The sequence below is a fragment of the Dipodomys spectabilis genome, unplaced genomic scaffold (assembly GCF_019054845.1).
Source record: "Dipodomys spectabilis isolate Male_0828 unplaced genomic scaffold, ASM1905484v1 ptg000200l, whole genome shotgun sequence".
Taxonomy (NCBI): Eukaryota; Metazoa; Chordata; class Mammalia; order Rodentia; family Heteromyidae; genus Dipodomys; species Dipodomys spectabilis.
The window spans coordinates 2,135,597-2,207,685 of record NW_024870877.1 but is presented as its reverse complement, the minus strand read 5'-3'; the positions used below and the strand labels follow the sequence as shown (position 1 = coordinate 2,207,685).

Genomic DNA, 72,089 nt, shown 5'->3' with positions numbered 1-72,089 from the left:
ATAGCCCCAGCTTTCCCAACCTCCTGAGTCCTTCCCAGCCAATTACTTAGTGGGGAGTTGATGATGGGCACTGCTTGGGGACAGGCACTGTTTGGTCCTCGGGGGGCATGTAGGGAGCGTAGACAGCTCATGGATGGCAAGCTAGGCAGACATGCCTGTGGGTCACGTCTCTATGAGCAGGAAGTGTGCTTCAACTGCTACTCTAGCTGACTCAACCAGATGTGACCGGTTCTACCCACAAATTTCCCCTTTTATTTTAAAAGGACCATCATTATGGTGATCCGTCGTTGGAGGCATTTTTGCCAGGAGTGCAAGCATTTAATAATTCCTAGGAGAGTAAGCCCTACAAGTGCAAAGCCTCCCCAGATGACCAGAGAGGATGGCAAAAACCATTGTTGTAACTTTTTAAGCACATCTTCTAAAAAGGAGGGACCTGGAATAAGCTGTATGGTGGTCTGGTTTAGGCAGGTAACATCATGCAACAGGTTTTGGGTGAAGTTTAAGTACTTAAGAGACCAAGGGCCTTTGATGTAGTTACTAAGTTCAGTGACATTGGGTGCGGGAGTGGAAAGCTGACAGAAGTAATCATAGCATTATATAGTCTTCCTTGTTGTAATCAAAGAAACGTAATCTGTTCTTGGAGCAAGTCTATTTGTTGTTGGAGCACAAGGAGGCCTCCCCTAACATGATTGGCAAATTGCAAATGTTGTAATTCAATGGATGACAGTTGAGGGATGAGCTGGTTTATCTGTTGCACGATGGGCACGCTTTGGGACAGCAATATAGCGACGGTGGTAGCTGAAGTCACTGTAGCGATGATTGCAGACCTGATTGCAATGATCAATCCTACTGCTCTTTTAGTGTGCAGACGAATCAATTGAACCTGGGAAAACTGAGGGTCATTAGTAGCCAGAGCAATAAATGGGGGAACACGTACCAAACCTGCAATAGGATATGAGTCATTGGGTTGCCAGTGATTGCTGAGAGTGCAAGTAGTGGAGGAGTTGTCTCCTAGACAAAAAAAGAACGGTGCTCTAACCACTACCATTCCTGACACCTGGTCATATCCAGATTGGTTACAGCAACAAGTATTGGCCAATAGGAAAGGGATCAAATCTAGACAGGAATGTGAGGAGCAAACAATTGGCATGGTGGGGCGGGGGCATCCTAGGTCTCCCAATCGTCCTCTTGAAGAGTCATAAAACTCATTTAGATTTTGAGGTTTGGCTTCTTTTTCAGACTGGTTGTATATATCTGGGTAGAGAGACAATGTGAGGTCCCCAAATACATTGCCTTGCCAGGAATTGGCACAAAGGCTAATCACTAATTCCTCAAGAGGAGTGGAAATAGTGCCAAAGCTATTAAACTCCCTGAGTGGGCACAACTGCATATGAAAAGGTATGTCAGTAGCCTGATTTCAATTTTTTCCAGTGGGACAAATGGGGTAGGGTCATGTGTAGTTCCACCATCCCATCCCATGCGTTACTGTTGCAAGGGGGATGATACAGCCATTAAATTGCTTTATCATCTCATTTGAAAAACAAAAAGAGATGGCTCCCTTCTATCTAAAAGTAAGGTTTGTTTTTTGATGCCATAAGGCATCTGCTGATAAAGGAAGGCCAACCGTGCCATTGGAAAACAGCATTGGAGGGAAGATGGTGGTAACTTCACCTACCATCATTAAGATTTGGGGGCTGGGCACTAAGGTTATCTTACACTGCCCTGCAGCTGATTGAGAATTGGCTGTAAAAATGGCACACAATAGGGAGAATAGAGTACCATGCCCCAGGTCAGTGTCTGGGGCCACAGTCTGGGCTTGTTCTACCAATCCCTTTAGGTCTCCCCAAGTGATGGCATGGGCTCGAGTTTTATGTCTCCTCCTCCTCGCGCTGTTCAAGCATAGCTGACACATCTTGTTTGTATGTGGAGACGGTTGGTCACACAACTCCAGGTGGGATCCAAACAGGTATATCACTCGTGTCTGGAAAGATACAAGCAAATCCTCTCCCTTGTGCCATTAAGGGAGCAGGGCCCTCCCATTTTCTTGTGATGGGGTCCCTCCATCTAACCAAAGGGAACAGAGTAGGTGTTTTCATGAGTCCCCAATGCAGGGACACTGGCGTCCCACATGTGGTGGGTGTGAACGTTAAAAAAGTTTTTTACTATAAGGCAATAATTTAATTGTGTTTGGGGATCTTTAAGCTGTAGTCCCTCCAGTTCCCCCTTTTCTTTTAAAAGAAGTGTCTTGATTTCTTTATGACTGCGTTCAACAATGTCTTGGCCTTGTGGGTTACATGGAATATCTGTCTGGTGGGTAATGTTCCAAAATGTACAAAATTCACGAAAATGTTTGGAGGTGTGAGCAGGGCCATTGTCTGTTTTAAAGGTCCAAGGAACGCCCATAATTGTAGTGGCATCTAGAAGTGACTTAATAGTGTGCCTTGTTGTTTCACCTGTTAAGGCTAAGACTTTTATAAAGCCTTAGAATATATCTATGCATACATGGATGTATTTTTGTTTACCGAATTGGGGGATATGAGTTATGTCCATTTGCCATGAGCTATTGGGCCTAAGGACTCGTGGAATTGTTCCCATGGGTTGAAGTGGTCCTAAGGGTAAAAGAGTTGCACAGGAGGAGCAGGATTGAATCATGTGCTTGCATTGCTGGTGTGTTAAATCAGGAAATAACTGCTTGATAGTAGCTGCCGATAAATGACAATGACCATGTAATGTTAGGGCCTGGTCCATGCACATATTGGTGAGTAGTATATTTGGTGTGACAGCGCAATCAATGGCTTCATTACCAGCAGCTAGGGGTTCAGGGAGGTTAGTCTGAGATCTAATGTGTTGAATGTACCAGGGTTGGACACGATTGTCTAATACATTTTGTAGTTTACACATTATTTGTGTTACATCATGGGCTTTTTAATAAAGCTTCAGGAAGAATGGCAACAGTTTGTACAGTATATAAACTATCAGAAAAAATATCAAGAGGTTCTTTGGGAAAAGATGTAAGGCCGAGCAAAATTGCCAGTATTTCAGCAGCTTGACCAGACAGGGAAGGTTGTTGAAGCATATATTTTTTAGTATTGGCATTGTAAAATCCATAAACAGTTTGTTAGCATCGGTAAAAAATACAATGGCTTGATGGATAGGTTGCCTATTGGAACAAGTACAACATTTCCATGAAAGTGGGAGTTCTTGGGTAACTTTTAAAAGGGGGGGGGTTGGGGCATATGATTATCAATGTTAAAATAGTAGTGGGTGACTTGTAAGGCTAATGCCTCTTCGGGTGTTAGGAAATCAAAGATTGTTTTTGTAATGGGCCATATAAGAAGGTCGGGGAATCCGCCATAAGTTTGAGGGCATCCTTCCGTGCCTTTGATGGCCAGGTTGCATAGCATGGTATTGGGTGTGCTAATTTTTGGAAATTGGGAAGTGGCAAGGTGTACCCATGGTAACACACCATGAGTTTGCGTCAGTGCTGCCATTAGACCATTATTATTTAATATAATTAGGATGATTCTTTGGGTGGTACCTAAAACACCAAGGGTATTGACCATAATTGATCAGCGACTTGTGAAACTTGTTGAGCATCAGGTGAAAGTATACGAAGGGAAGTTGGGTCCGAGGGTCCCTGAAGCATTTGAAATAACAGTTGGATTTGTTGGGTGAGGTGACGCATAAAATCACATGCCCAGTTGATATGTCCACATAATTGTTGTAATTCAGTTAAAGTATATTCGGATTTAATGACGATATGAGGCCCATTTGGGGTAATTGTTTGATTTAGATGGTATCCAAGATAGGCATAAGGAGCTTTGAGTTGAATTTTTCAGGGTCAATATGAAGGCTCTCCTTGAGTTGTGTTAAACAGGTTTGCATGGTTGTAGCATCTTTATGTGCAATTAAAATGTCATCCATGTATTGGACACAAAAGCATTTGGAAAGCAAAGACCTATTAGCATGGGCAACATACATCTGACATATAGTAGGGCTATTTTTCATACCTTTAGGGAGAACTTTCCATAGATATTTATGAGTGCGTAATTGACAATTAAGTTCCCATACTGAGAAGGGAAAATATTCTTTATCTTTGGGATGTAGGGTGGTGGAAAAAAGCAGTCCTTGATGTCAATAATGGCAATGTGCCAATAATTGGGTATTGCAGAATGGTGTGGAAGTCCGGGTTGAAGCATTCCTATCTTTTTCATATGACTATGGAACATAGATCATGGAGAAATCTCCACTTTCCTTGAGCACTTTTTTGGATAATAAAAATGGAGAATTGTGGGGACTGATGCTAGGTTCTATGTGTCCCTTTTTTAGTTGCTCCTCCACTAGAGCCTGGAGATGAGGGAGCTTTTCGGAGGAAATAGGCCACTACTCGACCCAAATGGGTTTGGTGGTGTCCCATTGGAGTGGAACTGGCTCTGGTCACGCAACAGTGGCCATTAGAATTGGGGGTACTGTGGGTGATTAATGGCTTGATCGGTTATGATGTCTTCATAAAAAGCCTTATCCTCTGTTGTTATCAGAGTACCCATATTAGTGAGGACATCTCTTCCCCAAAGATTGCATGGAAGGCCAGGGTCAACAAGATGTTTAAAAACCCCGGTGGCTCCATCAAAGTCTTCACATCTTACAGGCCATTGGACATGGAGGGAATCTGTTTTTCCACCGACACCTTGTATGCAGGGACCAGGAATTAGGTTCAATCCCAACCCTTCTACTTCATCTTTTCTAAGGACTGTACAGTCAGCTCCGTATCAATGATGACCTTAAATTCTGTTCCATTGATTTTAAGTTTCATTCTAGCTTTTCCATTTTGGATAGGAATAGTCCATAACACTTGAGGTGGTGGCTGTTGCCTTTGTCCTATTGGGGTCGGGGCTGAGGACTGCCCCTTATTTAGTTGAAAGGCTGAGTCATAGAGCAGCATTCAGAGGCTCCATGAAAACTGTTTTTGCATTTAGGACATACAGAAGGAGGTTGTTTTCTTTTGAATGAGCCCCAGAGTGATGGGCAATCCTTTTTAAAATGACCAGTTCCTGCCACGTCCCCAACAAAGTCGATTTCCCATTGTGCCATTAGGGGGCGCGCGAGCACGGGCAGTCATAGAGGCGAAAGGCAGCGCAAGGGTACTCATAGCATGAGTTTATGTCCCCAAATCTTTGGTGGCTAGGATGCAATCAGTGATCACCCCATTTCGTTCATGGGCAATGGCTTTTCTGCATTCCTGTGTTGCCCCTTCCCATATTAGGGTCTTGGTTAGCGCATCTTGGGCTCCAGCGTGGGATACTTTCCCGGCCACTGCTTCTTGAACACTGGCAACGAAGTCAGTGAAAGGATCATTGGGATATTGTATGAGTGATTTTAGTTGTTTGTCCCCTTCTTTACAAGGGACTGAGGAGAGAGCTCGAAATTCACAGAGGCTTACTTGGTCAAAGTACTGCGGAGGTGCCACTGCTTGTGCGGCAGGAGACACATAAGCTCCCTCCCCTTTTAAGCAATCAGGGTCGCCCATGGTGGCATCCTGCTCTCAGGCAGTGATATTTCATGCACTTTGTTGTTCACATTCTTCATAAAAAGCAGCCTTCCATCAAAGGAAGACCCTGAAGATAATGCTGTGCTCCTTAAGCTCTTCCAATCATGGGGGCAGTTAAGATCAATGCTAAGGGTTTCGAGCATCTGTTGAGCATTTGGGGAGTGTAACCCATATTCCCTGACAGCGGGCCCGGTATTTGTCAAGTACTTTTGGGTCATGGGGGTACCATTGGTTAGGTCATGCAGAGATTCAATGGACGATTACCGGGTACATGAACTGGGGTTCATTTATAGGCTTGGCTGTCGTTGCCACGGTAGTTGTGGGGCCCATGAACAACTTTTGTATTACATGGGGAACAAGGGATTTTTGTTCTTGGGCAAAGTTGGATATCTCTGCCCAAGGATACAAAGTTTTCTGAGGGGAGTTCCCAGGCTAGCCTAAACAGCCAAAAGAAGTGATTGGGCAGGCTTCCTGTGACTGATAGTGTGGGGAAGGCGGTTGTACAAGTGTAGCTGGCTGCCCCCCTGCGTCACCTGATAGTGGAAGTTGTTGGTTATCTGTGTTCTTGCTGGAATTGTTTGCTGTGTCATAAGAAGATGGGAGTGCTTGAGCAGCTTCGCAATTTTCCTTTTGTTCTGTTTCTTCTTGCAGCGAGGTGTTAAATGCCTGCAGAGTTTCCCCTTCTTCTTTCCCTGAAAGACAGGCTTCAATAGCTACTATGATGGGGTAAAAGTTTAGGGGCAGCTCAGTGCCTTCACAGACTTCCTTTTTATGAGCTGCCTGAAGGATGTAGGTCCACCTGTCTGTATTCCAATTCCAGAATCAATCCAGAGACAGAATTCACTCACTATTTCCCATATTAAACTAGTTTCCTTTTGTGATACTTTTATCTGCCTACTCCGGAGCAGGGAAACAAGTGCTCGTGATTGAGGCTCTCGTGGTGTGGGGGGAAGATTGCCCTTGGAGACACTAACCTTGCACTAGATCCTAAAACGCCCATTTGCCAAAAGCGATCGAGCCCCTCCTTGGGTGCCACTTGTAGGGTTAGATCTCCAGCAGGAGGTAAGCATGAATGACACACACAAGGAACACACATTGGGAGAACAGGCTTAATCAGTTCTTGTTTATTTGTGCACAAGGTGGGGATTTTATAGCCCCAGCTTTCCCAACCTCCTGAGTCCTTCCCAGCCAATTACTTAGTGGGGAGTTGATGATGGGCACTTGTGATGGGCGCTGCTTGGTGACAGGCACTGATTGGTCCTCTGGGAGCATGTAGGGAGCATGGACAGCTCATGGCTGGCAAATTAGGCAGTGATGCCTGTGGGTCACATCTCTATGAGCAGGAAATGTGCTTCAACTGCTACTCTAGGTGACTCAACCAGATCTGACCGGCTCTACCCACACTACATCTTCATGGTTTTCCTTTTAAAACTCTTTTATTTGGATGTGGAATTTATTTTCATGCCTTCATTAAATCGGTTCTGCATTGCAGTGAGCTAAATACGCTCTGTAAAATCACTTTAGGTAGCAAAAATATTAAGACAATATGTCAAAAAGTTTGGCCTCCCTCCAATGCTGAAGCCAATATGCTTAGCTAGGGCTTCTAAGAACGTGTTTTGTTGTCTTTTCATTTTGCTCAATTCTTTTCTGATCCCAAAACTTTTTGGCTTATGTAATAAGAGAATTCTTCACTATCTCATGATAATGAGGATATTATATTTTGTGAGATACTAAGAAATGTGAAATCATTTGTTTCAAGTATCAAATCAGATTTTTTTCTGTGGTTCAGTGTGTCATGTACAAAGACATTGTGGAAAGTATTACAAACAGAAAAATGTAAACCAAGTACCTTCTTTCATTGTTGAGGGCACTTTCTCCCTAAATATTTGGACCCAAATTATATTTTTCAGAGAATTACTGTTGGGTAATTAAAGTCAATTCACAAATTTTGATGTCTTTTTTCTAAGAACTTTGAATTTAAATTCCACTACAACCTTGTTTCACACAGTAAGAGTAGATTTCCTGGGTAAAGACAATTCTCAAGGGAACCTACAGGATATATAGCAAGGTTTCTGAGGTTTGTTTGTTTAGTGTGAAAATGAGCCATCTTCACCCACATTGCTCCCTCTCAGCTAAGTCTCCATGGATTACTTTGCATGAACACCTATTTTCCCAGACAATTTAAAATTTTCATAATAAGCTAAGTTGTGAAAAAGTTTGAACAAATTAAAATTTACCTGTTATAATTTTAAAACACTTTTGAATTTCCTTTATTAGAACCGCGAATTCACCTATCCTAACTCCACCTTTACCATCAAAAACAGTTAACATGTTGTTTTCATGATATAGTGCTTTGTTATGCGTATATATAACCATATAAGCTGATTCTGAGCAAAATGAACTCCAAGATATGAAACCGAGAGTATTACTTGCGGTTGTTGTTTTTAATGTACTATGTGATTTCTATTTTCTTTTGGGTTATTCCTCTATGCTTTATTCCCTGCTGTATTTGATTTTGGTAGCCTGTGTATTGTTCATATATTTAACTTAATTAGAGAAGGGAAGAGGAACAACAAAATGGTGAGACAAAGGACAAAGGCAAACCAATGCAATAGTAATACTCACAAGACAATATGTTGGAAATGTGCATTACAACTTGTGAAGGGTATTGGGGTGAAGGAAAACTGAAGAAAATGAGGGAGGCGGTAACAAGTTTGAAAAGTTATGTATTCACTACCTTAAAATTGCTGTAACACCACTGTACATCACTTTGACAATAAAATTAAATTTTAAAAATAAGCTGCATGAAATAACATTTCACTGTATTGGTAGAGTAAATATTATTCTTTATGTAGTAACTTTTTAAAAATCAATACTATTTGGCGTGTAATTTGAATTAATTACCCCATTTTAATCAGAGGACCATTAACTTGAATGCTATCTGACTGGACAATATTTTCACAATATACTTACCAATATTTTGAAAAAAAAGAATAAATATAGTACTAAAAGCGAAAACAGTTTAATTCTATGGATACCTATAACTTTTAAAATTAAATAAGTTGTTAAGAAAACAGAATATATGTGTTCTTCAACATTCCAATGACTAGTAACTACTCATTTTCAAATTCGGAAGATTCCATACCTGAGAGATTCAAAACAGTACCAGCTTGCATGTTCTGTAATTCTGCAATAGATGTATTTTCCAACATGGTGTTACAGATTGAGAGTCAACAGAAAAATAACCACAGTCTGGTAGAGGATATAACTATGTAGCATCGGTAATAATTCTTCAAGAGTAAGCAATTTTTTATCACAGTAAGCTATTATTTTTATAACCACCAATCCTAATATTTATTATATAGAGTCATCCTACCCAACAGTTTAGAACTTTTAGGGTACACCTCAAACTTCCCTTAATTCACATCATGGAAAGCTTATCTCTATTGTGAAAAAAATACAACTCTGCTAATGTGATGCCATACATGTTCTGGAAAGAACACCACAATAAACTGGGTTGCATCATTTTTACCCCACTGGTATTCTTGAGATCGGAACACTTGCAAATATTATTTATATTTATACTTTTTTAACGATCATATAAATTCTGGATGCTAAGATCAGAAGATTACAGTTCAAAGCCCACCCAGGCAGTAAGTTTCCCTAGATTCTTATCTCCAATAAACATAAACTTATCAGCAAAAGCCAGACACAGGTGGCATTGAGGTTGAAGTGGTAGAGCACGAGCCTTGAGCATAAACAGGCTCAGAGACAGTGTCCAGGCCCAGAGTTCAAGCCCTAGGACAAACCAATAAAACAAAAACAAAAATAAAAACAAACCCCACACCTAATATTTTTCTCATCGTGTACAGTGGCAAATAATTAAGGAAATTGCTTCCTGTGTTACATACAGGTAGAAGAAAGATGTCCCACTTTTATTTTCTTCATACCATATTATACCAAAGCCTCAAAAAATTGCTCTTATTCTAAATTTATAAGTTGATATCAATTTTCTGCAACTCTGTCTACAACACTCACATCATCATTTTATACATGAACTCTTGGAATTATCTATTAACTAATTTCTAAAAAAATTATAACTCTCTTGAAAGAATATTTTAGGCAAAAAGAACGCAAAATCATTTGTGAATTTGTCAATTAAAACCTCTACTTAAAAAGAGTTTTGTAGTATCCTATAGAATATGAAATTAAAAACAAAATGAAAATATTTATTTTAAATGTAAATTCTAATTTAGAAAGATCTTCAAAATCCTACATTAGATGAACTTTGCTATTTTTTCAGGCTTAAGTTTGTGTAATCCTTCATCATTTCTTTGGGATACTACAGAGTGATGATTACTTACTTTTTAAAATTTTAGATGGGAATCATGAGTCATTTTGCATCTAGGAATGTTCTGTAATGAAGAGAGAATTTAAAACACAATTGAGGATAAAATATGAGTTGCATTTCAACAGGAAATTTGACTTCTCAAAACTTAATGACGATTAGTTCAAACTTCCAACTATGTATTCCTTTCTTGTTTGTTTTGTTTTATTATGACAAAATTATGACAAAATTCCCTGGTCCAGGGAAAGTATCACCATGAAATTCCACTCTCTAATCTCCTGTCTTAATCTCAGTGCTAGAATTCTAGGCTTGTTTCACATTGCCCTGCCATAATTTCTTGGTTTATTTAATCTAGATACAGACTACCAATTCTGAACTTCTCCAGGGATATTATACACCATAGTGACTGTTCAGACTGCTTATCTACTATTTTCAAAGATGTTCTAACATTTGACACAGGATATAAATATTTTCAGATGCACCTGCGGGATCTCTGATTCATTCCTCCATGGATGCGATCCCATTAATAATGATTAATTGACTCTCTGACTATCTCTGGTCCCTACCTATTCAATATTCTCAAACGTTTTTGAAAGAAGTTCACTTGAGGACTTTCTAATATTAAAAATTATCCGTGATTGTAGTCTTATTCAGGACATATATTTATTGTTTTTTTACTTTTCTACACATTCTGAGAGTTGTTTCATTTGTGTATTTGTGTGTGCACATATAAGTGCCTCTGTGTGTATGTGTATGTTTGTATGTATGTATGCAAAAGCCTCAAACCCTTATTCAGCAATCTTGCTCATAACTGGTATTCCATCACCTGAGCCATTCTTCCAATCCAGCTTTTGACTGCTTTATTATATGTACTGCTGCAAAGACTGTTCTGCCAAGGCTGGATGCAAACTGAATTTCCCAGACTCCTTTACATTCTTAGGTTTTATTTCTCCAGGAGTATCAACTTTTAAACTACAAACATTTTTGTAAGGTTAATGTCTAAGCTGTAGCCCAGATTTTTAACTCAAGAATTCTCTGGGAAGTATACAATGGATTCTTGCCTATATTCTATCCTTTTCCCGTTCAATTTCCTACCACTCTCACATTGCCCCCCACTATCCTCTCTTGCACTACACATTTACTGGTATTTATTTTGTTGGGCTTCGACTTAGCCTTTTAAGAGAATTATAGTATTTTCACTCTCCATGGACTCTGACACTTCAGATAATGAATTTGTACCTCCTTGCATACCATCCAGTGTGTTTACTTTTACATTTATCGACACTCCTATCTACCACAAGTGAGGAAATTCATGCAAACTAAGTTTCTCTGGGTCTGCGTTATTTCATTTAATATTATTTCTAAGTGTTTCATTTTTCCTTTAGAATGGTGCAATATTATTCTTTCCGATGGATGAACAGAATTCCATTATGAATTTATTTATATGACTTGGAACAAACTTATATTAAGTGAAGAAAGACAGACTCAAATAAATATAGGTTGCCTAATTTCCCTCATTTGTTGTATTAGAATGTGCCTCTTATTCTACAAATAAACACAGTTGGATGATAAAAGAGAAAACATTACACTTGGACATAATAAATTTTGTGGGATTGTAAACATTTATACAGTGAGATCAAAGGAGGATGCCCATTGGAGAGGATCACAAAGGAGTAATAGCTGTACGAATATTATCATATAAAATAATGTTCATTAAAATAATCTCCAAGAAATGATTATGAGAGTTTGTTTATTGTTTTGCTTTTTCCTTCAGTGTTCTGATGCCATTTATTTAAATTTCTGCACATTTGGTCTTATATGTACGTTTGGATAGGGCAAGGGGGAATACACAAATGGTGGGACAAAGGCTTAAATACAGCAGTGCTACTCAATAGACACTACATTGTAAATGAAATATACAACTTATGCGAGAGGGAGGTTGAAAGGGAAAAACTGGGAGAATATGAGTGAAGAGGTGACACTGTTCAAATAGAAATGTGCTCATTATCTGACTTATGTAATTGTAACCCTTCTGTACATCATGTTTACAAATTAAAAATCGACCTCATAAATAGGCTAGAGTAGCTATACTAATATTAGATAAAATTGGCTTTAAAATATAGGTGGTATGAAAGTAAAAAGAGACAAAGAAGGACATTTAATATTGACAAAGAAAACTCTCCATCAGTGGGATATAACAATTCTAAATATCAATGTCCTGAATCCTAGAGCTCACAAATTCATCAAAGAAATGCTACTTACCCTAAAAACATGCATACATCCAAATAAATTTTTGGTTGCTTGAACAAATCATTCTTACGTCTGGACAGGCCACCCAGGTAAAAACTTAGCAAAAATCTTTAGAGCTAAATAACTGTATTGACAAGCTATACCTAACAGATATCTACAGAGTATTTCACCTACCAATGTCACAATATATATTCCACTCAACAGCACATGGAATGTTCTCCAAAGTAGAACATATCTTAGGTCACAAGGAAAATCTTTCAAAATTCAAAAATAAAAATTAAATTTCTCTTTGTATCCTGTCAGACCTTGATGAAACTAAATAAGATCTAGACATCAAAAGGCATCACATAACATTCTGAAACTCACAGAGACTGAATAACACATTGCTAAATCATCAGTGAGTCACTGAAGAGATATGCAGGGAAGTTCCAACGTTTATGGAAGTCAGTGGAAGTGAACACACAAAATAGTACCTCCTCTGGGACACAGAAGCAGCACAGACAATACTCAGAGGAATATTTATAGCTTTGAGTATGTACATCAACAAATTAGAACAATATTAAATCAGCACTAATGATGCACCACTAAGTCTTTGACAAATCAGGAAAAACAAAACCAAAAACCAGTAGACAGAAATAATACAAATTAGATTAAAGAAATAAATGAATCAGTCTCAAAAAGCATACAATCATAATTGACTTTTATGTACTAGTAGCTCAAAAATTCGCCCAATGAATGTCAATGTAGCTATTTTCAGAGATAGACTCAACCAGCTCAAACCAGTGAACAAAACAAATTTCTAGGATTCTAAGAAACAACATTTTGTTTGCCTTTTTTAACAGAAATTTACTCTGTTTTTCTTATTAAGGTCATTTACAGATGGATTACAGTTACAAGGGTCAGGTAATGAGAACATTTCCTTTTGTGAAATGTCTTCAGTTCCCTCACTTGTTCCCAGTCCCACCCTCCTGTCCCCACCCATGTGTTAAATAGTTCACTTTCATCAATGTTCAATGAACTCCAATGCTGCAATTTTTCACTCTTTTCCCTAAAGCTCTTTGCCCACCCCTCACCTTCCTGAAGACATACAATGAATATACCAGGCATAAGGTAAATAAGACAGAATTTTCACAAACTATAAACAACAACAAAAACAAAACAAAAAAGAAGCTTTCTGTTCCGTATCTCATAGTTCGTTTGAGTATATATATCTTGTTATATAAATGTAATTCTTTTTTATCATGAAGTCAATTCAGAGATTAAGGTGTGATAACATAATTTTGCTTTCTATTTAAAGGTGCTTTTTATTTTAATATTAAATTTGTAAGTAACACAATTCAAGTCCTAGTGAAATTTGAAAGTTCAGATTTAAATGTTCCAAATGTCTAATAATTCCATTTTGGCAGCCAAAATGAAAAGCAGGCACGTTTTATCCTCAAGAATGTCATTATTTCATGTGTAAAAAATTAAAATAAATGTAATGTTAATTCAGTTGAGATAAGGAATCAAATACTTATGCAATGCATCAGTACCATAGATTATGGCATCTATTAACAAAATTAATAAAAATTGTTTTAAATAGATTACTTAAGACATGAAGCAAGCGATAATTTTCTAAGTGAAGTCATATAGAAATCACAGTCGAAAGATTCCAGAATTCTGTGTGCTTTATCCATGTCAATTTACACATATGCTAGGCTCATCTCAACGTTATTTGAAGATAACTGAAAACAGAATTAGAATAAAAAAAATCACGCAAATGGTTAGCTGTATTTTGTGACTAAATAGGTCTCTTTTATATCTCTTTATTTTATTTGAAAAATCTGGAAAATTTAAGTCACATCAAAAATAATGAGAAATAAACACCATTAGCTCCTTAAAAGACAATCAATAAAAAAAGAAATCAACATAGAAAAAATTGAACCTCATTTTGCACGTGGTCTTTGTATATTTTGGTGCTTTGTTATTGTGGATTATGTGACTATCCCATGAATCTGGGCTCAAATCACAAGGGCTACAGGAAGAAAATTTCAAAATCTAGAGCAGCTAATACACATATGCAGTTGTTTGTAGGTTTCACTAAAGTAGCCGCTGGACATCAACTGTACAAAGGAAATAATTCTACTGCTTTGCAGGCAAGAATGTTAAGAAAAGCATACTGTTATCTTCTTAGATGAAATAAGAAGTCCACACTTTAAAAGCTGACTAAATGATCAGCCCTTTGAATAACAGTGCCATTTTTAATGCACTCTAGATAATTCAAATCCTTCATCCCACCACAACTATTAATGACATTCACAAATCATTGCTGGGGGGAATTTCCAGTTCTATTTGATATTTCATTTGGATTAGGAGTAACATAAACAATAATTCCAGTTGTTGAGAATATTTAATTTAGAATAAGCAAACAAATCAGATTCAACTCCATAGCATAACCTTTAGGAAAAATGAATTAAGATATATGGCATGTCCTTTGTAATTTAATTATAGACATTAGGGCAACATGCCAGAAACACTCTGCAAGAAGGAAACAGAAGTCTTTGATAAAATATATTATACATTACAAGTAATTTTACCTACAATTTCCATTATATGATAGCATATTTTTTCTGCTAATCAGAGACAGAAATATTTTGATGATATGAAAATGCATCATCATGAATAAAAGAAATCAGGGAGTAGATGGCACAAGTGCTGGTTGGTTCTGTTAAATATTCTCATTATTTTGAATGATCTGGTGTTTTTGTCTGTGTGAAATTATGAATGTATTTTATGTCTGGGCAGGAAAATTTGATTATTAGATAATTGCTGACACCCAATGTCAGGAATCTAGCCTGAGTCAAAGTGGTAAAATATATATGAATGCATTTGTGATTGTGTGTGTGCCTGCAAATCTGTATTTAGAAGGAAGTATCTTATTTCCCTCAGAGTATATACTTAATTCTATTAGTTATACTTCATTAATGACTACAGATAAAAGTAATTAACATTTTGAGAAGTATGTTTATGTTCCTATGTTTGCATGAACAAACTAAAAAGTTATATTTTGGGTATGAGTTTTGTCGAAGGTCAGCTGAAAGTATAAATATCTTGAGAAAGATGTCAATGGCAATCATTTCAGTGTAGATCAATTTTAGACAACACTTGGAAGGATATGTAATCATATATGAAAATGCAACATTTATTGACTTTCAAAAGCTACACTATTCGAGAAATATTTAGGAAAACAAGTTAAATTATGGAAACATAAAAGTAATGTGATTATTTATTGCATACAGTTTTATATTTTAGTTTGTCAAGTAAAAATGCTATTTATTTCTACTGTATAGGAAGGAAAACCCTAAATATTATAGTTTGTGCCATATTTCACATTGAGAAGCTTTGTCTATATCAATAAGTTTATTTCTTTTGTTTCTGCTTTCCTATTCATAATTCTGCTTCTTATAGTATTCTTCTAAGGACTTTTTCTTTCTGCCAGTTTGGGGCTTGAACATACTTTATGCTCTCAGTTTTGTTTTTTTTTTTGTTTTTTTTTTTTTTTGCTAACAGTAGTAAGTCTACTATTTGAACCATGCCCCTGCCAGAAATTTTTGTAGTTAATTGGAGATAGAACCTCATGAACTTTCCTACCAGCCTGAAAACCATTATCCCCCAAGTCTCGTACTTCTTAATCACTAGGATTATAGAGATGAGTCTTGGATCAGAAGAGTCAATGACTTTTCGTGTCTTATAGCTTCGACATGTTTGCTAATAATTGCAATAATAAACTACCACAAATTGGGTAGCATTAACATTGTAAATACATTGTCTCTGAGTTGGTGGCATTAGAACTCCAAGATTAGAGTTGGCTTCTGATTCCTCTTTCCTTAGCATATTCAAGGCATTCTGCTTCTCTTGGAGTAGACTTCAACTTAAATGCTACCTTTGAGATTCTGTTTCCATATACAGTCACTTTGTAAGACAATGGGTTTTTTATCTTTAGTCTGATTTCAGTGGGACATAACATATTACTTAATAGATAGAAGAAAATCTCTAATATGAAATTATTTGTTTGGGGCAGGGAAGTTATGGTTATAATTTTAAAAAATAGCAAAAGAGGTAAAGGTTTTATTAGAGCTTGTAAGACAAGTATGAAAACTTGACCTTAGACATTCCACATTTAAATTCCCAGCACTACTGGAGATTGAACTCAAAACCTATACTTGTGAAAAGGCATCTCTACTAACACCATACCTGCAGATTATAATTTGATTGCTTATTTTGAGGTAGTACCACCATGCCTGGGTCTGCTTGGACTGAGCTCCTCCTAACACAAGCATAAAACATTTTGCCTGGAACTGGAACTCTCTAAGCTCTGTTTTCCAAGTAGATAATATTATAGATTTGAGCCACTTTATCCAGTAAAGGTATTCAATTTCAAAATATCTTGACATTGCCTATATTTGTGCTTAACATATATAGCTAACCTTAATTTTCTCCCTCTTTTGTTTAGTACTCTGAGTTGAAAATATAGGCTTTCTTGATATACATGGCTTTGTTTGGGATGGAATACCATCACAATCAAAAAAGTCTCACAAAAGTTTATGTCAAAAATCATGGAAAAGAAGGCTTTAGGTTCGGAAAAAACACTGATCTTTAAGTTATGATTGCAGTATTATTAATAGTGTTAGTCAATGATTGCTTAAGTATCAGGAGGAAGGCAAAAATGTGAAAGATGTCAGGTCTCTGTAGAAATTTTGTAGTTGTCACTTCATGTTATCTTCCTTCCTTAAAGTTTGTTTTATTAAAACCCTCTGGGTGTATATTGATTGGACTGATTGGTAATCATCTCTGGAAATAAAGTTAATTTTAAAAGGATGATGGTGTTGTAAATAAAGGAATGAGCAGAGATATTGTCACAGATTGAGCCAACCAGGTTAACTGCTAAACAGGAAAAAAAAAAAAGCAAAGTTTCAAGTTTGATGATCCACATTGGAACATATACAGATAGATAGATAGATACATATAAATATACATATACATATACATACATACATGAAAAATTAAATCTCCAGTAGAATATAGAGAAACTTGGCATAACAGGTATTAAACTATATCAAACAGGTTGCAGGAAAGGTAGAGTAAAATATAGATAGTTTAGCATAGATTTTGCAAATATTTTGTAAAGAATGAAAATTCTTCCTTCATTATATACTTTACAAATATCCTTATTATGTTTTAAGATTTTTTGTGAAAATACCATACAGAGGGGTTACAAGTACAGGGACAATGTAATGAGTACATTTCTTATCAAGCATTGTTACCTCCTCCTTTCTACCCCTTTATCATCCCTTTCCATCTCCCCTTCCCGACCCTCTCGCCCATCTTGAGCCAAAGTTGTAAATTTCATTTTCCTACATAGCATCTCATTGTTGCACTGAGTCCACCTGTATCCCTACTTAAACAACTTGGTTTTTCCCTTCCCCCTCCACAAATTATACCAACAACAAATACAGTGAAAGTATGTTAAGTATTTTTATATTGTAGTAGGAGCATCTATACAATGCTGAAAATTTGAATTACACCAAATATGCAACATGAGTAGGCACTGGTGGCTCAAGGATGTAATTTTAGCTAGTTAAGAGGCTAAGATCTGAAGATCTCAGTTCAAATCCAGCCTGCATAGGAAAGTTCATTAGATTCTTATTTCCAATTAACCACCAGGGCAAATGGAGTTCTAGTTCAGATTGTATGTCGAGCATTCCAGTTCAGATTTTATGTTGAGCACTGGCATAGAACACAAAAACACCAACCAGGCCCTGAGTTTAAGCCCTGGGATCAACAGAAACAAAAATATAAAATAAAACATGGAGTTAGATATTTTATAATGAAGCATAATTTAATATACTCTACATTGTTAGAAAGACTAGACTTCCGTATTAGCTTTATAACCTACCATAATAAGTGATGTTGTCAATTTATCAAACAGAAATGCTTATTCAGTTTTACAAGTTTGAAGGTTTCAGTGTATGTTCAGTTGGTTTTATTGCTTTGGCAGCCTGTGACAAGACAATGGCAAGGTGGGGAGTATGTCAAAGAGAAAAGTTTTTGACCTAGACTGATTAAAATATAAAATAAGAATGTAGTTGAGAGTGTATGTTCTCATAGCTTTCACGCTGAAGAACTTAATCTCCGCAACTATTCAGATATTCTCCACAGTCTGGGAGGAAATAGAAAGTTATTTTTCTTTAACACATAGATCTTTCTGGGTTATTCTAAATTCAATTGGCAACACCTTCGCAAATGACAATAACTTGTTCAGGGGAAGAATCAAGTAGATATTTCTGTAAATTCTAATCAGAACTCAGTAGACTAAATATTTTATGGAATTCCTATTAAAATATTTTCTTGCAGACGGAGTGGGTCTTTACACTACAAATGTGTGTATCTGTGTGTTTGTATGTGTGTATGTGTGTGTTTGAATAAACTAATATAACAATGTAGCAGAGAGAAGTATTAGTGGGGCTGGGAAGTGGCTTAGTTGTGGAGCCCTTGAGTTGCATGCATGAGGCCCTTGGTTCAATTCCTCAGCACCACATAAGCAAAAAGAAAAAAGCAAGAAGTGGCACTGTGACTCAAGTGGTAGAGCGCTGCCTTGAGCTGAATAGCTGAGTGACAACGCCCAGGCCAGAATTCAGGTCCCCCAATTCCCCCCCCCCCAAAAAAAATATTAGTATGGCCTTTCGTTTTTCTTCTTATACTATGAAAGTCTGTCACAATTCCCAATCAAACCCTATCCAAGATTCAAACATTAATGCTGTCCCAAAAGTTTTGCATGCATGAAAGGCTGGGAAGGTGGCTCATTGGTATAGCACTTACCTTACTTACCAAAAGTTTTGCATGCCAACCCAAGTACATCTACCTCATTTAAGATGGGCATGGTATATAAAATTTTAAATCCTCCAATTACGTTGTCACCAAGGAAACACCATATAATATTTCTTTAAAAATACCTAGATTGTAGAACACTTTACCCAGAAAATTGAAGGAATATATTTTATGGGATTTAATTTAAATATTTAGTCACTGAAATTGATGTTTTATATCCACAACTCAGAGCCCTATTAAACTACATAATTGAAAAATTCATCTATTACCATCTTCCATGAACACAGTCCTTCCTGAAAACAAACCAGATGTGGTAAACAAATTAACATGTACGCCATTGTCAAATGCAGCTGTTCTAAAGCATGGAACTGATAGAGCAATTAATGCCTGTAAACAGCTAGTTCTAAGGAGTAAGGAAAGCGATTGTTCCACTATAAGTGGAAAAGTCCACAGATGTTTCAGATTGTGTTTCATTGTTGGCATTTGTGAGATATATTTTGGAAAGCACAATGAATGAAAGCATGCTGTTTTGTAAAAGTTTGCTGGCTGACACACCAGGGAAGGAAAACTTTTGAAATGTTTCAAAAGAAAAGACAGACAATAGGGTGGGTGAGTTGTGGTATGCAGTTTAAATAGAGACTGAAGCAAACCAAAGAATGGGAAAAATTCTTTTTCCTTAAGAAATGCTTTCTGGATATATTGTGCTATAAACTATAATGATGAAATGATCATTTCTTTGGAAAAGTAAGGAAAAAACACTCACCCATTGAACTTCTTTTTAAAGTGAATCTTAAATGACAAGGATGAAGAAATTTAAATGTGTTCATGTTATCCAAGATTGTTTTAATTTTTGTTTAAAAGTTAAAACAAACTGACAGGCTATTAGTCCATGAAGATTTACAGAGTAAGTCTCTGGCATATATTTTATCTTGTTCCTCTTTTTTGGGGGGTAATATAAATATTTTATTTCAAAAAAGCAACTTGGTTTTAACCATTACCCACAAAATTTACGCAGTCATAGAATAAGAAAAATTTTTTTGATAAATTTAATACAGTAGTAGGCTCATTTTATGCCAACTGAAAATATAAAAACCAATGACATCTTCACTGAACAACCACTCATAAAAATCATGAAATAATATAGTAAAACTCCATGTCATTTTTTTTTTTTGTTCGTTGTGGGCCTTGATCTCTGGGCCTGGGCAATGTCCCTTAGCTCTTCAGCTCAAGGCTACCACTGTACCACTTGAGGCACAGTGCCATTTCTGGTTCATTGGAGATAAGAGTCTCAAAGACTTTCTGCCTAGGCTGGATTTCAACCACTATCCTCAGATCTCAGACTCCTGAGTAGCGAGGTTTCCAGGCATGAGTCACCAAAGTCCAGATCCAAGTCAATTTTTAAAAAGCAAGCTTATTGAAACTTCTAGCTTTTTCCAGTAAACAATCTTATTTTTTCAGAATTAACTTATAACTGAGTAATTTTTAGAAGTAACCGTCAATTTTTTATAGAATCAAATATAATTCTATTACTCAGTATTTCACAAAAATCCACTGTAATTGACTTTCCCCCAAATCAATTATTACATACTACCGGACACACTATAATCATTACATTCCAAATAGTTTGGACCATTTCATATAAATTCTAGGTGCTATTTTACATTATAAATTCACATCTGTGGTTTTAAACTAAGGAGAAAAGATTTTAGAGGTAAAATCACATATGAATATGTAGTGTAGCTCAATTGAACCAAAAACTGTGAATTCATACAGACAAAATTATTTTCTTTCCACTAAATACGTTGAAGTAATACCATTGGAAATATTGAGGCAGGAAGTGGCAGAATTCAAATCTCATCAAACAATGTCTCTCTTATTCTGCTAACCCCTGCACTAAGAAGATGTCCCTTTTCCCAGTTGTCACAAAACTTGCAGTGTCTCTCTGAGAATTCTATTTGGAAAAGTTCTAAATCACTGATTCTTTTTTTTGTATTTTCTGTTATATATAACAAAATATAGGCACAAAACAATTGAAATAAAATGCACACATATGTTGAAGTCATCACATCTGGAAAAACAACCAACAAATTGGAACTTCCCCAGAACAAAAACATGTTGTGCCCAGTTTATTTTTTAAATTACAAAACCTTCAAGCATACGTTAATTTAAGTAGAGCTATAACTGTCTCTCAGAAATGAGGTTGTGTTAATTTGTAATTAAATTCATCTGGATCAACCTAATATAGAAAATCCCTTGAATGGATCAAATTGTTTAAAACTAATGTAACTGTAGGTAAAGTAAGATCTGCACATATTTAAAAGAAAAAATGCTACAGTATTAAATCACAAAAATCATAACATTCTTAAAAATTCCGAAATGCAATTAGCAATTCCAAAATATCCGTAATGAGAACTAAATACTACTGACTTAACAAGAACAAAAAGTGCAAATAATAGAATCTGAGCAGTGTACCTGAGTGTACATAATTTAATAATACTCCAAATTATACTGTTTTTAGAACACTGAATTTGGATTATCTAAAGGAAAATATCAGCACATTATATAAATGAAATTAAAAATCTCATGAAAAGAGAGAAGAGTAGTAGTTTCTGGATAATAATATTTTAATAAATGGTGGTCAAAATCTATTCCTGACTAAATTGTGTACCTCATTAGTTAGATCTAAAGAAGACCGAAGTTACTCGAGCTGATTTGAAACTTTGGCAAATTAGTAGAATACAACTGTAACATTATTATGGATGTTGACTCTGGCATGGAATTCATTTCCTCTTTGATCTGACAAATGAATATATGAAAGAACATAACTTCTCCAACTAAATATCAAGACCTAACTAAACATATAACTAGAAAATTCATCATGTAATCCGCATTGCAACTGGGATAAAAAGAAAAATCTGTCATACTGATTCTGTATTTATTTTAAATGTTAGCTTTTTTCAAAATTATTTCCTTTGTCTTGCATTTTTAAAACATTGTGTTAAATGATTTATATCTTGGTAACTAATTTTGGATGCCTCCTTAAATTTTGTTCTGAGTATAATATCTCACTTCAGTTCCTAACCCATGAAATGATGTTGTTTACAAAACAAATGCTAATAACCAGTGTTTATAATATACAAAATCTCATAAGAATGATTTCAGGAAGCATAGGTTAACATTTTGATATCGTGGTCTCATGACTGATGAGGCCTATCTGCATGAGTAGTTGTACCTAGATTCCTCAGCCTAAATTTAGCTACTGTTACAAAATATTTATACCTTTATCTGTCACCCATCAGAGGTTAAACCTGAGTATAAAGTCTAAGGAAAATCATAAGGCAAGAATTTAGCTCTTCTGGATATAAAGTAAACCAAAATGCAGCATACAGTAACTCATTGGACTAAAGTCAACATATTTCTCTAAAACATGTTAAGTATTCCCTTACAATATGTATTATTCTCAAGAAGGGAATGAAGAATGTGAGAAGAGGATTAAGCAAGTATTGTCTTCAAATATACATAATTTGGATTCAGGTCTTTATTTCGTTATAGGAATTTTTGATAAAAATTGTTTGAATAATTGATTTCCTGGTCAGGTATAATATATCCTAGTTACATATACCAAACCGCATTCAGAAAATGGTATATAGTAATTGAGTAGAAAAATATTCTATAAATAACAAAAAGTATATACCTATAGGATAATATTTTGAAGAGTCAATTGGAAATATTCTAATATAATAATTTGAACAATTTCACATTGACAGTAATTATCTAGAATACTTTAATGCTAATTGGATAAGATTGTCCTTCTAAATGAGCAAAACCTATTTCTCCTTTTACTTTATCAGGGAAATATCTAAGCTAAAAATGGAAATTAACATATGAATCTATAACAACTGGAATGAATTTTACTTTTTATTAGCAAATATTAATTTCACAAAAGTATTTTATTGTATTATACACATATGTCCACGTAATGTAGCTTGTTACATTTTATTCATTTTATTAATTTCCTTATATAATTTTTATACTTATATTTTATTATGTCATCATACTAACTTTTGAAATATTTGAACATATTTACTCCACAATATTTCTCTTCATCTCCTCTCTTACTTTTTTCCAAGCTTAATCAGTTCCATCTTTTACACCTGGGTCATTCATTTTATTTTCTGGGTCTAGAGTCTGCATATGAGAAATCTAATATTTGTTTTACACAGTATCGCTAACTGCTTTTATATGAAGGTTTCCAATTCTATTTTCTTGAAGATGATATGTTTTCATAATTATGTGTGGCTAAATAGTATATCATTGTGTGTGTATATATATATATATATATATATATATATATATATATATATATTACAGTTTCTCTCTTCAATGAGTGATTAAGGAACATGTAGTTAATTCTGTACTTATTTATGCTTTTTTATGTGGGAGAAGGAAGGATGGAAATAATGATGTTTGGAATAAGAAACATGCTCTTTAGACAGGCACTCTTCTATTTGAAACATCTCTCAGCTGCTCTTTCATCAGTATTTCAATAATGCATTGTATTTAAAAATAAAATTTGATTACATTTGCAAAGGTGTTCTTTTTCAGCATATATATTATTTTTTATTTTAATGTCACATTTAGTATGTCATATGAGTAGGGGGATGTATGTGAGCATGAAAATCTAGGCATGTTTGTACATGTAGCTGATTCAAAGGAAACTGAATATATGTGAGATACAGGATTCAAATAAAAGTTTGAGACCTGTAAGTTGCTAAATTGATGTATATGTCCAGTTTGTGGAGTGTGATTTCAAGATCACATTTGGGTAGGTTTTATACCAAGTAAGTAGATGTTCCTAATCCAAAATGGTAACGAAGAAAACAGCAACTCTGTTTCATAATCATTCAGTCTTATTACTCCATACATTGTAATAAGTGGAAAAAATGATTGAAAGTATGGTGGGTTAGTAGTAAGCCTTTAGACACTCTACATTTTCCCCAAAATATTCAGATGTACTCTTTGGATATAAATTACAAGCATATTTATAAACATACAGATATAATATGATCTTATATATGTAAATATATGTATATATTATAAATACATCATATGTTTACTTGTATTATAAATGTGTATCAAATATTGATTTATATTTAAATGTAATTCTTCTCATCATAGATACATAGACAGACAGACATATAGATAGATAGATAGATAGATAGATAGATAGATAGATAGATAGATAGATAGATAGATAGATAGATAGATAGATGGATGGATGGATAGATAGATAGGTAGATAGATAGAAAGATAGATAGATACTTTTTTTTGGTCAGTCCTGGGGCTTGAATTCTGGGCTTAGGTGCTGTCCAAGTGCTCTTCAGCTCAAGGCAAGAGCTCTACCGCTTGAGACATAGCGCCACTTCCAGTTTTCTGGTAGCTTATTGGAGATAAGAATCTCATGGAATTTCCTGCCTGAGCTGGCATTGAACTGTGATCCTCAGATCTCAGCTTCCTGAGTAGCTAGGATTATAGGCATGAGCCACGGGCACTGGACTATACTTATATCTGAGATTTGTTAGTGGAACAAAGGGTACAGAAACTATTATTCTTATCATGAAAGGACTTCACACTGACAGGTATAATTACAAGAAGAAAAACAATAATTATTTACAGTGGCACAAAAATCCCTTAGGTGCCTAGCAAGACAGCACGTGTTTCCAGACACTGCATGTGGTGTGAGCAGTTTGCAACCCAAGCGACTGAGGAAGATATTGGACCCTAAACAAACCTGACAATTGCATAAACACCACCCTCTATGACAGATGTAGCAAGGCCTATCTTAGAGATTCTTGTTAGGGATATGATGAAGAAATTTATATTTTAGTTGTGATTACAGAACTCTTTTACACATAACACTCAGCCATTAACTATATTTAACATAGTTCCTATTGCTCTAACTTATGTTTTCTTGGCTCAGTAAACTGTTTTTTGTTTGTGACAAATTAGCTGTTCCAAACATAGACATGGGTTTTTAATATTTTTGAAATTACTGTCTGCAGAGTGTTGCATGAGTTGAGCTTCTTTCTCTTTACCATATCATAGGAAAAATCTTAATCTGATTCAAACTTGGAAAAAGGTAGCTTGTTCTCTCTCCTAGAAAACCATCTATATGGACTTCTTCACATGAAACAGACCCTCATTTACTTGCAAAAGTCTGTCAGTGAGCCAAACCTAACTCACCCATATGAGGTGAATTCTTCTCCCATGAATCCTTTACATTAAAAATTGTAAGAACTGTTCAGTAATGTGCATACTTTTTAATATGAAGTGTGACTCCTATTTTCCATAATATGAATCAAGCAGAGGAATCAGTTTAACATGTGAAAGAGCCTTAAAAAGAGTCTTAGACCTTGAAAATTGTCCTAGGTATGAATTTTTGGAGAAATATCCCATTTCAAAGACAAAGGACTCATTTTTTTTAATCTTGTGCTGGTACTGGGGTTTGAACTCCTGGCCTTGAGCTCTATCTGGGCTTTAATTCTCAATGCTTGCTCTATACCAGCTGAGCCACACATTCACGTCTTCCTTTTACCACAAGTGCAGAAAAGAATCTCTTAGGTTTATCCACTTGTAATAGCTTCTAATTGCAATTGTCAAATTTGAACCTACCGACTATATAGGTGCAAGCCACTGGTGCTGTGCTAGAACTTACTTCTTAAGAATAAAAAATCACAAAAAGAGGAAAAAAAAACTATTCATTTATTTATGTATTGTCTGATAAACCAAAGCACTTGCTACTGGAAGAGAAAAAGAGAGAAGATAGAGATGAATATGCAGGAGAGAGACACAAAGAAAGAAGAAATGAAGGGAGGTTAAATGAGAGGAGGGGAGTGGAAGGCAGGATATGAGAGGAGGGGTTAGCTGAGTAGAATTGTCTACTCCTCACTAAGGTTTTGTTGGACAATCAGTACCTTTGCTTTTATGTAGCCAAAGCTTTTTATTTTTGGTAGTAGTAAGCTGAGATATAAAATACCAATTTATGGGTAATAACCTGTTAGTGTGCTTCCTTCTGCACCAAGGAAGCCACAGTTAGGTTACTGTCAGAGAGATGGCAAGAGTAAGCAATTTCAGTGATTCTGAGAAACAATAATTGACATGCCAGGAATGCCCCCTTGTATGGTGAAGTCAAGCATCACTCTTGTTCCCTGCTCCAGTCTTCTTCTTAACAAGAACAGCAGAAACAGAAGAGGAAGAAGATATCTGAGTAATGATCATCTCTCTGTTTACCCTCATTCCTTGGTCTCTCAAAAAATAAAGCGAAAGGAGACTTAACCTGAACTAGTGGGGAACATGGGAGGAAAAAGTTCAGTCTAACTTATTGTGAAACTTTTAAAATAATTGGAGCAGCATTTCAAATACTGAAATAAAACTTTTTAAATTATTAACAAAAGGTAACTCGAAATTTATCGAAAGTTTAGAAGACTACAGGGCTCACTATATAGTGGAATCTGAAAATTAAAACTGATTCCTGCTTCTATCATAAGAAATTAAAGATCATCCCTAAACTTCCAATATTAGGTAAATTGCCCTTGATATTCATTTATACTGTGTGAATATAATGCAGAAGATATGACTTTAAATTTAGACTGCTGTAGTGATAAGTGATGGGAATTCATGATGGATAACATAATGCTGAGAGCATGGAAATTATTTCTCTTCCATCTTCAATATGTAGAGAGTAAAAATGCTCTATTGGATGTCCCTGAAAGTCCAATTCTAAATTTAGGACAGAAGGTGAATAGTAAAGGAGATCTATCTTAGCCATTCAGAGATTAGAAATGTGGAGAAATATACTCATTTATGTAGGTCAAACATGGAAGAGAAGATGTGGCAAACCCATCGCCAAATGCCAAAGTAGAGATATTTAACAAAATAACATGAAGTTGAAACAACTATTAAAAGAGGATCTGGGCAAAAAAAGAGTAGGGTAGAAGAATGAAGAGGGAAATGCTGGACTAATACAGTCATAATATTCAATGTACATATGTGAGAATGTAAGTAGGAAACATGAAGGGGTAGGTGGGGTTGGGGTAAGGGAAGGAAGAAAAATGTGAAGTTTGACAATGATCCAGATGCACTGTATATTGAAATGCACATACATTCTATTCAACACTGACTTGAAGAAGCAAAACCTCTTTGCACAACTAGCTAAACATAAATTTTTTGAAGTTTTAATATTCAGAGACCAGAAGCATAAACCTTTAGAGATAAATAAGAAGAGAGAATTGACATATTGTTGAGGCTTGTTTCCCTTTCGATATACAAAATTTAATATGTCAAGTCTGCTGAAAATGTAACTTTAATTTTGCCTATTCTTTTAAGCAAATCGCTTAAAATATAGAGAATCAAATTCCAATATCCCTTCATTTCCAATAAAAAAAATCTTATGCACCTTTAAGTTTCTCAGTTATTTCTAAATACCTTAATGCAATGCATTATTGGAACTAATTTCATTCCATATTTAAATTTATTTTTCTTTTTTGTTGTGGAAATACTGTACAAAGGGGTTTCAATTACAAGGGCAAGATAATAAGTACAGTTCTTATCAAGCATTGTAGCCTCCTCCTTTGTTTCACCTTCCCATAACTTCCCGTCCTCTCCCCGCACCCCACCCAATCCTCACCCCCCACCACAAAATTTTAAAGTTTGTTTTTGGCATAATGACTTAGACATCTCATTGTTGTAATGGGTCCAACTGTATCCCTATTATTTAAACCATTTGTTTTTTCCCTTCCCCTCCACAAATTATACCAACATCAAGTACAATGATAGCATGGAAGGTACAGTAGGGGAGGGACATACAAAGCAAAAAAGAAATAATCTTATAAATGTGTTAGAAACAATAGCATGAAAGGAAAAAAAAAACATTTGAATATATATCTTAGGGTTCATTTCCCTTACATCAACTTGTCTGAGAGTTTCTGTTTGTCTCAGACATATACTAGTTATTGAAAATAAGGGAAACCATGGCACTTATGTTTCTTTGGGCCTGGCTTACATCACTTAATACATTTTTTTCCAAGTCTTTCCATTTCCTAACAAATGGGTCAATGTCATTCTTTCTGATGGAGGCATAAAATTCCAGTGTGTATATATACCACATTTTCTTGATCTACTCATCTACTAAGGTGCATCTGGGTTGGTTCCATATATTAGCTATGGTAAATAATGATGCAATAAACATAGTTGTCCTGGAAGCTCTACTGTGGTCTTGTATGTGAACATTTGGTTAAATACCCAAAGTGGGATTGCTGGGTCATAGGGGAGCTCTATGTGGAGTCTTTTGATGAACCTCAATACTGATCTCCAAACTGGTTGAACAAGTTTACACTCCCATCAACAATAAAGTAGTGTTCCTTTCTGTTCACATCCCCGCCAGCATCTGTTGTTATTAGAGTTCTTGATTATAGCCATTCTAACTGGGGTGAGGTAGTATCTCAATATTATTTTGATTCACATTTCTTTTATGACTAGGGAGGTTGAGCATTTCTTCATGTGTGTATTGGCCATCCTTCTTTCCTCTTCAGATAATTTTCTCTTTAAGTCTTTAGCCCACTTATTTATTGGGCAGTTGTTTCTTTGAAGATTTGTTGGGGGATTTAAATTTTTGAGTTAAAGGTATATTTTCGATCTGAGACCCTTGTCCATTTTATGGCTAATGAAGATCTTCTCCCAATCCGTAGACTTTCTATTAATCTTGCTAGCTATGTCCTTTGCCATGCAGAAGCTCTGCAATTTTATGCAATCCCAATTGTCCAACCTTTCTTTGATTTGTTGTTTCCAGGTCTCTATTAAGAAAATTTTGGCCTGTGCCAACAAGGCCTAGGGTTTCTCCAATTCCATCCTGTAATGTTTTCAGAGTGTCTGCTTTGACTGCGAGGTCTTTGATCCATTTGTAGTTGATTCTGGTACAGGGTGATATATAAGGATCTAGCTTTAGTGTTCTACAAGTTGTTAACCAATTTTGCCAGCACCATTTACTGAAGAGGCTGTCTTTCTTTCATTCTATTTTTTAGCTCCCTTACCGAAGATTAGATGGCTATAGGTCTGTTGGTTCATTTCTGGGTTTTCAATTCTATTCCATTGGTCCTGAGGTCTGTTCTTGTGCCAGTACCAAGCTCTTTTGATTACTATGGCTTTGTAGTAGAATTTGAACTTGGTATTGATATTCTTCCAGCACTGTTCATTCTGTTAAGGATCATTTTTGCTATTCAGGGTCTTTTATTGTTCCATATGAATTTTTTGATTGCCTCTTCTATTTCCTTGAAGAATGAGGTTGGAATACTGATAGGTATCACATTTAATTTGTAGATAGCCTTGGGAAGTATTGCCATTTTCACGATGTTGATCTTTCCCAGTCCAGGAGCCTGGGAGTTTTGCCACTTTATAAGTTCAGTTTTGATTTCCTTTTTCAGTTTTTTAAAGTTTTCATCATAGAGGTCCTTCACTACTTTGGTTAAGTTAATTGCTAGGTATTTTATTTTTTGTGGGGCTATTACGAATGGAGTTGCTTTCCTAATTTCAGCCACACTTTTCTTATTGTTGGCATACAGAAAAGCCATTGATTTTTGAGGGTTAATTTAAACCCTGCTACTTTGCCAGAGTTTTGAATCAGCTTTAGTAATTTTGGAATGGACTCTGTGCGATTCTTTAAATAAAAGATCTTGTGATCTGCAAAGAGGGAGCATTTTACTTCTTCTTTCCCTATTTGGATCCCTCTTACATTTGCATCTTATCTTATTGCTGTAGTTAGGGATTCCAATACTAGATTGAAGAGAAGTGGAGAGAGTGGGCATCCTTGTTTCATTCCTGAGTTAAGAGGAAGTAGCTTTATTTTTTCACCGTTAACTATAATGCTGGCTATTGCTTTGTCATATACAGCCTTTATTGTATTGAGAAATGTACCATGGATTCCTCATTTTTCCAGAACCATCATAATAAAGGGGTGTTGGATCTTGTTGAATGCTTTATCTGCATCTATTGAGATAACCACGTGGTTCTTATCCTTGCTGCTGTTGATGTGCTGAAGTATATTAATTGATTTGCATATATTAAACCAGCTTTGCATCCCTGAAATGAATCCTGTTTGATCATGGTGTATGATTTTTTGGATGAATTGTTGAAGTTGATTGACCAAAATTTTGTTGAAAACCTTTGCATCAATCTTAATCAAAGAAATTGGTTTATAGTTCTCTTTCCTTGATGAGTCCCTTCCTGGTTTTGGGATGTGTGTTATGATGGCCTCATAGAATGAGTTCAGTAGTGAACTTTCTTTTTCAGTTTCATTGAAGATTTGGAGGAGTATTGGTGTGATGTCTGCTTTGAAGGCCTTGTAGAATTCCTCTGTAAAACCATTTGGTCCTGGGCTTTTCTTAGATGGGAGGTCTCTTACTGTTGTTTCTATTTGAATGCTTGATATAGGCCTTTTAAGATAGTTTGACTCATCTTGGCTTTGTTTCCTCATGTCAGTATTTGCTAGGATAAGGTCCTTTTCTTTCAAGTTCTCAAAATTATTAGTATGAAAGTTTTAGAAGCATTCCCTTGTAATGTTCTGAATCTTAATTGATTCTGTGATGATGTTTCCATTCTCATCTGTGAGTTTATTTGGGTACGTTCTCTTCTTTTTCTGATAAGATTTGCTAAGGGTCTCTCAATTTTGTTAATTTTTTCGAAGAATCAACTCTTTGGATTCTTGAATCTTTCTATTATTTTTTTACATTTCAATTCATTTAATTCTGATTAAATTTTAATTATTTATTTCCATTTTCTGGATTGTGTTTATCTTGCTGCTCTTTTTCAAGGAGGCTCATTAAATTGGTTTCAGATCTCTCCAATTTGTTGATGTAGGAACTCAGAGCTATAAACTTGCCTCTGAATACTGCGTTTGTTGTGTCCCAGAGGAGCTAGTAATTGGTGTGTTCAATTTTGTTGAATATCATGAACATTTGAATTTCCTTTCTAATCTCTTCCATGACCCACTCATGATTCAGCAGTGTGTTGTTCAGGATCCATGTGTTACATGACTTTCTTTGGTGGCTTTTGGTGTTGAATTATAATTTTATTCCCTTGTGGTCTGATAGAATGCAAGGTATAACTTCAATGTTTCTGAATTTGGACAAGTTTGCTTTGTGGCCAGAAATGTGGTCTATTTTGGAAAATGTTCCATGTGTCTTCTGAGAAAAACGTGTATTCTGATGCTGCTGGGTGAAATATTTGATAGATGTCTGTTAAATCTAGTTGATCTATGCAGTTGTTTATATCTGCGGTTTCTCTGTTGAGTTCTTGCGAAGTTCATCTATGTAGTGGGGAAAGTTGTGTGTTAAAGCCCCCAACGATTAATGTCTTTGGATCTATGTGGGATTTGAGGGAAATTAGTGTTTCTTGGATAAATTTGGGTGCTCCGTTGTTTGGCAAATAGATATTCAGAATGGTAATATCCTCCTGAAAGAGTGATCCCTTAATTAGTATGCACCATCCTTTTCACTAATTTTAATTAAAAGTCTATTTTATCTGATATTAGGATTGCAACTCCTTCCTGTTTATGGGGGCCGTTTGCTTGGTAGATTTTGTTCCAGTCTTTAAAATTGAAAATGTGTTTGTTTTTGTGGGCAAGATGTGACTCCTGAAGGCAGCAGATAGAAGGATCTTGCTTTTTAATCCAAGTAGACAGACTTTGTTGCTTAATTGGAGAGTTAAATCCGTTAATGTTGAGAGATAGAACTGAGAAGTATTTGAGAGTTCCTGCCATTTTATCCAACTTCTTTGGGCTGCGGCAACTGTGTTCTTCCTATGGTTCTTGGATTCTCAGTTTGGGTGCTGTTTCTTGGCCTTTATTGTGGTCTTGTTGGTTTTCTCTGTGGAGGATATCTTTAAGATTCTTTTGTAGGGTTGGTGTGGTGGAGATATATAGTTTCAATTTTTCTTTGCCATGGAAGTGTTTTATTTGACCTCGAATTATTAAGGAGAGTATAGCTGGGTAAAGTATTCCTGGTTGTTGTTTGTCTTTAGGGCATTGCTTACATCATTCTAGTCTCTTCTTGCTTTGATTGTCTCTGCTGAGAAATCTGAGGTGATTCTAATTGGTTTCCCTTTATAGGTGATTGATCTTTTCTTCATGACATCTTTAAGGATCTTTTCCTTGGTCTGAATTGATCCTGTGCATATAATGTGACAATGGGAAATCCTGTTCTGGTCTGGTCTATTGGGAGTTCTAAAAGCTTCTTGTATCTGAATAGGCCTATCTTTTTGCATGTTTGGGAAGTTCTCTGCTAGGATCCTGTTAAACAAATTTCCTAGACCATGGACTTCTGGTTCTACGTGCTCCTCTACAACAATTATCCTCAGATTAGACCTTCTAATGGTGTCTTCCAAGGGTTGAATGTTGAATAAATCTATCATATTTCTTAGATTTGTCTAGGATGGTTTTATGTCCTTTATAATATCTAGGATGTCTTCTATCCTCAGAATTCAATCTTCTTCATGGTCTATTCAACTATCCAGATTTTCTACTTTTTCCTTTCTTTTCCTTCTAGTTGGTCGGCTTTTATGACTTCAAATTCTTTGTTGGATCTTTGTTTTAGATCTTGTATGAAATTCTTTACATCCTTAATTTGGTGTTCAATGTTTATTCTCAATTCACTTAGTTGATTGTTATGATTTCCTTGGAATTCCATTCCTTCTGTTGGGATCCATTCAGCATTCCCTTTGTGGACTCCCTGACTTCTTTCAGCTCTCTGTTTATGGATTCCATGAATGCCTCTATTGATCTTTGTCTATGCTCATCCTGCTCTTGCAATTCCTGTATTACTTTTTGATTAGCTTCCTCACGTTCATGCAATTACTCTAGTTCTCTTTGACTGATCTCAGCCTGCTCACACAATTCTTTTATTTCTCTTTGAGTGTTCTCAAGCTGCTCATGCAATTCCTTTATCTATCTTTGAGTAGCTTCCTCACACCCATGAGCTTCCTGTTTTGATCTTCGGTTTGCTTCCTCTCTCTCCCTATCATGCTCAAACAGAGTCCTTTGCAGGTTTTCAATCTTTTTATTTATCATGTTTACCATTATTGTTTGTAGAGCTTTTTGGGAGTTCTCCTCTGGATTATTCATTATCTGTTCTGTCCACTGATTATCATGAGTGGGAGTTGAGATACCCGGACGTGACATTTTTCTTGTGTTTTTCCGGGTTATTTTGCCCATTTGGGATGAGAGTAACAGCAGTTTGTGCTAGAAAACTATCTTAAGGCAAGCATCAGCCAAGTCTGTAGTTGCACAGTCAAAAGCATGCAGATATAATCTAGTTCAACAGATATATTTTTCAACATCAAACAACTATGCATTAATAGGCTACGAACAGCAAAGAAGAATTTGGCAAACCAGAAGTTATTAGTTTTAGCGAGAGATGTGGGTATAAATAGGAATAGAGGGATGTGGAAAGGTAGAGGGAGAGCTAACTTAGTCCTAATCTAAAAGCAGGGAATAGGTTGGATAGAATGATAGTAGAGCCCGGGGAAAAAAGAAAGAGAAAAAAAAAGACAAGGAAAAATAGTAAAACAAAAATTAAAAACTTAAAAATGAAACACTTAAAATTATGCAAATTAAAAACATAATATTCAGAGAAGTACGGGAATAGGATAAGAGAAAGGGAGGGATAGAAAGGAGACGTGAAAAATTAAAAAATAAAAATGCTTAAATTTTATACTGGTATATAGATGTAGTACTGCTATTTAGGAATTTAATTCTAAGAGGTTTTGAATTCAGTAATGAATTTCTGGATTAAGTGTGTATACAATGGGGGATAAATTTTCCTTGTACGTTTTTAATATATATTTTTATTATAAATGCTGTACAGAGGGGTTACAGTTACATAAGTAAGGTAATGAGTACATTTCTTATTGAGCATTGTTACCTCCTCCTTTGTTTTTAACCCTACCATCCCTTCCCTTCACACTAGCCCACCTCCCCCCTTCACCCATCCTCTGGTAGAGTGTCTTGTATATTTCATTGTTACAATGGGTCAACCAGTATCCTTTCCTTATATCTTAAATGAAGAAATGCTAGCTTGATTTATGCTCATTCTACTTTTGTAGACACATCTAAAATCACTGGCCAAGTCTAAGAGCACATAAATGAAATGCCATCATTTTTTTTTTTATCAGTTGGTATAATTGTGTTATACACATTTATTGACAGGTTAAAAATTATTCTCAAACTTTAAAACATTAAAAATACTTTCTTTTTTTTCTTATTTTCTTGGCCAGGAAATCAGCAAGAACTCAGTCAGCATTTCTCATATAGGAATTTTCACATGGGTTAGTAAAATGTATATGTAGAGTCCAGTTTTCGGAGGACTCACACATCTGCCTAGGAATTCATGCTGGTTGTTGGGAAAAGAGCTCAAGTAAGGATGCCATTTAAAGCCTTATAACTTTACTCTTTACCAGGGTATTTTCCTGCTACTTCGGTGGTTGAGAGTGTCTACAAGAGTAAGCATTCCGTGAGGAGCAGGGAGACACCATATCACTTATACTTACTGAGGTTTCCAAGTGACTTGCTATCACTTGTACTGCATTTTGTAAATCCAATCTCTCTAAAACTACCAGTTTTAAGAGATAAGAGGATTGGTAAATGAACTATTAGAGACAAATACATCTTCAACATATATTGTTCCAAGTATTCCGTTTAAGGCATATTCAACAACTGGTGGAAATTGTGTTGGCTGTAATTATGTGTCTTTCTCCATGTGCGCATGTATACATGTGTATATGTATGTGTGTGACTAGTAACATACATGTGTACATTATGGCTTATATCATCAAATAAAGTAAGGAATCTCTAAATTTTTAACAAAAACTGTATAGTTAAAGTCTTAACTCTTCACTCTGCTTCTTTACACAAAGACTTTGCAACTTCTCATTAATAAAGTTTCCATATACTCTAAAATGTACATACTTAGTACTTAATGTCTACTAACCATAAATCTTAAATACTTTATCAAAAAGTTTTATACCTGCCAAACAGTCCTATTTTTGGCATATATAAGCAAAATCTCAAAATTAAGCATATTTAAAACATTAAAACTGTTTTTTGGGGGGGAGGGTCCAGTTGTGGGGCATGAACTCTGGGCCTGGGCACTGTCCCTCAGCTCTTCAGCTCAAGGCTAGCACTCTACCACTTGAGCCACAGCGTCACTTACCGCTTTTTTCTTTTTGCTTATGTGGTGCTGAGGAATAGATCCCAGGGCCTCATGCATGCAAGGCAAGCACTCTATCACTGAGCCACCTTCCCAGCCCTAAAACATTAAAACTTTAACAAACCCAAACACTTGCTGCAATGTTTATTTTGACAGGTGCCTTGTATAGAATAATTGAATCCTTCCTCCTACACATCTCTTGAACTACAAATATCTGGAATTATTTTGTTTTTGGCATGTCTCTCTTGATTTTATTCTTAAATGTGTGCTTATGTAAGAAGTACATGATTCTAAAATTTCACAATTCTTTTGAACTTATTTTTGTTGAATTGTCTAGTTTCATAAAATCAATACAAATTATACTTTATATATAAAAAATGTTCTTTGCTCAATTTAGCATCACATGCACTAACATTGGAACGATACAGAGAAGATTAGCATGCCCCCTGCGCAAGGATGACATGAAAATTCGTGGAGCATTCCATATTTTTACAACAACAGATGCTGAAAGGTATGTGGCCACAAGGGAACCGTACTGCATTCTTGGTGGGAGTGTTAACTTGTTCAACTACTTTGGAAAGCAGTATGTAGGTTCCTCAAAAGACTCCACATAAAACTCCTCTATGACACATTAATCCCACTTTTGGCGATCTACCCAAATGATCATAAACAAGACCATACTAAAACTACCAGCACAACTATGGTTATTGCAACATTATTTACGATAGCTAGTATATGGAACCAACCCAGATGCCCTCACAAGATGAATGGATCAAGAAAATGTGGTATATATACACAATGGAATTCTATGCCTCCATCAGAAAGAATGACATTGCCCCATTTGTTAGGAAATGGAAAGTCTTGGAAAAAATTTTATTGAGTGAAGTAACCCAAGTCCAAAGAATCATAGGTCCCATGATTTCCCTTATTTTCAATAACAAATGTATGTCTGGGATAAGCAGAAAAGTTGAGAAGCTATGTACATAGAACCAGATAAGATGATGTTAAAGAAATTGAACCCCAAGATAGTGACACAAGTGGTTTTTTCTTTCTTGATATTGTTTCTAACGTACTTATAATGAGCGATGGCATTTTTTTTTGTTTCTTTGTATGTTTCTCCCCACGCTATAACCCCTGTTTTCTCTGTATTTGAAGTTGGTGCACATACATCTTGAATGTATGCTTCTCTAATTTGGGGAGGGGAAGGGAAAAATTGCTCAAATAAGGATACAGGTTGACCCATTGTAACAATGAGATGCACAAGACACTATGTTGAAAAATGAGCTTTACAATTTAGGTGGAGGAAGGAAGGGGGAGGGGAGTGTACTTGTGGAGGTGGAAGGGAAGGGATGGTAGGGGAAATATAAAGGAGGAGGTAAGAATTCTTGTTAGGAAATGTACTAGTTTCCTTGTTCATGTAAATGTGACTCCTCTGCACAGTATTATTACAAAAAAAACATACAAAAATGTTCTGAGATGGAAGAGTTTATTTCCTCTATTTTACCCATATAATATCGCTAACAAAGAAATTAATGCAGAACACTGATATGAAGGTAATTTGAATAAATGTATGTGAGTGTGAGTGCCGCAGCGTTCAAGCAAACACACATGTACCTGCTAACACATGTCATACATGTATATCATCATGCTCAGAGATAAAAATCAGGGCTTCAAGGTCTTGCTAGGCCTTTCCTATCTAGATTGGTGATCTACTATGTAAGCTACATCCCAATTCCTGGCACTTTGCTAGTTCATTAAACATTTTGAAAAATAATTTCATGAAGTTTTTTTTTTTTTTGGCCCTGATTGGCTCCCAAGTGTAATCCACAGATCTCAGTCTCCTGAGCAAATATTCAGAGTAGATAGGATTATAAGTGTGACCAGCCAGCACAATGTTTATAGAATAATTTTAAAAATAAAAGAAAATTTACTTTATGGGTGCCTGTTGTATCATCTCCTTATTTGAAAGCCTTTTGGAGTGATTATATGTCAATTTAATTCGTTTGGGGATTGTGAAAAGATAGTAAGTGATGATATTTAAAAGTTCTGGTACGTTTTAAAAAAGAAACTGGAACTGTGGGACAGAAGAAATTTGGCTGTCTTCGGACCTCAATTTGTAAGCTCAGCTCTGTGCATGATACCCCAATGTCACCACCACAGTCTGTGTTGAAGACAAAATGTGATAGAAAACAATCACCATTTGTAATATTTGCTACGCTATTATTTCTTGGGCAATATGAATATTGAATTGAGAGTGTAAGAGAATGGAGAGATTTTATCCACCTTTTTGGTATTGCTGAAAGACTTTTGGAAACTTTGACTCATTTTCTTCCTCACTGTGTGTGTCTTTGGGCCATGCACTTACTGTCTTTAACTATAATTTTTCCCAACACTACAATGGTAATAACATTAGCATTATAACGAATGTTATCTTAAGAATTAAGAGCATAAAACTTGTGAAACCCTTAACGTAAACCTATGAATGAGCTTTGAGTTTAGCCAGCATTCTTTTTTAAATACCAAATAGAATGTGATAAGTAGTACAGAAACCATTACATGTAGTGTGAGCAACCAGAAGTAATATCTATTGACCATGCTTTGCTTCCAAGGAAGCCAGTGGATAACTTATGCTGTAAATCAAACTGGTTATCTTATGTTGTGATAATATAAAAATAACAGGGACAGAACGATGAAGGAATGTTGTAGACTGAGGTGAAATCCATATGAAAATGTGCAAAACTGATAAAACATAAAAGTATCTGAGCAGTATATTGTGTTTTGTATCATTTAAGTTACATCGCAAAGATAAGGAAGACCTAGAAGAATAAATTGTCTTTTTAATATTCTATTGTTGGTCCTTAGAAGGATGAACACTTTCCTCATTTTTGTAGAGGCATCATCAGATGAGGGGAACTATATTTTTTGTTTGCTTCCTTCCATTTATTCTTCAGTTTGAAATCTGAATTACATGAGACTGAAAGAAACCAAGTTAAATTATTCATGCAGGAAAGAACAAAGTAAAATAAATAAAATATATATAGCCTTGTAAAAGGTCTAACTAAATTGAGTTATAGAGTCTCAAGCGTCAACAGAAAAAATGATTTAAGCAATATCATGTTATTAAAAATTTAAAAATGTTAGGAGCTGCTTATTTTTTTCCTTTCTACTACCTTGAATTAATTATTGATTTTCTATAGAGAGATTAAAGATGAGATTAACAAGAAACTTGATTAAAAATGGACAAAAGTTCTGAATAGACATGTTTTCCAAAAAGCCCTGAAAATCACCTGTGGATTTACAAATTTGTATTTAATACAACGTCTATGTTGGCTTAATGCTTTGTGAGCAGAAGTCATTAGAGAAATGCAATTCAAAATTACTATGAGACTACTTCTTAACTATTATAACTCATAAAAATAGCCAAAGAACCAGGTGTGGTGGTAAAGGCTGGTAATTCCAAGTGATTGGAGGTTGGAGTAAAAGGATTTGAGTCTAAGGCCAGTCTTGGGTACTGCACACAGTAAAAACATGTCCTTTAAAAAAACTAAAAAGGTAAAAATGTTGGCTGGTGACACTGTGGAGAAAAGGAAATTTTCTACACTCTTGGTCAAAATACAGGTTAGTGTTCTCGTTGTAGAAAATTGTATGAAGTTTCCTAAAGAAATCCAAAGTTGAAATATTGTCTGACCCACCAATGGTGTGATTATTTGTCTGTGGGTAACTCATAAATGTATCTGTAGTTCATTGTTACATTACTCACCACAACAGCCAAGATATAAATCGAAGTCCAGTGTTCAACTACAAACTAGTAAAGCAACTGTGGTACATGCACACATATCCTTTTCTGGTGATCCCAAAGTAAATTTTTTATTATTTTCCTGTTTCCATGTGATTAAGCTCCAAATCAGAAATCCAGATATATGATTTAATTTAACCAAAACTATTTATTGAGTATAAGGACCTTCTACTCTCTACATTCTTCACAATAAGATCACCCAATATGATGAGTCTGAAATAATTAGTTTCTTTTTGACCTATGTTAATATTCTTTACAATGTGAGTGAAATGTTAAAAAGTAGTATTTGTTTTAGCTTAATTGCTCTGAAGAGACAATAAATGATATTATCAAAGCTTAAAAATGATTTGATTTAAAATTTAGAATTCAAGAAATTGTTTTAACCAGTCTGGTTACTGGAGCCTTCACTACAAACTCATGAGAAAATTTATATTGATAAAGGAAAAATCTGGGGTTAGATATTTATGAATAAAAAATCATCTCATTCTGAATATGTAGAGCTGCATATAAAACATAGAAAATTTAGCTTTTAAATACCTGAATATGCTAGTACATTTAATTGCAGGGTAAGTACTTGTTCTGAAAGGAGATAAAATTGCACTTATTTTGAAATGTAAACCTAAGTATTTATTTGAATAAAAGACAATGTTTAAAATATCACTCATTCAAGAAACAAGATATACAGTTAGTTGTTTCTCATGTCAATTATGTTCTCTAAACTTACTACAAAGACTAGATTAGTAAACCTAATTCATTGCTTTGTAGGGAAATATCAATTCCGTTTCTTAAAACTCATAAGAATAACTTTTTCTCAAACAATTGCTAAGTCACTGTTTTATATTTTTTGTCAAAGAATCTTATTCGATAAATTTTTATTCATCAAGTTAAATAATTGGCAAACAATATAAATTATGCATGGACAAATTTTATCTAGCACGAGTTTTTTTTTCAAAAGTCAGATCATGGCTCTCTTAAAGAACACTAGAAGGCAGTGTGTTCTTTATTAATTTTTAGTTATTTTGTTAATGGATAGTAATTGTCGGAAGTGACAATTCCATAATATATTTAACGTATTGGATTTTACTCCCTCTATTTCCTTCTCATTACTCCTTCCCCCAAAGATCTTCTGTTTTTCACATAAAATTACATCTTTATAGATGCGCATATAAACTAATTTGGAAGATTGAAGCTAAACTGCAAGATAATTCAAGATGTACAGAGAATTAATAGGATGAATAAAAACCTGAATATTTTTTGTTAACTTTTGAATTGAGTTATCATTATTATTATGGTTAGGATCCCAGGATTAGAGAAATAGAAAATTTAGGTTCATCAGAGGATGACCCATTGCAACAATGATACTCACAAGACACTATGTTGAAAATAAAGATTACACCATTGGGAAGGAGGGGTAAGTGAAGTGGGGAGGGATCTGATAGTGGGAGAACAAGAAAGAAGTGGGTAACAATGCTCAACAAGAAACGTACTCCTTACCTTACACGTGTAACTAATCCTTCTTTAAAGCACCTTTTCAACAAAATAAAAATTTTTAAAAATAATGAACAATAAAACCTGACTGGAAATAGAAAAACACTTAAAAATATATTCAAAATGCAAGTAAAATTTAGACCTACAGGCTGAGCAAGAGTTAGGATAAATATGAAAAAGTGGCTTGCTATTAACATGATGATTCGGTTACATCTAGGCTTAGGATTAGGAAATGTGTGCCAGTTAGAGCTGGGTTAGGATGAGAAAAACATGTAAGACATTGTGTAAAACTGCCACATATTTTAAGAAGAATGAATGGCAAGAATGAATGAAAACCAGTCTGTGTTACTTTAAACATTCAGATAAAATTTGGTTTAAAGTGAGAGATACTTTTTTGTTCCCATTAGGGTTAGGGAAGGATAAGCTTTATGGTAAATTTTAGTTTTCCAATAAGAAATAGAAGCCAAAAAAAATGTGCGATTGAATAGAATTTAGACAATTGTCCTTACATTAGCCATTTGGTGTTAAATCAGAATGTGATTTGGATTAGGTTTCTGGTTAACAGGGGTTGAGGATAGAGCAAAGAAATGGGTTAAACTAGTGGCTCACGCCTATTATCCTAGTTACTCAGGAAGCTGTTTTTGAGGATCACAGTTCAAAGGTAGCCCAGGCAGGAAAGTCCATGAGATTTGGTTATCTCAATAGATGCAGAAAAAGCATTCGACAAGATCCAACACCCTTTCATGATGAAGGTTTTGGAAAAATTAGGAATCCATGGAACATTCCTCAATAAAATAAAGGCTGTATATGACAAACCTACAGCCAGCATTATACTCAATGGTGAAAAACTAAAGCCATTTCCTCTTAACTCAGGAACAAGACAAGGATGCCCACTCTCTCCACTTCTCTTCAATCTAGTATTAGAATGCCTAGCTACAGCAATAAGACAAGATGCAGACATAAAGGGGATCCAAATAGGGAAAGAAGAAATAAAACTCTCCCTCTTTGCAGATGACATGATCTTGTATTTAAAGAATCCCATAGACTCCACTCCCAAATTACTCAAGCTGATTCAAAACTTTGGCAAAGTAGCAGGTTATAAAATTAACCCCCCAAAATCAATGGCTTTTCTGTATGCCAACAATGAGAAAAGTGTGGCTGAAATTAGGAAAGCAACTCCATTTGTAATAGCCCCACAAAAAATAAAATACCTAGGAATTAATTTAACTAAAGAAGAGAAGGACCTCTATGATGAAAACTTTAAAATCTTGAAAAAGGAAATCAACACAGAACTTAAAAAATGGCAAAACCGTCCATGAGATTTTTATCTCAAATTAACCACCATAAAACACAAAAGCGGTGCTATGAGGTAAAGAACTCAGGGATCATGCCCTGGCCCAGAGTGCAAGCCCCACGACCGACAAAAAGAAAAAAAAAAAGAAATGTTAAATACTAAGTAAAGCTGAAACTTTTTAGGTTCTAGGAATTTAGGAAAAGCTGGGATAATGGAAGTACAATGCATTTCACAATATCAGGGCTTGAGATCAATGGGTATAATGATTCCTATTATGGAACAAAATACATTCAGAGTTAAGAGTGAAAAAATCTGTAGGGTTTACAGAAAACCTGCAATTTATTTCAAGAATTACCAGTGGAATTTCAGTTAGGCTTGCACAAAACGAGCATTTTTCATACATTTTAGAATTGGGATACGAGTACTGTCAAGGTTATGGTTAGGATTCCAGCCATGGTTAGGCATAGAGTAAAGGAGAAAAAAAATGAGGGTCAAATTGAAAGTAAATTTTAATATATGCCTGGTAAGAATTAGAATGAATGTATACTAGAGTATTGATATTAATATATGAATCTTCTTACAATTAGGCTGATGGTTCTTCTCAATGTTCCAGTTAAGAAAGATTAAGTTTAGTGTTAGAAAATGACTAAGATATTGGAAAAAATTGAAACTTATGTTTGGAAGGGTGAGTGAAAACTAGTGTACTTGTGTTAGTGTTAGCATTGCCATATAATTTGGATTAAGATTAGGATCAGTATTTTCTTCTGATTTATTTACTGTTACAAATAAGAAAGCTTTTAGTATAAAATTGTGTTCACTAACAAGTAGAAGCAAATATGTGAGGCTGAATAGTAACTAAGACATTATCATTATATGTATTTCTCAGTGATCATTCTTGTAGTGATTAATGAGAGTTTTCCAGCCAGGTTTAGGTTGAGAGTTAGCGGTAAGTAATGGACCAGATGGTAAGTAAATCTGAAACTTTTCAGATACAGTGGTTCAGGTAAAGGTAGAATCAATGGAAACTACAGTATTTTTCCTGATAAGAGAACTTGAGGACAAGTAATATAATGGCTCATGTGAGGGAACAAGATAACTTTAGTGGTAGAGTCAGAAAATTTGTGGGAATTAGAGCAAACTGAAACTCATTTCCAGAGTGAAAACTGGAATATTCATTAGAATGATTAAAAACTAGAGTATCTTCCTTAAACATTAGAATTGGATTATCATTAGGGTGAAAGTTAGGTTTTAAAGAGAAGGTCACTATCTCTGATCTGTCAGTGGCCTTGAAATTAGATGTTCAAATAGGACAAACTTATTTAGGCTTTTTGGTGGAAGAAAGGAGTATTACTAGGGTTCTATCTAGGAGTTCTCTGCTTGCTAGACAGGACTTTTGTTGTATAGCACCAAGCAGCTCAACCAATGTTGCCATACTTCTAGTCCATATAATTTGCTTGAGGTCTTGCACTTTTTGCACAGGTGTGATCTTAGATTGACTGAGACTTTATTACCTATGCCTCCCACATAATTAGCTAGGATTTCAGATGTAAATCACGATGGCCAGCTCATTTGTTGAGATGGTAGATGGCTGTCTTGGCAGTTATAGCTAAGATATGGAACCAACCCAGGTGCCCCTCAGTAGATGAACTGATCAAGAAAATGTGGTATATATACACAATGGAATCCTATGCCTCATCAGAAAGAATGACATAGCTCCATTTGTTATGAAATGGAAAGACTTGGAAAAATTATATTAAGTGAAATAAACCAGGCCCCAAGAAACTTATGTCCCAGGGTTTCTCTTATTTGCAATAACTAGTATATGTCTGAGACAAGTAGAAAAGGTCAGATAAGTTGATGTGAGGCAAAATGAACCCCAAGATAAGGCTTCAAACTTTTTTTTTCTTTCTTTTGCTTGTTTCTAACATATTTATAAGATGATTTTTTTGTTGCTTTGTATGGCCCTCCCCCACAGTATAACCCCTGTTTTCACTGTATTTTATGGTGGTATAATTTGTGGAGGGGAAGGGAAAACCAAATTGTTTAAATAGGGATATAGGTGGACCCATTGCAACAATGAGATGTTCAAGATATTATGTTGAAAAACTAACATTACTACTGTGGCTTGGGGTGGGGGGACGAGGGGTGGGGTGGAATGCAAAGTGATGGGAAGGGGAAACAAAGGAGAAGGCAACAATTCTTGATAAGAAATGTACTCATTACATAGCCCATGTAATTGCAAACCCTCTGTATGGTATTTGCCCAATAAAAAAGAGAAAATGTGATATATACATATATATATATATATGCATATATGTATATTTATATATGTGTATATGTATATGTATATATATGCGTGTGTGGAATTCTATGCCTCTATCAGAAAAATGACATCTCCCATTTGTAAGGAAATGGAAAGATATAAAAAAAATTATATTAAGTGAAATATTCCAGGCCCAAATAAACATAGGTCCCATAGTTTCCTTTACTTGTAATAACTAGTACATGGTACCATATGACCATTAAAGATGATGTCAATTGAAATGAACCCCAAGATAGGGACACAGCTGAATTTTTATTCCATGAGATTCTTATCTCTATATAATCCCCAAAATAAAGTTGGAAGGGGAGCTGCGGTTCATGTATATAGCACCACCCACTAGGGAAAAAGCTTAAGTGAGAAGTTAAGATCCTTAGTTTAAACCACAATATCAGTACTCAAAATAGTTGATTTCTTTTCCTTGAGGTTTTTATTAAATTGCTCAGAAAATAATCAATATTGAATTTATGTTTAACCTTACTATTAAAATCTAGTTATATTTATTGATGTTATTCTTTGTTTTCCTAAATTTTACTCACACATTAATATCCAGTAATGGAAAGGGGTGATTATTGTTTCACAAGTTTTTATGGCAGTTGAATATGTGTATGATAGATGCATACAAGGAATTTGGACTGAAAATAGATATGTGCAAGCTCTTCACATAAATGATAGTTGAAGAAGCTGTGGGCCTGTATGAAATAAATGAAAGAAACAGCAAGGGAAGATAAGGTATGATTCTGGAAAACACAATTTTGAAAGAAAAAAGTAAGTAAAATATGTAGCTTTTAGTAAGAACTTTTTAACAAACAGACACATTTTATTCCTTATTTCTACTGTAAGGCTTTTCAGTAAAGTTTATTTTACAAAGTTAAACATGATTGACAATTAATACTAACTGGCTTCCGTCTCAGGTAAGCAATTATTTTAGCCAGTTGCCAGGGGTGCATGCTTATAATCCTAGCTACTCAGAGGGTTGAGATTACAGGGGTGAGCCACTGGCCCCCGGCAGTATAATTATTTTGAAAAAGAAAAAACCCACGATTGTATCCTTAAAAATTACAATCTAGAAAGTGTATCTGTAATGTTAGTTGTGTCAAGTCACCATAGGCAGCTATCATTTTTAGATCTCACTATGTCCTGTCTAATGCCAGATAATATTTCATTAATTTATTTTACTTTTTCTAACAAAGTTCATTATGAATGGCGACAGCACAATTTTCTAGTGAGCATCAACAATTCTTCAACATATTTATTTCAACAAACAGCACTTTGCATTTGGTTGTTGCTGTTGTTGCTAAATTTTGCCAGACTGGGGCTTGAAATCAGGGCCTGGGCCCTATCCCTGAGCTTCTTTGATCCAGACTAGCACTCTACCAATTGAGCCACATTACCAATTCCAATTTTTCTGCTTATATCATACTGAGGAATCAAATCAAGTGCTTCATGCATGCGAGGCCAGCACTCTACAACTAACCATATTCCCAGTTATTGGGACTGTTGTTGTTGTTGTTTTTAATTTAATTTTAATTTATTTGAGAACATACTGTACAGAGGGGTTACAATTACATGGGCAGGATAATGCATACATTTCTTACCAAGCATTGCAGCCTCCTCCTTTGTTTACCCTTCACCTCCCTTCCCAACCTCCCCCCTCCCCCCCACCCAATCATACCCCCCCTCCCAAGTCGTTTAAGGATTCAGGTGGACCTGTTGCAACAATGAGAAGTACAAAATGTCATGTCAAAACCAGCTTTACAATGTTGTTGTTGTTTTAAGATAGCATTTTACTATGTGTCCTTCTGTTGGCCTAAAACATAGGCTGGTCTCAACTTCTAAATCATCCTCTCAAGTTCAGAGATTACACACATTGACCACCATATTCGGCTCAGGATTCTTTGTGAGAGAATACTCTTTCAGATATAGAAAGAGTTATTCTGTCTTCTTTGGAGTCTATGGTTTTTGCATTCAGCACTTCTAATCACATTCTTGTCCTGCTGTGTTTCCACTTCTAGATCAATAGAAATATTTCAGGTTCTGAACTTGAAGCTGATCCCTGCCATCTAACAACATCACATTCTTGTGAATAGCACTAGCTGGCCTCATGAGCATAGAAGCCAGCTGGAGCTTAGCTATCTGATGGCCTTGGGCTCCAACAATGCAATCATTTCTGTGCACAGACTGAAAACTGTCATGGGTAATTTTGATTTATTCCATATTATTCTCAGCTAAATTCTATTTTCAGGTTTGTTTGCTTTATGATCTCTTAAATATTAATTACTATTGTCCTACATTCTCAATTCTCAAAAGTAACATATATGTCTTACTCTAAAATTCATTCAAACATGCAAAAATATTAATGTAGTTGCTGTCCACCTATGGCTCATATTTTAAAACCTGGCTACTTTAGAGGTAAAAAATCGGAGGATCCTGGTTTAAAACAGCCTATGCAGAAGAATCTGAGATATTTCTCCAATTGAGAAACCAAAATCCAGAAGTGGAGATGTGGCTCTCATGGTAGAGTGTCAGCTTTGAGCAAAAAGACTAAACAGGAATATTAGGTCACTTCTGACTCCATTATTTACTCATGGAACACACACACACACACACACACACACACACATAATCTACATTCTCTTTGAGTCCCCTTCTTGAGCAGTATTCAATGCCATTAGCTTAATGCATGTTTTCTCCAAATTATCATGGTAGGGAATAAACTACATTTGCATTTATGATAATGCACTTTTTTGTACTTTTTGTTATGCAGTTTTTTTGTACTTATGTGAGAGAACAGTATTTTGTGAAGACTAAACAGAAATCAATGTGTGAGTAAATAGGTAGGTGACAGACTGAAAAATGCAGATAATACCACTTGAAATTTTATTTCTTCAAATTTAAATATATATACATATGTATGTATTTAAAATTTCTGCCAAGATTTTATTTCCATTAACAATAATCTATATGTTCCATTATATTAATTTAACATATTGTATGTCTCAGAGTAGATTTACATTTATAGAATTTCTTTCCTTGGAGATAAGGTTCTGCAGTGTAAATCTGGCTTTCCTCAACTCCTAATTCTGTCTGCATTACCATGTGTTAGTATAGTACCATGTCCAGCTATATTATTTATATTTGTATAGTAGAATATTAATATGAACAGCTTTAAGCCACATATCTTCATGAGTATGAATGAATTTCTTGCCAAAAATGTTATAGATAGAGTTACTGAGTGAAGCCAATTATGGTACACATGCCTGTAATCACAGCACCCAGAAGGATTGTAAGCTTAAGAGCAGCCTGAGCTACACAGCAAGTCCCTTTTAAAACAAAACAAAACAACAACAACTGGTGAGCTTGGAAATGGGAAAGTATTGTTAAGTGGGGTGATAGGAACATACAAAATTGTGTGTGTGTTTGTGTATGTATGTTTGTGGTGTGTGTGTGTGTGTGTGCGCGTGTGCACACACACGCGCGGGCGCTTCTGCTGGTCCTAGGGCTTGAACTCAGGGCCTGGGCACTGTTCCTGAGATTTTTGCTCAAGTCTAGCACTCTACAACTTGAACCAATCTCCACCTCAAGCTCTTTCAGAGGTCAATGGAGATGAGTCTGACCCATTTTCCTGTTCTGCCTTAGAACCTTGATCCTCTTTTCTCAGCCTCTTTGTAAGATAACAGGCAGGAGTCGGTATAGTTGCTGTATTACTGTTAAGTAATTTAGTAAACATCATGCCAGTTTATACTTCTTCCAGCAGTGTTTGAGTGTTTCACACACACATAAGATAAAACCCACTCCAGATTTGATAACATCCAGATCTCATAATGTGAGATATGTATTGTTATGCTCATTTTAACTATTAAGACTTTGAGCTCCAGAGATTTTAGTTAATTTTGAGTCCCTATCTCATATACAGTGGAGCCTGTATTCAAGTTCAACTAGGTCTCTTTATTTCAGAAAACATGGAGTCATCATCTGTTCTAGTCAACACGTGTTCTAGCAAGTACTGCTCCTTAAAAGCACAGTTCTGTGCCTGGCAGCTTATTTTTCTCTCTCTTTAACTGTTTGCACCCCTTCTCATAAGCTAGGAAAAGCACACATGATGAGAAGAGCCATTTTTGAAGGGGAAATTGATAATGGGTTTTGAACTTGGTATCACATACATATTAGTCAGATCTTCCATTTGAGTTAGCCTCCAGCACTATATTTCTGTTTTTTCTTTGTATTATTATTACAAATATGAGCTACACAGAGTTTATAGTCATATAAATCAGGTATGGATATATTTCTTTTTTGAAATATCACCCCTTCCCTTGCTCTCTCAATTTTTCTCTCTCACTGGTTTGGTTTTATTAACTTCCTCCTCCTCCTCCTCCTCCTCCTCCCTCCTCCTCCTCCTCCCCCTCCTCCTCCCCCTCCTCCTCCCCCCTTCTCCTCCCCCTCCTCCTCCTCCTCCTACTCCTCCTCCTCCTCCTCCTCCTCCTCCTCCTCCTCCTCCTCCTCCTCCTCCTCCTCCTCCTTCTTCTTCTTCTTCTTCTTCTTCTTCTTCTTCTTCTTCTTCTTCTTCTTCTTCTTCTTATCATTATTTTGCTGTAGAAGGGATAGTTACATACGTGTGGTAATGACTACATTTCTTTTGTATTTGTTTTTGTTTCAGTCAGTAATCAGGCTTGAATCAAGGGCCTGAGCACTGTCTCTGAGATCTATTGCTAAAGAATGACACTACTTCCCTGAGTGCATTTCTTTTTGGATAATATTAACCTTTCCCTTCATCTCTTCATTTTCCCATCTTTCCCTCACAAACAAGTTGCATAGGTCATTTTCCATATAGTACCAATTGAATATCACTGTTGAACATGTTCATCATTTGTCTCACTTTTAATATGACCCCTTTCACTTCTCAAAGAGAGATAAATGAAGAAACATGACAAAAATGAAAGAAAACAAAGAAAAATATCATCTTGTTTCTGTTTCCTGGTCACTGGCTATTTTTGAGATAAAATAGGTGTGTGTGTGTGTGTGTGTGTGTGTGTGTGTGTGTGTGTGTGTGTGTGTGTGTGTGTGTATAATGGAGCTTGAACTCAGGGAGCTGACTTTTAGTTTTTTTAACTCAAGGTTAGCCATCTATGACTTGAACCAACCTTCACTTCTTGATTTTGAATGGTTAATTGGAGATCAAAATTTCACTGATTTTTCTATCCTGGTCTAGCTCTAATCCACTTTCCTCAGATCTCATCTTCACAAATAGCTAGAGTTACAAGTGTGAGCCACTGGCCATGATTGGCCTACCTTCTTTTTGTTAAGTAGTTGAAATGTAAAAGACAGTTTCAACCATAGTAAAAAAGAAATCCATTTAACTTTCCCAGCTTCATTAACTTTTAATACTTTGTCACAGAAAAACAGTTTTGGTTTTTGTCTGGGTTTTTTCCTCACGATGAACTTGATTTTATATAGCTTTTAACCTAGTAAATATTAATGAGAAATTGTCAGAGGGCATTAATGACCTTTTTTTGTCTTTCATAAGTTAATGGTGCAAACTAACACTTGTGATAAATTTGTGTGCAGGACCCTGATAATATATCCACGTTCTTAGCCAGAAGACAGTAGTGACTGTTACTAATCATCTAGATCTGACAAAACCTTGACTCAGACCTTATTACCACATTCCTGTATGTCCTGTTAGAGTGTAATCCTGACTCTCCAGTGAACATTACAGAGCCTTGCTGGACCTTCTCAGGACACAGCTAAGGTCACCAGTCAGGCATGGCACCTACAGTGTGATGGGAGACTGGTGACAGCTTCCTAAGATGGAACAACACAGGAAATGATACCTCCTTAAGCTGTCATCAGTCCATAGGGTTCCTTATTGAACCTTCGACCCTAAAATTTAAGGAGAAATCAAACTCTCACTTCCTTGTGCCACTTGTGGACCTGTATATCTTCTGCTGCTGTCATCTTCTGTGGAAGGAAATGATCTGAGCTCTATAAGCCATTTTGCTTCTTCTAGGACCTTAGTGTAAGTCTGGCTTCTATACTTAGACAAAAAGAAATGCAGTGATATAAAATAGCAAACTTAACCTTTTTCTAGTCTATTTATTACCCAAATATGTTTTCAGTTTCTACCAATAATTCTTATTATTTAGGGGCACTTAATTAGCAGTCATTTTCTCAAACTCCTAAGTTCCTCAGTAAGCTGTGCGAGAGAAACCACAGCAAGTGTGAAGGCTCTTCCAGTCTAACTTCTTGACCAGGGAAGAGTGCCTCCAAATTGAACAAGGAACTTCTTTTTTTTGTGTGTGTGTGTCCAGTCGTGGGGCCTGAACTCTGGACCTGGACACTGTCCCTCAGCTCTTCAGCTCAAGGATAGCATTCTACCACTAAAGCCACAGCACCACTTCCAGCTTTTTTCTTTTTGCTTATGTGGTGCTGAGGAATCGAACCCAGGGCCTCAGGCATGCAAGGCAAGCGCTCTACCACTGAGCCACCTTCCCAGCCCAACAAAGAACGTCTTATATCTCAGATTACATGTCCAAGTTATATATACCAAAGAAAGTTAAGGACAAGAGATTAGTCTGACTTGGGAACAATGCAGATAACAAACACATATTCGATGTTAACAGAAACAAAAACAAATTTTCCTTTATTCATCTAACAAAATAAAAAGCACTACTTTTCTCATTATCTCTTAATTGTGGTTATATGTATTTAGGACTAGCTTGTTGAAAGTCCTGAAAATCTCTTTGACACGAACTCAGAAGTTCTGTTGGTATCAGCTTGAGATTTTATGAAAAAAATAATTTTTATATTTTTAAAAATCTATTTTATTATAAAGATGCTGTATAGAGGGGTTACATTTACATGAGTAAGTTACATTTCTCATTGAACATTGTTACCCACTCCAGTGTTTATCTCCCTCTGTTCCTTCCCTCCAATCCCCCCCTTCGTTGTAAAGTTAATTCCCCCCACAATGTCCTGTGAGTATCATTGTTGTAATGCATCACCATTTATACTTATTTCAGCATTTGGTTATTTCACTTCCCTTCCCCCAATCAGATAAATGAATATACAGAAAGCAGGGTACCACAATCACAGATGGGAATTGCCATGGATAAAACCAATAGGAGAAGAAAAATAACATAAAGAAAGAAGAATGAACTATCTGTAGTACATTGGTTACATCACGCTTGACAACTAAACAAAAGAAGACCTGCCGTTTCTATATATTGGTATTCATTTCAATTAGCATCATTTTGTATGGTCATGTATGTATTCATAACTCCTGCGCTACTATGATCCACTTTCAGGAGTAATAGGCTAATGCTAATCGTTGCAAGTGAGGGAAATCATAGAGCTCATGTTTCTTTGGGCCTGGCTTGATTAATTTAGTATGATTTCTTCCAAGTCTTTTCATTTTCTTACAAAAGGGACGATGCCACTCTTTCTGATAGAAGCATAAAATTCCATTCTGTAAATATACCATATTTTCTTGATCCATTCATCTATTGAGGGGCAACTGGGTTGGCTCCATATCTTAGCTGTGGTAAACAATACTGCAATGAACATAGTTGTTCTCTTAGCTTATTGCCCCCAAGTTTGAGATCATTTGGATAACTGTGAGGAGTGGGATTGCTGGATCTTAAGGGAGTTCTATATTTAGTCTTTTGAGGAACCTCCATACTGCCTTCCAGAGTGGTTGATCCAGCTTACATTCCTACCATCAGTGTAGGGTTCTCATTTAGGCATATCCACCCCAGCATCTGTTATTTGTTTTCTTGATAATGGACATTCTAACTGGGGTGAGTGGGAACTAAATGTGATTTTTGTTTTGATTTGCATTTCTTTTATGACCAGTGATGCTGAGCATCCCCCTTCTCTTTCCGAGAGGCCACAGTATAACAACTTTCTAGTGTGTCAACCGAGGCATAGAAACTTGTAATATTGTATGCTTTTTGTTGTACATTCATTTCACTTGGAGCTTCCAATTACTCCTATAACTTACAGTAAAGATTTATACTATTTACCTTACTGAAAAAAAAACACTAATTTTCAAAAAGCATAGAAAAATTTCTCTTTGTCAGGGGTCCCAGTGAATACTAAGGAAGTTTCTTTACTGGGAAATTTTACTTGGTTGCTTGTTCATTATGTTATTTGAACACATGTTTAATTTCTGGTTTCCCCGCCAACTCTTTAACAAACTAGCAACTATGTTGTCTCATTGGATTTTGCTTCACGAGTTACAAAATATTTTGACATATTTTTGGTTTAGTGTTTGGGGGGAGGTTGGCGTTTGAAGTACTAGTGGGCCAATATTCAGGCTTGAACTGAGGGTCTGGAGCTCTTGCTTAGATTCCTTTCTCAATGCTGTCACTGTGCCCCTCGAACCATATCTCCACTTCTGGCTTTTTCTAGTTAATTGAAGATAAGGATTTGAGGATTTATTAGCTTGGGTTGGCATCAAACTGTGATCCTCAGATTCCATCCTTGTGAACAGCTAAGATTACAACAATGATCCAGAGGCTGAATATATTGTGCTCCCTATGAAACATAAACAAGGGCACATAATTCTGAACCATGTGTGTAAGATTATGCATTTCTCTGTACAGTATTTTCACAATAAAAAAAGAAAATTAGTTATAAAATTTAGCCCTTATAGGTGTGTATACATAATATAAATGTGCAGAGGGAAGTGAGGATGTATCCGCTGATTTTAAGGAAAGATTTCACCTATGGCTTTTCACAGACTGGGCTACGCTGTACAGAAAACTTGAGACTAAAGGTGAGGTAACTGATGTCATCATTCCATTCATCTACATCCCTTGTCAACATGTGCATATACTGTGGTGTAATCATGATTATTTTGTGTATGAGAGGCAGTACTGGAGTTGAATTCAGGACCTAGGTACTGTTGCTTAGCTTTTATATGCTCTACCATTTGAAGCACAGCTCAGCTTTCTTTATTTACTGTTTAAATGGAGGTAAGTGTCTTTTTTGCTCAGTTGGCTTTGAACTGAGTTCCTCATATCTCAGAGTTCTGAGTACCTAGTTTTACAGGCCTGAGCTTCCAATGCCTAGCTTTTGATTATTACTTTTACAAGCTATATGCTCACACACATTCCTTGCATTCAAAAATCTCACTGTTCAGGCTGACAGGATGTGAGGAAAGATGGTTGAGTGGATAAGTTACCAAATGGGCCTCTAACTCCATTCTGGCAGTAACTTACATTTCAGTCAGTGAGTACATATTTCCAATATCAATTTTTAAATGCCTTTTTGAACTGTCTTTGATACATCTTTTAAACATTATCTCCCAAGCAGGAGATATTACGTGAATATATTTGATAATATTTCAAATAGGGGTGTTATTGTGTGTCTGGGTGTCTGTTGTCAGAGGCAACCATCTGGGCTTCAGGAATAGAGCTAATATTTACTGTCTGCTGGTTGCAGACAGGGAGGATTTTACTGGCCAGGCTTTGACTTGGGATCCATTCATCATAGACTTCTAAGTAGCTAGGATAACAAGCATGAACCACCAACACCCGGCTTGTTTTAGAAGCATTGCTTTTCATTCATTGAATTTTTTTCCTGGAAGGTTGATCTAGACAGACTGCTTGTACCTCATGATAATATGATTTGAATAATACCCTTTGCTCTGGCATTTCTGAAACTGATTTCCACAGTTCTAGAAAATGAAATTGTTCTAAAGCCAATAGCATTTTCCTTGTGAGATGTTAGGTCTCTTTTTTAAATCTCTTATCCTTTCCTTTGGCAAAACAATCAGGATGTTTCTGTAAAACCCTATTTCTTGAGATTATTAGCGATAGAAGGTATCATGTACACACTTTCAAATAATCTCTCCTTTTATAAACATATGTTACAAGATTGAGTGGAAGAATGATGACTATTGAATTAATTTGATAACCACTCTAGAATTTTTAAGCTTTAATGCTTATTAACTCAAAGGAGGATTATAAACATTCAGAATAGTGAAATGTGGCGACTACTCATTTGATGTATGTGGAAAGATGATAAGAACTCTTATGATTAATAAAGTATATCTTCAAATTTCCAATGGTTGACTGCTATGCTAACTGGGAGGAGACATTGGTGCTGCCAGGGGTTTGAAAGTTGGTAATGAAGCAAAATATCCGGGAAGAGCATTTGCTAAGGATATAATTTCTAAGACTCATACCAAATACATTGAACTAGAATGCTAAGTGATGAATGACTGAGCACCAAATTTTATTTGTTGGCTTCTTTGTTTTTGATGTCCTGGAATTTGGACCTAAGGCCTGGGTGCTGTTTCTTAGTTTTTTCCTCAAGCCTAGTGATCTTCCAGTTGAACCACAACTTCATACCATACTTTTGGTGTTTAATTGGACATGTCTTAACAAATTTCCTCTTTGGGTTTCCTTAAAACTCATCCTCAGATATCAGCCTCCTGAGTAAGTAAGATTCCAATTGTAAGCCACAAGAGCCCAGCTAGAATCACATTTTAGAAGTATTCTTCAGATGAATCAGATGTGTCTGACTGCTATTTTAGCACTTTGGTTCCAGTGGGTCATGTCAGTTTTATACTAATATCAGAACTTTTCTTCTTGTAATCCACAGTATCCTATATCTATCTAATTAATTCTTATCTTCATTTCTGACCTCTTTTTTCTTCATTGTACATTTCCATTCTTATTTCACAAGCAAGTATGTCAGTGCTGTTTTCCTTTTCTGAAGGAAGTCAGGTCCATCCCCATCAATGGGGGATGTACTTGCTGTTCTTACTGCCTGGAGTACCTGCTCCTAGATAATTGCCTGGATGATGGCTCCCATATCAACTATCTCTTGTTCAGGGTTGTCTCCTCCCATACTCACTGTGAAGTTGTTGCTACAAAATCACCAATGTCATGTCTCTGATTTATAGGAATTATAATTATGATTTCTGGTTTTTGTTTCAGCATGAAATTGGTAAGGAGAGAGCCACATTCACTTCTGTTTCTCCAATACCTATAATAGTGCTTAATCCTTAGTGTTCAGGTGTCTTACATGGAGATCCACCTTCCCCAGCTCGATTTATCCTAGCTTCTGGTCAGGACAGCTCTTCAAGCTGAAGTCTGGTGACTAGTAGTCATTCCCTCTCATTCTTTGTGCCTGTTGGTGTTGATGAGTCCACTTCAGGGCAAAACCAGTGCCTGACACCTATTTGTTGCTGTGGCAACGGTGGCTGTGACATCATAGAAGTTATAGCCATTATTTTGTGAAGCTGTGTGAGGACATTCACCCCAACATAATGTCTTCCATATATGTGTCTCCTTTGCCCAGGAGTGCATTCAACAATTCAACAACAAAACTGTCATCCAGTTCCTGATACACTCAGAGTATGTTTCCATTTCCTTTAAAAAAAAGAAAAATTCAAGACATGCTTTGGTGATTTGTCATTGAATTACTGAAACAGAGTATATAATTTTATGTATTTGTAAGTCTTTGTCCATCTCTCTTGAGCCCTTGCCATATTTCTATGTGTTTGCAGCTTGGGAAGGGAAATAAGGTTTAATTCAGTATAGTCAGAGATTATAATTCAGAAGGCTCTTTTTAGACCCTTTTGGAGGAAATGTCTACTTTCTATCTGAGGTTCTACAGATGGCCATGTTGGTACAGAAACTGAGTAGAGTGTCATAAGAGGCTTGTCCTGATTTCTACTGACTTTCCTCTGGGTTTGGGGAGTGTGATTCCACTGCATATGTGTTTCTTTGCTACACTGAAGGGTACAGGCCTCCTCTGAAAATCTAAGGCCTTGGGGGTAAACCTCAGAACACAGCTTCCCACATCACTAGGATTACAGGCCTGAGTCTCTTTTACTCAACTCATAGCTGCATTTTTATACATAGCGTAGTCAGTTTCATTATATTCACTTCATAGACAGATATATACAAATATATGTATATGTTTATTCATCTATTTATAATCAGTGTTAGCTCTAGAAACACACAAATATATATTCATATAATCATATAATTATAATCAAAGTATAGCTGTGTTTCCCCAAAAATATTTTACACTAATATTTTGTGAAATAATTACTCAAGACTAAAAATTTAAATGCCTTTGTAGTTTGAAAAATCATATTCAATTTCATATATTATACTATATATAACATCAAGAATATAACATGTATTTACATACAACTGATTTAATTGTGTTATTTTCCTGCCTGATTTTGTGTTTCTTCATCTATGTAAGCCTTCTTTCTTCTATTGATGACAATTTTTACTTTCCAGTATACATATTTCCTATATATTTTCTCAAATATCAACCATAAGTAGATTTTTATATTATTGGAGCCAAATTTTTCTTCCATATTTACACAAAGCACAGAGAAAATGTATACAGATTTGTACTCACTGTTGGATGAGTGTCCCACATACCACTATAAGTATTGTGTCATTTGTCCCAATTGACAGAATAGCTTTCTCGGACATTTTATCTGCTGTCCAAAACCTTTTCTAGACACCTTATTACCCCAGCCAGGTATGGCCTGGCTTCTTTGTCGCTCCCTGTGCACTTAACAGTTCCCTTTATACACAGTAGGCTCTCTTGTACAGCTCCCTGTCACTCTGTGTTTTTCCCCCAACAGCACACGTATGCAAGATGCTTCAGATTGTAGGATTAAAAAGAAACATATTTAGGATTCATGAATCTACAATATATCAAAAATATTGACATCTTAATAAAGTTTTAATAAAGTTAGAAAAAAGATTTTTCCAGGAAGGGGGAATGGAATCTCTAAATCTAGATTGGCCTCTAAGTTGCCTTCAGGCAGAAATTCTGCTTCTGAGTCCTCAAAGGGATTTATTTCCTCATTAAAGACAGGATTTTCTTCCTGAGTCCAGGGATAGACAGATTCTAATTTCTTAATTGGAAATTGGATCCCCTGCAGGAGGACAGATTGGTCTGGGTATTCTGTGAGGAAAGTTTCTCATTCTTCTAGATTTTGGACCTCTCTTATTGGTTTTCCTGAACATAGACTGGGGTCATTTTCCATTAGTACACATTTACCCTGCACACCAAGATGAGTCTTTTTGACTGGTTTGGCACTGATCTAGGTGGATTGTGAATATCAATGGGAGACATTCTGGATCATCTTCTTCCTTGGTTGTATGTGCAGGTGCACCTGCATCACATGTGGTGTTCAGAACCAGTGAGATGTCCACAAGACTCAAAACTTGCTTGGGCCTTTCCACAAATTCAAAAAAGTCCTCTATGTTCACATCCTTTCTGGAGATTAGTGATGGCTTCTGATCTCTATCAGTCACCATAGATGACATCACTGATGGGTTCTTTATCTGGAGTTCTGCAGGAGTTGTTCTACGGTGATACAAACCTGAACATGGAAATAGGTTCAGGAGTCTTAGAACTATAGAAGTTAAGGTGTGACTAAATTTCATGAGGATCTAATGAGGAAAGCTGTAGAACTTGAGTTTGGACTGAACACTGATGAGAAGGTAGGGTGTTTCTAATGAGTGATTACTTCCAAGTTCTTTTAAAAGGAGAACAGATATTACCTTGCAAAGAATATCAATAAAAGGACATTTTGCCATGTTGGTGCGTACTAAGGGCTCTTGGCCAATGAGGCACAGACCGAGAGACCCAGGTTCCATCTGTACTCACCAGCTCTGAGGCATCTAAACAAGGACTTCTTCCTCTTTTCCTTGGTCTCAAGGATCTTGCGTTCCTCTAGCTGCTCCAGAAGAATATGTGAGAAGAAGAGCAAGTCTGAAGAAGGCATGTTGAGCTTGACATACTGTGCAAGTTCTTTCATGGTGTCATGGTACTTGTACTCAGAGAAATCATCATGGTAGAAGTCCATCCACATAGGAAAGATGGAACAAACCATGCTGTGATCAGACAAGGAAAATGAGAGCCCGCCCTCAACAGCCTGAGCCTATAGCGTTTTTCTGGCAGGACATGCATGTTGGGAGGTGAGAAGAGACTCCTGCAAGCAGGATGCTCCTCACAATTTCTCAAATACAATACTCTAAATTTCTCCCTGTGATAGGCGGAGAAATTTGTTTCCCCACTGAATCTGACTTGTTATACACAGACCTCCTCGTCATCCATGAGAGTCCAAAACAACAAGCGCATCCACAATGTGTAATCTACTATCCACTGAATTGCCAAGCCTCAACCCCCTGGTGAAAATCACAACTGGTGTGCAAAGAAGAATGTTGACTTTGAATCAGAAACCTCAAAGATACCCAATTTGCAAGGACAGAACTTCTCTTTGTCCCAACGTCCACTTTCTTCTTCATCTTGTTCATCATCCTCCCAGTTACGGTAGAAGGATCTGTACCAGTGGGAGGAGAGAAGGAGAATAACTCTGTGCTTCTCCTTTTTCTGAACTAACAGGACACACTTGGGACTGGTTAAAATAAGTCCACAGAGTAATGTAAACATGACAGACAAAAAGTGCAGATATGTCTACACAATTTCAAGGAAATTCTGTGAGGATGCTTATATGCATCTGCCCAAATAAGTGCACAATGGCTCATGCCTCTAATCCTACTAACCAGGAGTGTGAGATCTGAGGATCACAGTTTGAACACAGTCTAATTTGTGAAATTCTAAAGATACTTCAATTAACCAGTCAAAGGCCTGACCTGGACCTGGGAATCAAATTATAGAGTGCTACGAACAGGACAGCACTCAGGCCCCGAATTCAAGCTCAAGTTGCATTCTTTCTTCTGTCTATATTCCTTCAAAGGCCTCCAAGACAATGGTTTCCTAGGTGAGGGTGGACGTTGGGTGCCACTGGCTCATTCCTTTAATTCTAGTCTCTCAGCAAGCAAACTGCTAAGGCACCATTAGCTTCTGTGGCAAATGAAATGTTCTGGCAGCCCAGTCCTAAGGAGTTAGCTGGGAAGTGAACTTCTTTGGCGCAAGACAAGCTCCTGTGATCAGACCCCAGTGAAACAGCCTCAGAGAGATACCTAGTATTCCAATAATCTGCCAAGGTGTCTCATCAGCCCTGTTTGAAAGAGGAACACTCACTTTTTAAACAATATCCAGTGACTGCTCCATTGTCTCCTACTCTATAGTGGTGAAGGATGTTTCCAACATAGAAAAGATGACCTTTCTGATAGGCAGGGACCAGGTCCATTACCAGCATTTCCAACAAGCCTGAGTACAAGCTCCCTATATTATAAGGCATATTCAGGGTTTGGGCTGACTCATTGTAGCACTGAGGTGGTAAAAAGAATGGATTTTTGAAACATGGAATTGGGAGTACACTTGGAAATGAGTAATAAAGTGGATTGAAAAGTACACAGTAAATATTTTCTCTGCATACACATATAAAAGCACACAAGAAGAAGGTTGTAATGTGGGCTAGGATGAGATTAAATAGGTTTCCTGTCATAGTTATACCTGGCCTGAGTTGCCTTGTGATTTCCTTGGTTTCTTCTTATAAAAAGGTCTGAGAATATGGATTCGTGTTTTGGCACTGATCCAATGTCTGCAGCATTGAGTGAGGCACTCACACCTCTCATGCCTGAGACCAGAGTCTCTTGAACTTTGAAAACAACACAGGAACATCTTTCTTGTTCCTGAGCTACAGGCCACTTGGCTTGAGCTAACTGTCAGTTACAGTTGCCTGGCGCTCAGAGTTCCATATTCTATTCCATTGTGAGGTAGAGAGTGTCATCTCTCAAAGCCCAATGATCTAAGCTGCTTGCTCACATAAGACCACCCCAAAGACATACTGGAGCATGAAATCTCCCCTCCCACATCACTCTATACACATGCGAACATTGCCAAATCCCAACATCCTCAGCTAGGTCTGGAAATCAGCATGCTCTCAACCTCTAGGTCAGATCCATGCCTTATTTGTCACTATTCCTCTCATCCAGCAGAAATCATTTTGCCTCTCAGGGCCCTCTCAGCCTGCCATGTACTTCTTGCATCTATTTTTGACATCTACATCCTAGGACTTTGTTATATTTTGGTTCCTAATCTTGTTTGCCCCAGGGTGCTGTCATCTGGAAAAAAGGTAAGTACTTAGTGGTGGGAAAATCATACAAGTATTGAAAAATAAACCTTACACATATTTTCAGACCTTTTTAGAGATGTACATTCTTGTAAGATAAGAGAGTATTTTTGATACTTTTGTCATATTTTATGACAGAGGGGAAGGGGAGGAGGGAAGAGGTGCTGCATTGTCTTCTCATAATTCAATGATTATTATAGAGAAATACTATAGTTGAAGAAATGTAAGCTTTAAATATAAAAACTGTGCTCCTGTTTGTTTTTAATAAAGTAGTCATTTATAAAGAATTCCTCACTAAAGTCTTGTCATCTTTGTCCCATGAACTATCCTCCTCCTTCAAAATAATCAGGAAAAAACCTTCACAAATGAGTGTGCTATTGCGCAATCTCTGGATAAGAATTTAATCTACAACTTTGCCAGAGAATCTGTGTGTGTACATGTGTGTTGGTGTGTGTGTGTATGTGTGTGAGGGTGTGTTGTGCATATCTGTGTTTTAGGTCTTGAATTCAGGGGCTATATGACAAGCCTGAGTTTCTTTCTGGTGACGGTAGTGATGTACCAATTGTGCCGAAGTTCCACTGTAAGCTTTCTGTAGTGAACTGGAGAGGAGAGACTCATAAAATTTCATGCTCAGGCTGTCTGAACTAAATCTCAGGTCTCAAACTCCTGATTAGTTAGAGTTATCAGCCTCCATAACCTGGTGATAAAACAGTGTTACTGGAGGCAGCGGGATTGTAAGTTTCAGTCTAGATTCACAACATTCTATATCATAAAACAGTAAATGTAGAACCCTATATAAAAATACAATAATAAGATGTAATTAGAATATAATTTAATGATATAGTCTGTTAGCATAAATTTCAGGAAACCATGGTCTTAATGATTTAGCATTACACATCCAAACAAAATGAGATAATTTCAGTAGACTCTACAAATTTTCAATTCCATCATATAATAATTTCAAAACATTATAATAAACAGGAAAACATTCATATTTATAATGTAAAAAGATGTAAAAAGATGAAGATGGCAGATTATGAAATGGGAAATTCTGCACTGCGGAAAATTATTGTCATGGTGAATATATGATAATATTCTTCAGAGGAGCAATAGATAAATATATATTTACCACACATAGGCTAACTTGTCTCTTTCTCTATCAGCTTCCAATATTCTGCACATTGTCAGTGTATTCGTGTTTATGGTATATTACAAAATAGCTAGCAGAGTCAGGAGATTACCAAAATAAATTAGCTTGAATGTTTAGGGAGATAAACCTGCTGATTATATTGGCTATTTTATATATTTAACATGTAGTGTGTTATCATTGTACTCTCTAAGTATATACATAAGCTATTCAAAGTGAAATGGAATATAACATGGTTTTGCCTGTAAAGCTAGGTATTTGGGACATCAGTTCCAGACCAGTGTAAAGTTACCTGCAATGCTCCCCAACCCCTGGCTATGCGTGATGGAATATTTCTATCATCCCAGGCCCATGGGGAGTTGAGAGCAGGAGGATTTCATTTCTATGCCATTCTAGGAAAGATCGTCCACATGGCTCCATCTCAACCAAAGAAAGTTCAACACTGGCTAGCACTTATCACCCTCACCTAAGTGAAAATAAAAATAAGAGCATTGTAGTATAAGAAACAAACAATATTAAAGCATGGCAATACAAACCATCATGAACAACACTTAACTAGTGTTTGTTTCTCATAACTGTAATCCTAACTATAGCTAGGATTATATATGTGAGCCAGATGCACCTAGTAGTTCATTTTAATAATGACTATTTGAAGTCAGGTGCCAGTCCCTCATGCCTGTAATTCCAGCTAGTTATGAGTCTGAGATCTGAGGATCACAGTTCAAAGCCAGCCCAGGAAGAAAAGTCCCCATAAGACTCTTATCTCCAATTAACAACTGATAAAACAGAAGTGACTCTGTGGCACAATGGGTAGAATGGTAACAACCTTGAGCACAGAATCTCAGGGACAGTGCCCAGGCCCTGAGTCCAAAGCCCACAACTGTCAAAAAAAATAAATAAACATTTTAAAGTCGGAATTTCTTGTAAATTAAAATGACAACTGTGGTATACAACTCCACAGACTACTACAGATTTCATTATATTTGTAGTTAGATAAAGTAGCAGCACTTGAATAAAGGACATTTTTTCATAAATTAGGGCAGATTGGTCTCTAATTTGAGGAAATTGCTGGACTCATACATAATATTTTTGGTGGCTTTTTGTTTTGTTTTAGAACAGGATGAGAAAACTTATTTCTGCCAATTGCCATTTGGATGTGTCTAACATCATTCACAGGCATTGCAAAATTAGAAATAAAGACAAGACACAGTCAACTGGCAATAAATTTACTTGTCTTTTTGCCATGTTCCAAATGATTTCTTTAGCTTATATGTCCCTATGGCCTATAGTTTCCTAATCCTGCCTTCCTCAAAATACAAGCATGTTTCACCAATTCAGATTTGAGCCAGGAAATATGTAGTATTAGTGTCAAGAGTCAAGGAAAATTGTAACACAACCAGGGAAGCATGAAACCAACACGTTAGTAGCTGGACACTGTGGACTCAGGCCTATAATCCTAGCTATTCAGGAGGCTGATGATCACAGTTCAAAGACAGCAGGAGTGAGAATATCTGTGACTCTTCTCTCCAATTAACAACCAAAAAGCCATAAAGGGAGCTGGGACTCCAGAGGTAGAGTAACCTTGATTACAAAAACTCAGGTGCAGCAACCAATCCTGAGTTGAACCTGATGGTTAGGTACAAAAACAAAAACAAACAACAAAAACAAAACAAACAAAAACTGGGAGAAAGCTCAGGAAAGGATGGCATTGTCTACAAGGCAAATGTACACATTCATGAATTGTGATATGGTAAATTCACTCTACACACAGTAGTAACAATTACATTTAAAAAAGAATCTGAGAAATCCCAAAGCCATGGACCTTATGATGTGCATCTGCTTTCTAGTATTTCATCTGACCGGGTATCACAAATGTTGTAGCCCAGGGTGATTAGAAAATATGAAGGCAGAGATCTTTTCAGATTGTCCCAACAAATCTTTGATTACTTTAAGCTAAAAACAAAACAAAGCAAAGCAAACAGAATAGACTTTAAGGTTAATTAGGCTGCTATTAAAAATTCAGATGTTGGTAGTCTTTGTGGAGAGGAAGGGAAAAAACAAATTATGTAAATAGGGATACAGGTGGATCCATAGCAACAATGAGATGTACAACACATTATGTCAAAAAAGGAACTTTACAACTTTGGAGGAGGAAGTGGGAGATGGTAAGGGATGAAAAGGGGAAACAAAGGAGGAGGCACCAATGCTTAATAAGACATGCACTCATTATCTTGCAAATGTAATTGCAACTTCTCTGTACATTATTTTCAAAATTAAAAAATTGACATGACAACTTGTACTTCTCATTGTTGCAACAGGTCCACCTGTATCCTTAAACAACTGGTTTTTCCCCATCTCCTCCACAAGTTATACTGACATCAAATATAGTGAAAGCAACACATTATCCTGCCCATGTAACTGTAACTCCTCTGTACAGTATGTTCACAAATAAAATAAAATTAAATTAAAAAAAAAAAAAAAAAAAAAAAAAAAAAAAAAAATTGAAAAAAAAAAAGATTCCAGGCAGAATTATACTGTTAAATGATGAGTTAGTACATATGTTTTGTAAATACTGATCTCACATATGTCAGAAAAATATCCATGAATTCATAACTAGAAACTCTGAAGTGTAAGGTATATTAATTAGGTAACTTTCATTAGGTAGCCAATGAAGAGAACACCACATGGTATTCAGTCATGTAAAGTAGTTTATTTACTGAACTGCTGCAAATGCCATATATGGTGGAGAGGCATGTGAAAAAAAGGGGGTTGACACAACCTTGGACCAGGACATAGCTAGGCCAAGTACCGGATGAGATATGGCCTGGTGGGGGATTCTGGCCACACTGAATGTGACCTCAGGGCCTGGGAATCTCCTCTGGTCAAATGGAAAGTGTGACCAGAGACTGACCAGGTTGTGATTTAGCAGGAGGGGGAGGTGTCTGCCTCCAGGCATGCCAGATACCTAGGTAACACATAAAGTAGGGAAACTTAGCCAAGAAGAGGGGAAGTGTCTGCAAAGGGTCTGCATGGCTTGGGCAGACCTAATACCAAATACAGGTAGCACCTCTGCCATGTAACTCCTGACTCCAAACCATTCATTCTCAATTATTATCTTTCTTTTCTTTTTCTTTTTTCTTTCTTTTCTTTCTTTCTTTCTTTCTTTCTTTCTTTCTTTCTTTCTTTCTTTCTTTCTTTCTTTCTTTCTTTCTTTCTTTCTTTCTTTCTTTCTTTCTTTCTTGCTTTCTTTCTTTCTTTCTTTCTTTCTTTCTATCTTTCTTTCTTTCCTTCCATCCTTCTTTCGGTCTTCCATCCTTCTTTCTGTCTTCCTTCCTTTCTTCCTTCTTTTCTTCCTTCCTTCCTTCCTTCCTTCCTTCCTTCCTTCCTTCCTTCCTTCCTTCCTTCCTTCCTTCCTTCCTGCCTTCCTGCCTTCCTGCCTTTCCTGCCTTCCTTTCTTTCTGTTCTCTCTCCTCTCTTTTTTTCTATATATCTCTCCTCTCTTTCACTCACCCTCCCTCTCTCTCCTACCTCAGTATTCTCAAAACTCAAAAAATGTACACTTTGTGAGTTGAACTCGCAGGCTGTGAAGAACAGCTCAATTGGAAATTGTGAAATTTAATTTACTGTTACCTTACACCTCTACCACAGGTCACTGGAATCAAATAATGAGCACTCAGCAGGATGGCATCTCAAGCCATTTGGAGGAGGAAAGCAAGCACATTCACTGCATTCTGGAGGTCCACCCAGGGACGGTGGGGGAGACTCCTCCCTCCTCTTGAATCAGGAGAGGTGACTGCCTCCAAGTGAGCCAGTTACCTAAGTGACAGAGATATTGGGCAGAGACTTAGCCTCTTGTGGTGTTCAGATTAATGACATGCTTCAACATCATCCACTAGTTTGTTGAGATTGAGACTGCCTATATTTTTGGTTAGGCTATGTTCAAATTGTGATTTATTTACTTCTGATTGCTAACTATGATTATAGATGTGAAGCAGCATATTAGACCATTCAAAGATCTTTACCACGCATGGAAGACATTAAGTTTATTTTCCCAGATAACATACAAGTTGACAGACAGCAAAATAAGTCCTGAATTCTGGTCGAGATGGTTTTTAATGTGAAGCAAAATTTACTTAGCAAAATATCTGACTACTGTGATAATACTTTAAAAATGAACGTTTCCTTTCTCCACACTCATGCTAATCCCTCAACTAAATCGTAGAACTTAAAATAAGTAAAATTTACCTGGGAGCCAGTGGTTCATGCCGGTAATCCTAGCTATGCAAGAGCTGAGATCTGCAGATGGTAGTTCAAAGCTAGCCCTTGCAGGAAATCTGTGACATTCTTGCCTCCAATTAAACACCAAAAAACTGGAAGTGGCATTTGGCTCAAGTGTAAAGTGCTAGCCTTGATCTAAAGAACTTAGGGGCAGCACCCAAGCCTGGAGTTCAAGCCCCATGACCTACAAAAATAAAAAAGGAAAAAAAAGTGAGGGAAAGCAACATTTTAAAAGTAATGTGCACATATACACAAAAATTGTATAGAAATAAAATTATAGCAGTCCCTGAACTGCGAAAAAAGAGATTAAAGTGAAATTACCTTCAATCATTCATTTAGCTAATCTATACTGAGGACCATCTATTGGAGCTCACATCACTAACTAAAGGGGGAGAATTTGAGAGGATCACACCTCAGAACCAGTGTGCCAGGAAAGTAATATGATTCTCATATTATCCTAAAGTCTAGCAAGTTGGAATACATTTGTGATCCCAGTTACTTGGCAGACATAAGTAAGGAACTTAGCCTCTGTTCAGCCCTCAGCAAAATTGATAATCTATGAGCAAAGTAACTAAATTAAAAAAGGATTGTTCTAATGGTATAATACTGCTCAGAAAACAAAATATCTAAATTCATACTCATTTCATAAAAGAGGAAAGAAAAGGGAAGAAAGAAAGAGAAAGAAAAGAAAGCACAGAAGGAGAAGGAGAGAAGTGAAGGAAGGAAGGAAGGAAGGAACAAAAGAAGGAAAGAAAGAAGGAAGGAAGGAAAGAGGGAAGGAGAGAGGGAAGGAAGGAAGGAAGGAAGGAAGGAAGGAAGGAAGGAAGGAAAGAAAGAAATAAGGAAGGACAGAAGGAAGGAAGGAAGGGAACGAAAGAACCAAAGAAAGAAGGAAAGAAAGAAACAAAGAAAGATAGAAAGAAAGAAAAAGAGAAAGAAAGGAACTAAAAGAAAGTAAGAAAGAAAGAAAGAAAGAAAGGAAGGAAGGAAGGAAGGAAGGAAGGAAGGAAGGAAGGAAGGAAGGAAGGAAGGAAGAAAGGAAGGAAGGAAGGAAGGAAGGAAAGAAGGAAGGAAGGAAGGAAGGAAAAGAAAAAAAGAAAGAAAGGGAGGAAGAAAGAAAGGGTGAAAGAGGGGTATAAATAAAAACCTCAGCATGTGATAGATGTTAATAATTACCCTAAATCATTTAAACTATAAATGCCTTCATTCAAATCTCTGGGCAGAGACATTTTATATCAAGCCCTCTTGTACGGACTTGGGATCCCCAAAAGACCATCAGAGAACTACGACCAATGGGAACAGCAAAAGAGTCATTTATTTGCAAGCTCAAGCTTGGTCCTCCACGCACTGGTAACCGATGACAGTAAGAGTCCCCAAGCACAAAATCAGCACAGTTTTTATAGTATTGAACAAACAAGTTTAGGGAATTTCCACACAAGCAGTTACATGATTGGTTTGAGTCCACACTAAACATACTGCCCTTTTTCTGAACTGTTGGTATGTTCTGTTCCTCAAATACTTGGCCAACTGTTCTGCTTTCTTAAGGGTGGGCACGGTTGGTGGCAACCTGTTTGTTTTCTCTCTCTTGGGGTTACTCTGGGGGCAGCCTAGCACAAGATGGTGGGGTTAATCTCAAGTTGGAGTTACTTTGGCTCTTCATTCCCTCCTCTTGTAAAGCATCATGTTCCAATCATGTTCCCCTAATTGGCACAGTCTTCTATATTTACAGTTTGGTATTTGGATCTCAGAACTATTAGATGGACTGTGCTGATCCTCTCTTTCACAAAGGACACCAGTCTACAAGGTCCGATTGTGAGTAACAAAATTAACAGTACCAAAGGCCCTGACATTTTCTTCTAGCAATCTTGACTCTGTATATAACAGCTAACTTAATTTTATACCAGCTGTACTCGTAAGCTCCAATTTTAAGACATACTCATACCATTTGTTACATACTTAAACTTTCTGAGGTTTGTCTTCTTTACAAACATTTTAAGACAATCCTTACTTTTTAAATCCTTTCTTATCCAGAGGATACCAGTTTTCCCCCAGTTCCTTTCCTAAGGCTTTCTGTACTACCCTCATCTTCTTTACAATTCCTTGAGCTTCTTTGTGGTGAGAGTTTAAAACTGCCCATTTTTCCTTTGACTTGTGGAACCAAGTTATCTCAGAAAGCCTCAAGGCACCATTGGGATGAAAAGCATGCTAGATTTTTGGGGGAGTGTCCGGTTGTGGGGCCTCAACTCTGGGCCTGGGCACTGTCCCTCAGCTCTTTAGCTCAAGGCTAGTGCTCTACCACTTGAGTCACAGCGACAGTTCCAGCTTTTTTTCTTTTTGCTTATGTGGTGCTGAGGAATCGAACCAAGGGCCTGAGGCATGCAAGGCAAGCGTTCTACCACTGAGCCACCTTCCCAGCCTAAGCTTGCTAGATTTTAAGGCTAAGATTAGGGCTGGGTCTCATTCTTCATACTAACTCCATTGATTAAAAAAAATCTCTCCTTTATCTTTAAAACACACCCAGAAGGAAGCAGGTTATTACCATACCAGAACCAGACTAGGCTGTGACCCTGAAGTGCCTAAGGCAAGCCAGTGATATCCTCGTTCCCAATATCTACTGTGGGAGTATAGAGGGTTACTGCATATTACCAAGAGAATGTCCCACAAGATCTTAGTTGTAGCAACCGGGAAGCATTTTCAGGTGATGGAATCAGGCAGGAGTGTATTCTACTTTTACCAAGGTGGAGGTGGTCTGGGTGATGATGTAGATTTCCTCAAGGTAACTGTCAGGCTGTTGTTGAAGTTTACCCATTAGTATGTGCAACAGCAGCAACAGGGTCTCTCAGTGGTTCCAAGGGACTGTCACACCTCGTGCTGTACTGTAAATTCCTACATAGACTGGTAAGGATACATTGTATACACTTGGCAGGCTGTGACCCCACTAGTTTTTAAGACAATTTATACAATAGCCCAGGACAATTTACCAAGATGACAACTTTTTAAACTAATAGTTCTTTTAATAAGGCTAAGATTTTCTAAGCAGATATATATACAGGGCTCAGGCCTGTACTATTATTACCCATGCCTTTTCCTTCTGTCTATTTTTGCCACATTTTAAAAAAAGTGAATATTTTCCCTTGTTCTTAAAAGGGGATGATGGGCAAAGATTCATCTTCTGTCACTTCTTCAAGCTGACTCAGGAGTGTTGATCCTACCTTGCCAGGAACCTATAAACTTAGCCTATTTTACAAAGAGGTTACGAGGGTTAGATATCATTAAGAACAATATTTTAACTTTTGACAAATGCACAGACCATTTTTCTGGCTACAGCAGTGGAGCTTATTTAGCCTTCTGGTTTGCAAAAGGATCTTTATGGATGGCTTAGGAACATGATCTCTAGTAATCCTAACAATGTCTGAGATACCTATGTAGGCCTTCAGACAGATATCAATAGAAACACACTCTCAGGTTTACAAACTTTCCTGAGCAGATTAATTTCATGTAGCTGGTGTCAGCTCAAAAGTTACTGCCAATTAGAGCTTTTGGCACATACAGGGGTTGGGATTTAAACTATCCTCCACATTTTGCAACCTTAGCTTTTTACTACTATCACAGATGACTGACAAGTTCCTGTCCCTTACAGTCATAGACATTAGGCATGCTTACAAACTATCTTCCCATGACCTCCTGGCTCTGACTAATTTTTGAAGGGACATGCACAAATGACTCAAGGACCTTACATTATTTCTGCCATCTAAGCATTGGCTTACGGTCTCTGGATGCTCCTCCATTACTTTCGTCCAAGGAGTGTCTTCTCCACTCTGGGAACAATGCCTCATTGGCAATTCCCTTAGTTGGTTGCTGGACTTGAACTTGGGGCCTGAGTGCTGTCCCTCAGCTCTACAGCCCAAGGCTAGCACTCTGCCACACTGAATCCAAAAGCAGGTCTGCTTGCTCTTTCTGACTTCTGCTGGCTGAGTAGAGGTGACATTCTCACAGAGACCTTTATCTGCACAGGCTGGATTCGAACCAATTATCAGATCAATGAGTCTCATAAAAGGCCATTTTACTCCAATTAAAAGCAACAAGGCAGTCACCATAGAAGTAAGTTTTAAGCATATTCTTACCTGAAACTTATTAAGAGCCAAAGTTACATCTGACAAACTTACAAGAATCCTCACTCATTATTGTGGATCTGCTGGGAACTGTTACAAAAAATAAAACCTCTGAGACTAAACTGAAATAGGAATTAAGCAATAACTTTGGTAATTCTAATTTTTCCTTTTTGTACTTTGACACAAATGTTTAGAACAATTTTACTTTTAAACTTTATATACAGAAATCCATTCCTAATTTGTAAGCCTTCTATTTAACTCTGTTTTAATATTCTATACTTTAGTTTTTAGTTGCATTTTGAAAAACCCCTTAAACTCTCGAGGCTAGGTGTCGCTCATTTCCTTTTGGCTGCTTGTTTTAAAACAGATACACATGAAATTTTTAAGCTCAAATAACATTTTTTTCTTAATACAAAAATTAAAATCACCATCACTGTACCAAGAAGCTAGACTTAACACTTTTTGCATTAAAAATAACATATCCAATGACAGAATATCATTGAGAGCAAACCACATTATACAAATAAACTTTTTAACCCTCTTTTTAAGGCCTTCTTAATTTTAATTTTAACAGATCCAAGAGATAATTTTAGCAATGTTATTCAGATCTTCACATCACTCATTTTTACCATCATGTTTCCAGTGTTTATCTGCAGGGTAATGGGGCAGAATAAATATGGGCCACTTGTCCCTTCCTGTGGAATGGGCACACACCAATCCGACTCTTTAGGGTTAGTTGAACTGCATTTTTGCCAGCTTGCCCTCTTTCACCATGTGTGGACTCTTCCCAGGGCCTGTTCCACCATGCATCACCTGCTGAACTGCACTTCTGCCTGTTCACCCTTCACTCCTAAATTTCTCCTTTTTGTTAAGCCATAAATCTTGATTACAGTGTAAACAACCTTATGCATTCTAAAACACCAGATTTTCTATTTTTTAAGTTAAAGAATCCATAAAAAACCATTTCAAACAATGTGAAAATGCTTTAAAAATTTTTTAGTAATGATCAAATCTCATAACCTTTGTAACTTCAAACTTAAACTCAGCCAATTATTACAGCATGCTGACAATTTCTATCATGAAAATGTTCACAAAACATACAAAACACACTGAAATTTTTAAGCACACAAAAATTCAAAATCAGTTATATGTACATTTTAAAATTTTGAACGAAAAATTTAATACAGTATTTATTTTAATCTAAGTAACTTTGTTGAGCTTCATTTTCTCAGGGCTTGCTTATTTAGCAAGGCATTTCAAAAATTGGTCTTTTGAATCCCTTCTGTTTGAGGAAGGCTGGGGGCGGTATTCACCTGAAATTAAACTGGCCAGATTTTTATTCAGTTTTACACAAGAGCACTTTACATTTTCAGGACTAGCTGAAAAGTCAAAGACAGGCACAAATCCTTCTCTGTGATTGAGCCCAGCTGGAGGCTGGAACTTTTATCTCCCCAGATATGTTCAAAATCACATTTGTAATAAAAGTTACTAGATGAGACCTTCATGGAAGAGGTGGTATGGGGTTTCTGGTGGAGCTCTGTCTGGTTTAAGGGAGGAGTTGGTATTGGCACAGCCTGTAAGGTGGAACAGGACAGGGCATTGAGGGTGAAGGCCAGTCTGTGTAGGGCTTTGAGACATCAGGAAGGGAACAGGAAGGACTAGATTTGTTAGGGGAGGGGTTTCTTACGGAGAAGGCGGGATTTAGGATGGAGTCTGGCAGGTGGACAGGTTTTCATTGAAAGAAGGTGGGGTCACGGGAGAGGAGGCTGTTTGGGGCAGGGCTTTGAAAAGGAAGAACAAGGCTACAAAGGAAGAGATTACTTAGAGGAGGGGATCTGGTGGAACACTGTGAGCCCTTGTGGGATATGTAGGGTGAGGTTTCTGATAAATCAGGTCAGGGAAGGGAGGCCAGAGGTTGACAGAAGGTGGGGATTCTGGAGCAGGAATGAGAAGCTATGAGGGAGTGGCTTTTCAGGGTGTGGCTTTGAGAGGGCAAGGTGGTACTAGGAAGACATAGGCTAGTAAGGGGCGTGGTTTCTCACGGAGAATGGCAGGCCTTCGGGAAGTGTATTAGGGTGGAGGTGGGGTTTCCAGCAGAGCAGGATGTAGTCACAATGTGTGGAGGCGTTTATCAGGACCAGGGCTTTGTGAGAGCAGTGATAAGATCCAGTGCACTAAACTAGCTAGGATGGGGTTTCTGTTGTAGCCAGTCACCACTTTGAAAAGAGGAGTAAGGTTGGATGGGTATTTCAGTGTTGTAAGGCAGGACATGGACTATGGACAGGATTTCCAGCAGGGCAAAACAACCTTTCAAAAGGGACTATGGAGGGACTGGGATTTACAGTTGAGTCTAGTGAG

The 72,089-nt window shown here is 36.6% G+C and overlaps 1 non-coding gene across 1 annotated transcript; it reads left to right on the top strand.

Annotated features, from left to right (window-relative positions):
* Positions 1-35,650: 35,650 nt before the first annotated feature.
* LOC122122002 lies at positions 35,651-35,757 on the top strand. The gene has a single exon (XR_006150082.1). It is a non-coding gene; the product is annotated as a U6 spliceosomal RNA (small nuclear RNA).
* The last annotated feature ends 36,332 nt before the right edge of the window (positions 35,758-72,089 follow it).